General features: G+C 46.0%; 4 protein-coding genes across 5 annotated transcripts; 3 read left to right on the top strand and 1 right to left on the bottom strand.

Annotated features, from left to right (window-relative positions):
* The first annotated feature begins 309 nt into the window (after window positions 1–309).
* Window positions 310–3,756, top strand: LOC120683950 (cytochrome P450 87A3-like). The gene is made up of 8 exons (XM_039966036.1): window positions 310–945; window positions 1,033–1,182; window positions 1,510–1,761; window positions 1,863–1,952; window positions 2,403–2,481; window positions 2,608–2,714; window positions 3,383–3,513; window positions 3,615–3,756. The coding sequence occupies exons 1-8, from the start codon at window positions 310–312 to the stop codon at window positions 3,703–3,705; spliced, it is 1,536 nt and encodes a 511-aa protein (XP_039821970.1). The 3' UTR covers window positions 3,706–3,756.
* Window positions 3,757–14,753: 10,997 nt separating this feature from the next.
* LOC120682550 (protein IQ-DOMAIN 1-like) lies at window positions 14,754–17,361 on the top strand. Its single transcript, XM_039964509.1, has 4 exons — window positions 14,754–15,312; window positions 15,880–16,056; window positions 16,143–16,211; window positions 16,299–17,361. The coding sequence occupies exons 1-4, from the start codon at window positions 14,911–14,913 to the stop codon at window positions 17,037–17,039; spliced, it is 1,389 nt and encodes a 462-aa protein (XP_039820443.1). The 5' UTR covers window positions 14,754–14,910; the 3' UTR covers window positions 17,040–17,361.
* Window positions 17,362–31,320: 13,959 nt separating this feature from the next.
* Window positions 31,321–35,809, top strand: LOC120681836 (probable pectin methyltransferase QUA3). Of its 2 annotated transcripts, XM_039963476.1 has the most exons (8): window positions 31,390–31,773; window positions 32,519–32,722; window positions 32,806–33,016; window positions 33,138–33,399; window positions 33,500–33,871; window positions 34,385–34,480; window positions 35,310–35,548; window positions 35,600–35,809. In XM_039963476.1, exons 1-7 carry the CDS (start codon window positions 31,390–31,392, stop codon window positions 35,530–35,532), a joined length of 1,752 nt encoding a protein of 583 aa, XP_039819410.1. In that variant the 3' UTR covers window positions 35,533–35,548; window positions 35,600–35,809. The 2 variants fall into 2 exon arrangements, with proteins under 2 accessions (XP_039819409.1, XP_039819410.1); XM_039963475.1 differs by having other exon boundaries at window positions 31,321–31,773; window positions 35,310–35,805.
* Window positions 35,810–36,014: 205 nt separating this feature from the next.
* Window positions 36,015–38,008, bottom strand: LOC120681838 (RHOMBOID-like protein 2). Its single transcript, XM_039963477.1, has 5 exons — window positions 37,483–38,008; window positions 37,162–37,325; window positions 36,884–37,047; window positions 36,535–36,776; window positions 36,015–36,433 (listed from the first exon to the last, which is right to left on the bottom strand). Exons 1-5 carry the CDS (start codon window positions 37,827–37,829, stop codon window positions 36,322–36,324), a joined length of 1,029 nt encoding a protein of 342 aa, XP_039819411.1. The 5' UTR covers window positions 37,830–38,008; the 3' UTR covers window positions 36,015–36,321.
* Between the last annotated feature and the right edge of the window lie 21,370 nt (window positions 38,009–59,378).

The following is a 59,378-nucleotide window of genomic DNA, read 5'->3' as shown; positions in this document are numbered from 1 at the left end:
GATAATTTGTGAACTTTGATAAATTAAATGACCATAAAAATTACCAGTCCTTAGCCAGAGCAGTATTGTTAGAAAATCCAAGGTATTTTACTGCTACATGAGAAGGGCATATACGTAAATAATAAATGAAAAAGAGTTGTACGCTTATTCTTTTTCTTTCCCTCATTTTTTTAGGAGCAAGCCCTTGCCGGGTGGTGGTTTATAAAAGGCAGTCGCCTCAAGCCCATACTCCCACAAACCCACACATAACCCCTCTCCTCCCTGCCTCGCTATCTGTCAGTCTCCTCGTCCGATCCTCCCCCTTGGCACATGCAACCATATCTTCAGCTAGCTTCTCTCCGCCTCGCCACCACCATCCCTCTCTCGCGGAAATTATATACCGCGAAGCTTCTTGTCACCTCGGAGGCCATGGATTCCATGGCCTATATAGCGCTCTGCGCCGCGGCATTGGCGACCCTCGTCGCCCTCCTCCGCTGGGCGTACCGGTGGAGCCACCCCAAGTCCAAGGGCAGGCTCCCGCCGGGCTCCATGGGCATCCCTCTCCTCGGCGAGACGGTGCAGTTCTTCGCGCCCAACCCGACCTGCGACGTCTCCCCCTTCGTGAAGGAGAGGGTGAGGCGGTACGGGAGCATCTTCAAGACCAGCATCGTGGGGCGGCAGGTGGTGGTGTCGGCGGACCCGGACATGAACTACTTCGTGTTCCAGCAGGAGGGCAAGCTATTCGAGAGCTGGTACCCGGACACCTTCACCGAGATCTTCGGCCGCGACAACGTCGGCTCCCTGCACGGCTTCATGTACAAGTACCTCAAGACCCTCGTGCTCCGCCTCTACGGCCAGGAGAATCTCAAGGCGGTGCTCGTCGCCGAGACGGACGCCGCCTGCCGCGGCAGCCTCGCCGCGTGGGCGGCGCAGCCAAGCGTCGAGCTCAAAGAAGGCCTCTCCACGGTACACACCTGCTATCCTGCTCCTGATGCCGTTGTTGCCAGCATTGGCCGGTGCATGTATAACGCGGATTGCTACTTCCATTTTCAGATGATCTTTGATCTTACCGCCAAGAAGCTGATCGGCTACGACACGTCCAAGTCGTCGGAGAGCCTGAGGAAGAACTTCGTGGCGTTCATTCGCGGGCTGATTTCTTTCCCTGTGAACATCCCGGGCACGGCCTACCATGAATGCATGGAGGTAAAAGAATGCAGTGACTGCGAATTCATCTCACCAGCATGAACTGAAGAAGAACAGCCCTCAAATTGCACCATCTGCAAGCAGTAGTTTGCACATGCCAAGCCCATAAACTAGCGAGAACGAGCACGCGCACGCACACGCACACGCACGGCTGTACCAAGCCGTATAGCTGCGCACGTACATTATTCCTTTCACAAATTCTCAAGGGAATAATATTTATTTTCTACAAGTTGCTGAATTCTTGGTTGGACAGAACACAAAACAAAACAACACTTGCAACCGGATTTTGTAGCTAATCAGTTTGCGCCGGTGGATGCACACCAACAGGGGCGGAAGAACGCGATGAGGGTGCTGAAGAGCATGATGAAGGAGCGGATGGCGGATCCGGAGCGGCGGTGCGAGGACTTCTTCGACCACGTGATCCAGGAACTCCGGAGGGAGAAGCCGCTCCTGACGGAGGCCATCGCGCTGGACCTCATGTTCGTGCTCCTCTTCGCCAGCTTCGAGACCACGGCGCTGGCGCTCACCCTCGGCGTCAAGCTCCTCACCGAGAACCCCAAGGTCGTCGACGCGTTGAGGGTAAGCAACAAAAAAAAACGGCAGCCCGCAGCCGGGAGAAATAATTGAGCGCGCGGCACTTCTGACGGAGCAAGCTAACTTTGCCATGCGTGATCGAGCAGGAGGAGCACGACGCGATCGCCAGGAACAGGAAGGACCCGGATGCCCCGGTCACGTGGGCCGAGTACAGATCCATGACCTTCACGAACCAGGTGAGCCTAGCCCCGGACCGCTGCGCTCCTAGCTTGCTTACCCTAGTCCTTTCGTACCAAGCAACTGCGCAAGTTGCATAAACGAGTGGCCAATCGAGAGTTAGCAGCAGAACAAGTGTGCAAGAATCTTGGGAGCCCAACGCTGCAGCCTGCAACTGCAAGTCTGCAAGCCATAGTTTGTGTTCCCCAGACACTCAGACAGGGCCCGGCCCAAGCTTCGAGGTTGATAGATAATCTTACTTAATTAGTGTTCTAGAACTACAATGCTGATTGTTAATTCACAGCCGAATGAAGGTTAATAAAGAATACTAGAAGGGAATCAAAAACTTGAGGCCGTGATTTCGCCACAGTCCAGAGTTCTGAAGGAGTCTGAACTGAAGTGCAGCTCTCTGAATCCGGCAAGTGCTGAAAAACTGACCCCCACTGTTCTCTCTCTCTGTCTCTCTGAAGGTCATCATGGAGATGGTGAGGCTCGCAAACATCGTGCCGGGAATTTTCCGGAAGGCCCTGCAAGACGTTGAGATCAAAGGTACACATCAGGAATACCATCCTGCACATGCCGCGGGCATCTCTTGTTCTCGTATAAGAAAATGTTATCTCCAGCAAATTGCCCTAGAGCTCAGTATTGTGCTGTGTTTTTGCGGCATTGGCACAGGCTATACGATTCCGGCGGGATGGGGGATCATGGTGTGCCCACCGGCTGTGCACTTGAACCCTGACATATACGAAGACCCGTTGGCGTTCAACCCATGGAGGTGGCAGGTTGGTCTCCTTCGATATTCTCAGCAACCACTAGTGTGCTCTGCATCTTTCATGTCAGCTTTAGGGTTCTAGGTTACAGGTCGTTCAGCTTGTTTAGGTCGTCAGAGATTGTGTTGTTTAGTTCTATCGAGAGAGTAGGAAATGCCATGATCTGATCTGCTCACCGAACCTGCATATATTCTCCTCGCCATTAAAACGGAAATGGCAAAGCAGAATAATTTAACCAACTGCAAAAGTCTCCAATAATTGGCAGAGTGATTAATTAGTATGAGATCTCAAGGTTCTGATCCCAAGTACCAACTTGGCCACGGAGATCAACAAGGAATTCGGTTGGTGTCCATGGAGTTCCTGAACCATCGCCGAAGCTTCCTTCCCGAGTAGTTTAACAAAAGGGTCAAAATGGCAACAAGACACAACCGTGCAAACGTGCCAAGTATATAGGCACACAGATAATCTCTGATTGTCTCACTGTGTGACGATTGTTTATTTGAGTGATTGGGGTTTGCAGCTCCAATCAGACTGTTACTCTAATAGGTAGCTGAACCATGTGCTATTCACCAATTCCAATAAAAGATAAGAGTGAAAATAGGAGAAAACATTGCGTTTTCTGTATATAGAGAGGAATACTCGGACAAATTTAGGTCCTAAATTTCTCGTTCTCTGAACAGAACAAGCCTGAAATCACTGGCGGAACCAAGCATTTCATGGCATTCGGAGGTGGCCTTCGGTTCTGCGTTGGGACCGATTTCAGCAGGGTCCTGATGGCGACATTCATCCACAGTTTGGTTACAAAATACAGGTAACACTTCTCACATCTGCTATATCAATATGAGTTCGATCCGTATCTTGTGTCATTACATTATGATGAAATCTGAAAGAACTTTTTTTCTTTTATGCCAGTTGGAGAACGATAAAAGGCGGGAACATAGTCCGGACCCCTGGCCTCGGCTTCCCAGATGGATTTCACATCCAGATTGTCCCTAGGAATTGACCCTATTTTTTTTATCTCTGACATGTTTGGTTCATCGAACTGAACGCAAGATTGCCTGTGTAAAGTTATCGACTTTTAGGTCTCTTAGGGACAATAGCAAAAGATGGAGAATCGTATACATAGTGTAGTGTTAGGATACACAAACCTAGTTAGAAGTGCAGTCTTATTACCAAGCCCTGCCTCTGATCCTTGCAAAGGGGTTTTTGTACTTTGGTTGTCTGTTTTCCATGTGGTTAGTGATCTACCCATGTGTTGTATGTATATCTAATCATACACGTCTAATGAAACAAAAAGTACTGAAAGATGTTTATGGAGCCGAGCGAAGAAGCTCCATTTGTTCCCAGTTTTTTTTTTCCAGATATTGTAGAGGTTAATAACTGAAGACAGCCTAGTCTTCAAGACAGCAGCAGTAGTAACTATTGAAACGCTGTTACATCTGGGGGCAGGATATCAGCTTAATTTGGAATTAAAAAATAAGAAAATTAGGACTTAACCAAAGAGTCCATGTTGAATACAATTACTAAATAAGCAAATTCGGAATTATAAAATTAAAAAAATTAGCATTGGCACAAGACAAAAAAAATTATTATTAGCCAAATAGCTAAATTAAAAATTAAAAGTATAAAAAAATTGGCATCAAATATGATTAATAAATAGATAAATGCAAGAACTAGAATAAAAAAATTATTGTTGATATGTGATGACTGTCCAACTGTTGTCAGTTGACTAATTTTTTAGTATGTCATATTGTTAGTACCTGTTAAAAGTTTTGCAAACGGATTATGCGTTCTGGACGATTGAAGAAGAGGGGGGCATGGGTAATACGTGAGCTTGATGGAAAAACATATGTTTTAGAATTAATCTGGACTGTTAATACCTCTTTGCAAAGAGATAATGTTGACTTGAATTCCTAGCAACTACTGGTAGCTAGCAGCACGGTGGTCGCAGGCAACAGGCTGGCAGAGGGAGCCTCCGACACGATGTGCCCCCGGTGTCGTGGCACTGCCCCGACGTGAAGGGATGTCAAAGATGGATGGACGGACGATTTCGTGATGATGATGGAGTAAAGAAACGCGATGAGATGTCAAATACGATTAATAAATAGCTAATTTCGAATTTAATTTTTTTTAAAAAAAAAAGACATGACAAAGAGTCCATACCAAATACGATTAGTAAATATAGCTTAATTTGGAATTAAAAAAAATAAAGAAATTAGGACTTAACCAAAGAGTCCATGTTGAATACAATTACTAAATAGGCAAATTCGGAATTATAAAATTAAAAAAATTAGCATTGGCACACGACAAAAAAATATTGTTAGCCAAATAGCTAAATTAAAAATTAAAAGTATAAAAAAATTGGCATCAAATATGATTAATAAATAGATAAATGCAAGAACTAGAATAAAAAAATTATTGTTGATATGTGTAGTGATTATGAATCATATTAAGAAGAAAAATAGCTAAATAAATAGTATCAAATGCAATAATAAAAATCCAAGTTTGAGTTTCATGGCAAATAAAGTTAATAAATAGATGTATGGGAAAAATCAGGGAGTTAGTCATGTGAGGAATCAAATAGCATAGATAATTATTAACATTATTATCCCTATCTAATCTTCTATAAGTACACACTAGGCATGGAACACAAATGTGATCGATACCTCTAAAGAAGTATAGAGAAAGAGAAGATAAAAAGATAAAGAAGCACCAAGATTGAACGGGTAAGAAAAGTAGAAAAAGGAGAATAGAAAAAGAAGGCAGGAAAAATGAGAAAATGAGGGCAAAAGAAAAGGACAAAAGTGAATTTATTGGTTTAGTCTATAAATAATATCATTAGAATGAGAAAAATATTAAATTATAGCCATGTCCTGTTGGACATTTGACATCTTTCATATATTCATGAAAAATAGAAGAAGCGGTTCTACCGAACGGTTTTCAAAACAGCTCTATATCCATAAAAAAAGTTGCTCCATCAAAGAAGCCACAACTGAAATTATTTTAGCCACAGATACAGGCCTGAAGCCCTGATAATCTATCTCAAAGTCGATTGCCTACAGTACAAAATCAAATGATTCAAACAAATGTACGTTGTCGATGCTCCTCTTCGCTCAGAAAAAAAAACCTGAGGCACAATACTAAACAGGAAACTTCTCCATTAGATGCATCGGATGCGATACACACTAATCGATTTCAAATATACCGAGGAACAAAATAGAAGACAGAGAAATCAATAAAAATTGCTAGAGAAAATGAAAAATAAAGAAAAGAGTTAGAAACAACAACAAAGATATATATGGAACTATCTATCACCGAGATGACAAAACTCTAAAGTAGACCAATATATGCAGTCATATGGGCTAAAAACAAATAAATTGTGCAGTAACCAAAGTGGGGAAAATAATAATAGGTTCGGTTAAATAAAAAATTTAAAACATATATGCATTAAAATAGCACGCATATATATAAGTTTTGCATAATATTTATTTACCAAAGCCAGCAGGAGGCCTCAACTTATTTTTTAACATAACTTTTTTTTGTCTAATCCATGATCATTTTTATTTCGCTCCGATGATGAGTCAGGTCTAGATCTGCTAGATGCTACTTAAGTGCTCTAACAACTACACTAGATATATTTTCGCTAAATATTAATCAAAATATTGCAAGATACAAATCGAACTCCAACATCTAAGTTACAAATTGTTGGCAAACATAACTATCAAATACATATAAATATATTTCATAATTATAAAAAACTTTATATGAATACAATTATGTACAATTTGCTCCGTATTCAAGGTGATCCAAAATTGAATTCAATCCTCAAATTTAGATTTTGCAGGTTTAAGTACTAAAATATGCAACTATAATATAAAATAAAGCAACAAAAAAAGTGATGATTGATATGAACTCTTATGCATAGAAAGCTGCAAGTAGTATAATATTCAACAAGAGCAAATGAGAGGTAAATAAATTACAAAATACATCTCTTCTGTCAATGTAAATATTTTTAAAGAATTAAATAAAAAACTAGCTACCCGTGCTATTAGCGCGGGCCACCTTGCTAGTTATATTATTAAAGGAGTGTTAAAAGAAGCCACCACGTTCGCCGAGAGGATCTAGAAATTCCCACATTAATCTAAAAAAGAGAAAAATTTGCACCGTTGGATTTTATGAAGATCTAACGATTCAAACTAACTCAAGAATTCATATCAAATACGATTAATAAATAGCTAATTTCGGATTAAAAAAATTAAGGAAAATTAAGACATGGCAAAGAGTCCATGCTGAATACTATTAGTAAATAGTTTAATTCGGAATTAAAAAAAATAAAGAAATTAGGGCTTAATCAAAGAGTCCATGTTGAATACAATTACTAAATAGGAAAATTCTGAATTATCAAATTAAAAAAATAGCATTACCACTAGATAAAAATTAATATTAGCTGAATAGCTAAATTTAAAATTAAAAGTATAAATTCTATTATATTATTAAAGGAGTGTTAAAAGAAGCCACCACGTTCGCCGAGAGGATCTAGAAATTCCCACACTAATCTAAAAAAGAGAAGAATTTGCACCGTTGTATTTTATGAAGATCTAACGGTTCAAACTAACTCAAGAATTCATATCAAATACGGTTAATAAATAGCTAATTTCGGATTTAAAAAATTAAGGAAAATTAAGACATGGCAAAGAGTCCATGCTGAATACTATTAGTAAATAGTTTAATTCGGAATTAAAAAATAAGGAAATTAGGGCTTAATCAAAGAGTCCATGTTGAATACAATTACTAAATAGGAAAATTCTGAATTATCAAATTAAAAAAATAGCATTACCACTAGATAAAAATTAATATTAGCTGCATAGCTAAATTTAAAATTAAAAGTATAAATTTTATTATATTATTAAGGGAGTGTTAAAACAAACCACCACGTTTGACGAGAGGGTCTAAAAATTCCTACGTTATTCTATGACTGTCCAACTGTTGTCAGTTGACTAATTTTTTAGTATGTCATATTGTTAGTACCTGTTAAAAGTTTTGCAAACGGATTATGCGTTCTAGACGATTGAAGAAGAGGGGGGCATGGGTAATACGTGAGCTTGATGGAAAAACATATGTTTTAGAATTAATCTGGACTGTTAATACCTCTTTGCAAAGAGATAATGTTGACTTGAATTCCTAGCATCTACTGGTAGCTAGCAGCACGGTGGTCGCAGGCAACAGGCTGGCAGAGGGAGCCTCCGACACGATGTGCCCCCGGTGTCGTGGCACTGCCCCGACGTGAAGGGATGTCGAAGATGGATGGACAGACGATTTCGTGATGATGATGGAGTAAAGAAACGCGATGATATGTCAAATACGATTAATAAATAGCTAATTTCGAATTTAAAAAAAAATAAAAAAAACATGACAAAGAGTCCATACCAAATACGATTAGTAAATATAGCTTAATTTGGAATTAAAAAAATAAGGAAATTAGGACTTAACCAAAGAGTCCATGTTGAATACAATTACTAAATAAGCAAATTCGGAATTATAAAATTAAAAAAATAGCATTGGCACACAAAAAAAAATATTATTAGCCAAATAGCTAAATTAAAACTAAAAGTATAAAAAAATTGGCATCAAATATGATTAATGAATAGATAAATGCAAGAACTAGAATAAAAAATTATTGTAGATATGTGTAGTGATTATGAATCATATTAAGAAGAAAAATAGCTAAATAAATAGTATCAAATGCAATAATAAAAATCCAAGTTTGAGTTTCATGGCAAATAAAGTTAATAAATACTCCAAATTAACGAAGATCTAAATAGTATTTGTGTATAAGATTTACACCATTCGATTTAATGAAGATCTAACTATCTAAATTGGACAAAAGAGTCAATGTCCAATTTAATGAGATGCAATATTTTAAACTACCAAAAAGTGTATGTATCCAATTAAAGTTAAATACAGGGTCCGCATGACATAAAAACTCATGTTACCATCTATGTCTCGCATTAACCTTCCTTAAAGATGCAAAAAAAATGGCAGCAGCATAAGCGTGACAACACGACCATAGTTGTATTGTATTGGTACTATTGAAAGAGATAATTGCTTTGAAAAATCTTTGGAACGCACTGCACTACGACGCGACCATAGTCTTTGCCCGAGATTCCGAATCACAACTTTTTGAGTCTCAAGAACGTCATGCAATACATGCAGTTGCATGAAGCACACTGGATTCTACTCAAAATCATTGCCGAACTCAATCAATCCATTTCTTCTGGAGCAACCAAACGTCAAGATAGGGACAAAAAAATAATGATGATGCGCAGAGTTTCACATATTGCAATCTATTGCAAGACCATTGGCACCTTATGATTGTAAGTGTGGGCCAATGAATACGCAGACGAATTAATGTGAGAGAAATATCCGCTAAAGAACCAATGCTTTCTCCAAACAAGAATTATCATCATAAATATTGCATATTCTTGAACAACTTTAGTTATACAAACTAATCTGATGGTGGTCAACAAAGAATTATGATTCTATGGGCATATAATAGTTCCATACAAGTAATAATCACTGGGATAAAGGGTAAAGCACCGAAACCTACAAATAAATGTGACTATTATTAGCTCAATCTAAATAGATGCATGGGAAAAATCCGGGAGTTAGTCATGTGAGGAATCAAATAGTATAGATAATTATTAACATTATTATCCCCATCTAATTTTCTATAAGTACACACTAGGCATGGAACACAAATGTGATCGATACCTCTAAAGAAGTATAGAGAAAGAGAAGAGAAAAAGATAAAGAAGCATCAAGATTGAACGGGTAAGGAAAGTAGAAAAAGGAGAATAGAAAAAGAAGGCAGGAAAAATGAGAAAATGAGGGCAAAAGAAAAGTCAAAAGTGAATTTATTGGTTTAGTCTATAAATAATATCATTAGAATGAGAAAAATATTAAATTATAGCCATGTCCTGTTGGACATTTAACATCTTTCATATATTCATGAAAAAATAGAAGAAGCAGTTCTACCGAACGGTTTTCAAAACAGCTCTATATCCATAAAAAAAGCTGCTCCATCAAAGAAGCCACAACTAAAATTATTTTAGCCACAGATACAGGCCTGAAGCCCTGCTAATCTATCTCAAAGTCGATTGCCTACAATACAAAATCAAATGATTCAAACAAATGTACGTTGTCGATGCTCCTCTTCGCTCAGAAAAAAACCCTGAGGTACAATACTAAACAGGAAACTTCTCCATTAGATGCATCGGATGCGATACACACTAATCGATTTCAAATATACCGAGGAACAAAATAGAAGACAGAGAAATCAATAAAAATTGCTAGAGAAAATGAAAAATAAAGAAAAGAGTTAGAAACAACAACAAAGATATATATGGAACTATCTATCACCGAGATAACAAAACTCTAAAGTAGACTAATATATGCAGTCATATGGGCTAAAAAGAAATAAATTGTGCAATAACCAAAGTGGGAAAAATAATAATAGGTTCGGTTAAATAAAAAAATTTAAAATATATATGCATTAACATAGCACGCATATATATAAGTTTTGCATAACATTTATTTACCAAAGCCAGCAGGAGGCCTCAACTTATTTTTTAACAAAACTTTTTTTTGTCTAATCCATGATCATTTTTATTTCGCTCCGATGATGAGTCAAGTCTAGATCTGCTAGATGCTACTTAAGTGCTCTAACAACTACACTAGATATATTTTCGCTAAATATTAATCAAAATATTGCAAGATACAAATCGAACTCCAACATCTAAGTTACAGATTGTTGGCAAACATAACTATCAAATACATATAAATATATTTTATAATTATAAAAAACTTTATATGAATACAATTATGTATAATTTGCTCCGTATTCAAGGTGATCCAAAATTGAATTCAATCCTCAAATTTAGATTTTGCAGGTTTAAGTACTAAAATATGCAACTATAATATAGAATAAAGCAATATAAAAAGTGATGATTAATATGAACTCCTATGCATAGAAAGCTGCAAGTAGTATAATATTCAACAAGAGCAAATGAGAGGTAAATAAATTACAAAATACATCTCTTCTTTCAATGTAAATATTTTTAAAGAATTAAATAAAAAACTAGCTACTCGCGCTATTAGCGCGGGCCACCTTGCTAGTTATGTACTAATTAGGATTAAAAAATTTAGCTCGTACAAATCAGTTAGACTGTGTGCGTTTAATGTTTCATACATGTATTCGAAGATTCGATGTGACGGGTACTGCTCTTGCCTGTGCGTTTAATGTTTCATATATGTATTCGAAGATTCGATGTGACGGGTATTGCTCTTGCCGCCCTTGTCTCTTTCCATCCACGCCCAGGGCAGAAAGAGCATCAAAAATCAAAATACATACTCTTTGCAGACTCTCTGCAGCATCAGAGTAGTTCTGAAGATTAGGTTTAGCCATTTCTTCAACAAAAAAAATGATTACGCTTAGCCTGGCTTACTCGAAGTCAAAGACATGCATGATACTGTATATCCAAGTTGAATCGGATTGATAGACAAACTAGTTCATTACCACTGTACTTATGTTACTGTGGTTATGGTACCACCACCACTCGACAGTCTGCACTCTGCACGCATGGTTCAGGCAAAAGCCATGGACCAAACGAGCTGGCGGCGTAGCGCTTCGATTTGGCTGTCGCTTGCGCTGGGGGTAACAGCTTTTGGAAATACCGAGGCCGAAACGAGGATCGCTCAAACTGTCAAACAGGCCATCAGAAATGATGCCACCCCGTCGCCTTTCGTGAAGGAAGCTATCCAATCCTAGTAGTATTGCTTTTTTTCAGAATAAGAAGAAAATAACTATTGATCATAAGCAGCAAACCGATCATTGCGCCACGTACTGCTACAAGTTTGAGGGGGCCGCCGCACGGCCGCTATCGAAGTTAGGGCGCTGTTTAGTTGCGTCTGTAATTTTTTTGAAATAATATATTTTTTATATTTAAAATATTAAATATAGACTAATCATAAAACTAATTACAGAACTCGTCTGTAAACTACGAGATGAATTTATTAAGACTAATTAATATGTCATTAGTTCATGGATACTGTAGCAATTTGGTGTCTAATCATAATCTAATTAGGCTCATTAGATTCGTCTCGTAATTTACAAACAAACTATGCAATTAATTTTTTATTTCGTCTAGATTTAATACTCTATGCATACAAAATTCCTATTCGATATGATAGTTTTGAAATTTTGAATTTTGCAACTAAACAAGACCTAGATTGTGGTCAATTATGTTCCCTTTCGCCCTGTTATTACCGACTGACTTTATTTAAAAAATGCCTAAAGTGCACCCTCTTTCTTTTGGAAAAGCAACCGCATTTTGGGCCTTGAAGGCTGCAGCCCAGCTTGAGGGTGTACCGGGCTGCCGCTGGCAGAGCCCGACGTAAGGACGGCCCAGATAATAATAGGTGACGCCAACCCACACCATCTATCCCAAGCAAGCAACGGGAGAATCCGACCTGGCAAGCCCCGCCCGGCCCCACATGCCAGGTCACGTAACGCAACGCAAGCACGAATCCGGCAGTCCGTTCACGTGATCGTCCTCTCTCTCTCCTCGCCCCGGCTCTGCTCCTCGTCTAGCCTTTCGCTCGCTCCCGCCACCACCCTCGCCCCATGTCAGGAGGCTACGACAGTACGACGGATCGATAGATAGGCTCCCCGGCCTGCGCGGGTAGGCTCGTGCTGTTTCCGGGGCCAAAGGCTGGCTGCCTGGCACAGCCCCCGGACGTCCCGGCGCCCTAGCGGCAGCGGGTACGAGAGGCCGAGCCCCCCCCCCCCCCCCCCCACCCTCAACGTCGTCAGCTTCCCTTGCCAGCCGAGGACGAGAGCGAGAGCACGCACCAACGGGAGGCGGACGGGCCCGGCTCGGTGCCTAGGTGCGGTGCAGGGGGACGCGTGGCGCGCGGTGGCGGGACGGCCGGGGGGATCCGACGGGCGTGCCCCGTTCGCGCCACGGGAGGTGCGCCGTTCGCGCCCAGAGGCAAGAGGAGGGATAGACGACGCACCCAGAGCAGGGCTGCAGCCTGCAGGAGGACGACTGGAGGAGGGCGTCACGGAGACGGCGAATTTCACTGTTGATGTTGTGGTCTTTCCGCTGTCATCGCAGTGGGCCGTCGAGGAAATGTCTGACTCTGACCCCGGGGATCCGAGTCGTTCGAGGGGAGGAACAGTGGAGCAGGGACGGGGATCTTCTGAGGCACGGGACTCTCTCTGGAGCGTGTTCGGTGCTTGGATAAATATTGCCATGCCGATTGCCACGGTTTGGGTGATCTTGGCTGTGATGTGGTTCACCAGTAATCAATGTTTTAAATAGCGAGCTATAGCGGCAGGTTTTTTAAAATATTATTAACACCGTTGTAGCGTGTTTTTTTTGTACTGCAGTAATCGTAGCGGCATCTCTGCGAAAATCACTATAACACCGCTATAGCAACGATATAGCCCACTATTTAAAATAATACCAATAATAAACTTAATTCTTTGTTGAACCATGCGTGTGGTGTGAGCAACATGTTATTAGCCGCACCTTAAGCAATGTTAACAAAGAGGTGCATTGATTCTCATCATCATCCAAACATGCTCTTAGTTACACTAGTAGGAACAATACAATTGCTTAAGGAAAAAAATGTCCGTATAAAATATCGGGTTTCTCAAATTGCTGAAGTAAACTCTCTGTTGCCTCCCTGCATCATGGCTTCATGGGCTACAAAAATGCTCAATTATTTAGAGAAAAGATTAAGCAGGTAATTTTGCCAGCACGGTAGTTGCACCCCCACCCCTAGATACCCATTTCAACACGACCCTGATCCCGAAACACCAAATAGGATATACAACGGTGCCTTGCTGCCCAAACAAAGATGAAGGCAGTCGCATACAAGGTGAAAACACTTGCTCGTCTTAGGCCATTTTCCTCTATTACCCTTTGGAATACACCTCGTGAGTTAGTCAAGCGACGATCATTGTAGCCAATTATCCATTGGAGTTGTAGCTCAACAAAAGATGTAATGGTGGAGGTAGACGAGCATCCACTACATGTGATGTATGACTAAAACATTGAGAGGAAGTGTCGAGGATGTTAATTTATGGAGGAAGCAGGTGTGGTTGCATAGCCAGGAGGGAGAGGCAAAGTGTTAGGATTTTCAATAATAGCAGCAAAAACTGGATAGTTATGAAGAAGTGTGTGTGTGTGTGTGTTGGCTATCTTTTATTTATATTTTATTTGATGCACCCAATTTTATTTTCTATGTAGTTTAGTTATGGATTCGAAGAATTCGTTTATGTCCATATATCTTTTTTCTAATAAGATAGTAGTTGTAATGTTCGTGGCACTAGCATAAGGTAGAGCTCTCCAACCGTTGTTCTTTTTGTTAAACATAAGATTGTACAAAAAGATTAGTCCGTCGAGATGCTAAACATCTCCCACCGATGTTTAGCACTACCACCATAGTAGCATTAAACCTTAATATTATCATCACCACGAAGGAAGCGATCGCTAGTGAAAATAGCCTCAACTCTAATCAAATGTGGAAAGTCATTATATTTCTTCACATGTAGTATTACCAGATAACTAGATAAGTTCCTTAAAGATCAAGATTTCTTAGAAATGTGATCTAAACTTTCTCATGTGAAATTAGTCTGACTTTCATTTCCAGCCTTCTCTCAAACCCCCTAATTTGGCAGTTAATTATTTCACTTTGTACCGGAAAAACACAATTTCTAGCCGCGTTTGACCAACAGTCAGCCCGTCAAACACCGTGCTGGCCATGCAACCGGCGGTCGGCGGAGCAGAGGATCAACGCCCCTATCATTTTCCACATGCCCCCCTCCAAATAAGTCTAATTACACAGTTTTGCCGCCGCGCATTAAAAACGCTTCAACAGTTTAGCACTATCGTCCCCGAATAGGATAAACAATTTCGGCCAGAGGGCCCCCACCGTCTGTGCTTCCTCTATAAGACTAGCCCCTCTAAATCCTCCACTAGACCCTTCCTTTCTCTCCTGCTGCCCCTTTCTCAGCGTGTGCGCGTTTCACTGCTTTGGTTTCATCTCCCGCTCTTTCTTTCCCCCCACTGCTCCTCCGGCCAAGTGCTGGAACGAGAAAGCCTCATGCGGCCGCCGGCCGGGGAGCGGTAGAGCGTCGGAGATGGGCTGGGCGCCCAGGTGGCTGCGCGGGCTGCTCGGCGGCGGCAAGAAGGCCGCCGAGACGAAGCCCGCGAAGGAAAAGAGGCGCTGGGGGTTCGGGAAGTCCTTCAGGGAGAAGGCGCCGGCAGCGGCGGCGGCGCGGCCTCCGACGCCTCCGGTGCAGCCCACGGCGACGCCTCGCCGGGGTTACGCGCCGGCGCCGGATGAGGCGGACGACGAGCAGAGCAAGCGCGCCATCGCGGTGGCCGCGGCCACTGCGGCGGTTGCGGAGGCCGCCGTCGCCGCGGCGCAGGCGGCCGCCGCCGTGGTGCGGCTGACGAGCAGCGGGCGGTGCGCGCCGGCCGCCGCCAAGCGGGAGGAGTGGGCGGCTGTTCGGATCCAGGCCGCTTTCCGTGGCTACCTGGTTAGCTTTTCCCGGGCTCTTTTTCACTCTTCAGTTACTACATTTCCTGTGGAAATTCCAAAAAAACTCACCTCTTTTAGCTTCATACCTAGAATACAAACTGTGAAACGGAAGGAGGAACATTTTTTCTTCCAAAGATCACTTCTGTAGTTCTGTTGTTTGGTGGAGTAGAAATTCTTGTGTTCCTGTGGAACGTACTGTGGTAACCCCATCCTCTCCAGCTAGTAGAAGCCACGTGTCTCTGCTCCTGTGGCCTGCCATCGTCTTTACTGCCTCTAGTCTATAGGCTTCGTTTCTGGAAGCAAGCTTGGCATGGCCATGGCCGCTTTAAGCATCTAACTCCATTTCCTTCACAAGAAATTGGGAGGCCTTTTTTGCCGTTTCCACCCAGTTTACTGCGTTACTTTTCTTGGAAGGTGCTAGCGCCGTAGGCGTAGTAATGGCGGTGGTAGTTGGCATGCCAGCCAAGTTGCCCACCCCTGGTTTCCACTGCAGATGTGAGACGCCCATGGCCACGGGACCATTACTGATTAATCCCTCTGCTCCTGCTTGTCGTTCCGCGCGAAGGCGAGGCGGGCGCTGAAGGCGCTGCGGGGGCTGGTGAAGCTGCAGGCGCTGGTCCGGGGCAACATCGTGCGGCGGCAGGCGGCGGAGACGCTGCGGTGCATGCACGCGCTCGTCCGCGTCCAGGCGCGCGCCCGCGCCTGCCGCGCAATTCGCTCGCAGCAGGTCACGGCTCACCCGGTGAGTGAAGATTTTGCTTGCTGCCTCGCAGCACTTGCCTGGTGCGTTCCTGGCGCGTTCTGATTCTTCCTCGATGCACATTGCAGGATCCGCCGACGCCGGAGAAGTACGATCAGGCGGGTGGCCCCAGGCACGGCCGTTCCGGCTCTTTAAAGGTCAGCGTTTGAGTGTTTCCTTTGTTCTTCGGGTTCTTTGTGCGCTGTAATCGGGCCATGTGACGAATTGTGGGGTGATCTGTGCAGGGGAGCTCGTCGAAGACACCGGGCAGCGAGAGGCTGGGCAGGGAGAGGTCGGAATCTTGCGGGAGGAACTGGCTGGACCGATGGGTGGAGGAGAGGTACATAGACGACGAGAAGAACGCCAAGATTCTTGAGGTGGACAACGGCAAGCCAGGGCGGTATGCTTCCAAGAGGCGCGGCGGCGGCGGCGGCAACCAGCACCAGTCGCCGTGCTCGACGATGACGTCCGACCAGAACAGCCGGAGCTACGCGACCATGCCGGAGTCGCCGTCCAAGGACTCCACTACCGCGCAGCAGTCCATGCCGAGCCCGCCGTCGGTGGGCATGGGCGAGGCCCTCAGCCCGCTCCGCCTGCCCGTGGACATCGCCGAGCTCTGCGACAGCCCGCAGTTCTTCTCGGCGTCGTCGCGGCCGGGGAGCTCCCGGAGGGGGCCCTTCACCCCGAGCAAGAGCGAGTGCTCCCGCAGCCTATTCGGGGGCTACTCCGACTACCCCAACTACATGGCCAACACGGAGTCGTTCCGCGCCAAGGCGCGCTCCCAGAGCGCGCCCAAGCAGAGGCCGCAGTACGACAAGTCCAGCTCCCTCCGCAAGGCGTCGGCGGCGCAGGCCTACTTGACGGGGCCATGCGCGCCGACGGCGGCCGCGGCGCAGCAGAGGTCGGCGGCCTCGCTGCACGCCAAGTTCACCAACAAGGCGTACCCGGGATCTGGCAGACTGGATCGACTCGGCATGCCCGTCTAGTACTGATCCTATTATCCTACCAAAGTTGCTTTCAGGATCAAGTGGTGTTGCGTCGTGAGTCTTGAGCGATCAGTGTCAACTCTAAAGCAAGGTCGATGAAGTAAAATCTAGTAGTGGTCGTTAGGCTTTTGTGTGCCTTCCTGGTGCTGTTACCGTCGACAGTTTTTGGTTTCTTGCTTTTTAGTAGTGATGAATGAAGTGTAAGTTGGTAGTAGCTGCCCTGTAATACTATCTGTGCTTTAACAGTTTAACTGCTAAATGCTAACAACTCCCGTCTACATTTCCCTTCTGTATATACTAGTATGTGCTGTTAATCTGGTGATGGATCTGTATGTTTTGCTGCAGTGCTGTCTGTGCTGGCACAATGCTGATCACAAATGCTTTTCCTCATGAGATCTTTAGCTTCATCCTGTTCTACATATGTCCTATCCAGTCCCAATCTTTGCTTACAGCATCCCGTAGCTAACCCTAACCAGCATGAAAAGATTCTTTTGCCACTATCAGACAGTAGTACTGCATTTCACTAGAAAAAGAAGGCTTATTGAGCAAAAAAAGCGTCTCTAATTGCTTTGTCCATCGGTGGACCCGTTCGCTTGTTTGCCCCGGCCGGTCTGTCTCGGGCCTATCTGGTGAGCTGTGACTTGTTTTAATGGCACTAGCTGTATCGTCCGGTAGCCATTGGAGCCACTTGCCGAGCTCGCTCCCTCGCTCGGCAATCAGTTGGTCTCGTGCTAACCACCGTCGTGAAACGATGGCGGCAGGGCCCCGAGAAGAAGACACCTGCACGGGTTAAGCTCACGTTGGTGCATTTCTTTTTTTTTCCACCGCCATGAAAAGAGGAGCTTAACAGAGCTAAGCAAGCTTCCCCTCATCGTTAACCGCGACTCAGCGTGCGGATGACGCAACGCCACCGGCAGGCTCCGGAGAACGAACGGCGGCGCGGAAGTGGCACGAGCAGGGTTTTTTTATCCGACCGACCGGACCGAACCGCCGGCGTCCGGTTCCGGCTAACCGGTCCGGTTTGACCGGTTACCGGTAAAAACCGGTCAAACTCAAATTTGAATTCAAAACCCGCAGTTATACCGGTTTCGAACGGTTAACCGGCCGGTTAGACCGGTTTACCGGTCCGGTTTGACCGGTTACCGGTCGGTTTGACTGGTAACCGGTCGGTTTGACTGGTAACCCACTAAATTCAATTTTTTTTCTTTTTTTGTTTAAATTCAAATATCCGCAAAGTATACTAAATGAATGTTTGTATAACATGTTTTAGCCTAAATGAACCCTCCAACCCTTTTTTTACTACTTTTACATTGTATTTGTATACTTTTGTATGCACGTTTTTTTGTTTAACTTCAAATGCTCGCAAAGTATACTAAATGAACGAATATTTGAAAAAATTTGACATCATTAAATTCGTCACAACTTGAAATATTTTTAAGATTTTTTGGAGATTTTTCCATTTTTTAGAATTCAAATTTAAAATTTGAATTTGGGCCCGGTTTGAACCGGCCGGAACCGGAACCGGTCCGGGCCGGTTAGACCGGTAACCGCGGTAACCGGTCCGGTTCCCAGCGGTTTTTTTAACCCTGGGCACGAGGGCGTCGCTCCCCTCCTGCCGTCTCGACGCTCGAAACCTTTGCGCGTGTTTCGGGAGGCGAGCGGGGGGAGGGTTTTGTGCTTGGTGTGGGAGGAGAAGCCGGGGCCCGGGAGGTGTCGGTGTGCTGCGGCGAGGCTCCGAGTGCCGGTGAGGCGACGCCAACGCTGGCTGCAGCTGCACTGAGCTTTCCCAGGCCACCACCTTCACCATCGGCCTTTTTTTAGGACTGTTTATATTTTTACCCATGAATATTTTGACACATGCATAGAGTATTAAATGAATTTTATTTATAAATTTTTTTGCATGGATGGGTTGTAAATCGCGAGACAAATCTAATAAACCTACTATAATTTATGATTTGCAATAGTGATGCTACAGTAACTATCTGCTAATTATGGATTAATTATGTATTAATTAGTATCATTAAATTCGTCTCGCGATTTACAATCAATCTGTGCAAAAAGTTTTATAAATAAACTTCATTTAGTACTTCAAATTAATAAAATTCCTTTACAAAATTTTTACAGGTAAACAACTAAACACGCCCAACCGCCCGCCGTTCCACCGGGGAACAGCCGCCGCGGAATTTTTCCGTGTGTGCTTCCAGCTCCCACCCGCCTTCTTTCGCCCCTAAACTAGTCTTGTCCAGGGGCCCACGCGCTCCGGCTTTCGGCTCCTGTGATTATTGGTTGAATCATTTATTTTTTTAAAAAAATATTAGTTGGATCACAAATGGAGGCAGGAAAAGGAGGCCGGATACAGCCGGGTGCACTTCTATTCTGATCCCGTGTCTGAAGATTCGGCCATTTGATGGCAGTATCTGCTAGTATATTCTCTTGGCTGGCTGTTTTGTAACCGGCTACTACTTCTTTTCTTCCAATAAATAAATAAAGCTCTCCAAGTTATTAGATCGGTGGTGTGTTATTAGTAGCAACACTAATGTGAGCAGTACATGTCTTTATCAGCGCCATTGCCTAGCGGTAATGAGAGATTGGGATCGCAGGGAATTCAAAGCTGCCTCCGAATGTTGCCAGTGTGCACTCCGTACCGGCTTTGATGTTGATACAGGGAGCTAGCGATTAATGGTGACTTCACATGAAACCTCAAAGGAAGCTTGACCGGCAGAAGAATCATCCGAAGCATCGGGGGTGTGTTTAGATCCTTCGAAAAAGTGGAAGAAAAAGTCGCATCGGACACTGTAGCACACTGTAGCACTTTTCGTTTATTTTTTTAAATATTGTCATACCATGACCTAACTAGGCTCAAAAGATTCGTCTCGCAACGTACATCAAAATTATACAATTAATTTTTTATTTACCTACATTTAGTACTCCATGCATAGGTCATTTGCTATATTTAATATTTCGATTTGATTTTGATGTGACGGAAAGTTTGGATTTTGTGGGGTTTTGGGATCTAAACACACCGCAGGTAGATTTGTCGCTAGTTTTGTCGAATTTGCCTTTGCCTTCTCCGAAAAGTTAGCACACTAACATTTAAAGTTTGTTTGTGGAGGTATTAGTAGTGAGGGAATTCAGAGACCCGTACTGCGTCACCAAACAAAAAAGCAGAGCCTTGAAGAGGCTCGTGGCCATGGGTGCCCCCCTGCCTGTTCATCGCCAGGCATTCTCGTCCTGGATGGATGGGTTGGTGGGTGGTCAGTGGTCAGTGGTCACACGAGCTACATACAACATTTTCGTTGCCACCTTGCGCAGCCATCAAGCTACAGCATCCATTTCATTCCCTACACATCTACAGCGTGATAGTGCCACATGATGCCTTGCTGGAAGATGACACCGGCATTGCCGATCGCCATGCTCTGTGGATGTTAGTCCGGGGTTTTTTTTTTCTGGTGGCTTCGTGCAGGAGGAGCCCTGTGCCGGATTTAAGCTGGATTTGGTGCCTGTTTGGCTGTACCAATGATCAGCTCGAATCCAAAGCACCCGTGCACAGTCCCTCTGTGCCCACCGCCTTTGGTAGAGAATGGAAGAGCATGAGAGGGGTGGCCGTTAGCACCCGATGGATGGGGGCCGAGGAGGCGAGGACGGACGAAAGCCTGGCAACGCAGCATGGAGGTGCGAGTGCGCCATGCTCTGTTCTGATCGTCGCCTCGTCGTACTGCATGATGAAGCACTGGCGAAAGCGACGCGCCTCCAACCATCGCCCTCCATTGACGGTTTAGGCCCTGTGATGATGGCAAGGACTATATTTAGTAGTTGATGGATGACTCGTTCCCGGCCGGTCCAATTATTTTGTTTGTTTTTCCTTTCCGAAAGACAATTTTTTTGTGGTTCTGACCCCTCACAAGAATCTCGATACTCTGGGTGTGTTTAGATGCCCCAAAACTCCCCAAAAATCCAAACTTTCCATCATATTTCCATCGCATCGAAACATTAAATATAACAAATGATCTATGCATGGAGTACTAAATGTAGGTAAATAAAAAAACTAATTGTATAGTTTTGATGTACGTTGCGAGACGAATCTTTTGAGGCTAGTTAGATCATGTTAGGACAATATTTACCACAAACAAACGAAAAGTGCTACAGTGTACTACAACGTCGATGTGACTTTTCGCATCCTTTTCACTCCATCTAACACACAGCCTCTACCAACTCGCAATGATGCGTGATCCGTCGCCTCTGCTGGTCATGGCGTTGGTCTCATCCACTGATCTGTTGCTGAAGGGAATGTTCGATGATTTTCTTCCTCAGAAACGAATGGACTTCTTTTTTCCTGGTGAAGCTAGACCAGTTCACAACCCGTTGGTGTTGTGCTCACGGGAAGCATCGAAGGCACAAATGCAAACTGCATGCCCCGGATGCACCGTCAGAAACTCAGAACCCGATCGGCAGCAGGTGAACTGCTACCGTATCGCCTCACGTCACCCGCGCCCAGGGTTCACAATTTCGGCGGGATTTCACCGAATTTTAGTGAAATTTTTCGTTTTCGGACTACACCGGGAAGCGAATTTCGGTCTGGAAAGTGCGTGATTTCGGTTTTAAATTCAAAAATATGAAAGTCAAACTTTAGTCAAAAAACGAAATTCGGAACAATAAAAACGAAATTGTGAACCCTGCCCGCGCCCCATTGATGCAGCCACCGCCGGTGGGCGCGCCGTCGCGGCGGGCAGCACTGTGGAACACGTAGATCGGGGAACAGCGGCGCCGCGTCAGACACGAGCACGGGCGCGCAACGACGGAGCCGGCAAGCCGTTGCACCCGGGCATGCGACCAAGATCGCGGCCCCCGGCGAGCACATGGTCTGCGCCCCCGGCCTGGGACCTGCCGCCACGTGCTGAAACCGACCGGCGCAGACGGCAACTCGGACACTCGGTGTGGACGCGCCGCAGCGGCGGCGGAGGGCGCCGATCGCGACCTCATCCCGGCCGGCGAATCTTTAGCCCGACCGGCCGGACCAGCAGGCGAAGCGTCGCGCGGCGCGGCGCGGCGCTGGGACTGGGAAGGGATCACGGAAGCGTCCGGCGCCAGCCACGCGACGAGCCGGCCTGCGCGGCCACGCTGCCCCCGCCGCCGTCGTCTCCATGCCATGCGCACGCTGGCTGCAGGCAGCGCGACCAACCGGTTTGCTTGGACGCGCCTCGCGCCGTGGCATCGCGTGCAGGGCCGCCCCGCCAGACGGGCAGGGCAGCATGTGGTTGCAGAGGGGTGGGACGGGAGGCGTAGAAAAGGCCCCGAAATGCTCTGTTTGGCAAGCGGGGGCTGCTTGTTCGCAGGCCAGAGGCCAAGGGCGACCGGCTGCCGTCTCTGAGACACAGGCACCCGCTCTCTTTCCATCCCTGAGCTGCTGCGCTGAGCGCCATGCACCTCGTTGCATGTGTCTGTCAGCGTGCTCGTACGCGCATGGCAGGGTGGGGCGGGGCCGTGCCTTCTCTTTTTCGTTTTTTTTTTCTCCGGGTTTGTTCGGTTTTGAGTGCCGCCGGTCTTGAGAAGGGGCGGCGCTAAGAACGTTTGGACCGTGGCTGTGAGGTTGTCCGTGCTCTTAATTCCAGTTCGTTTTACTCATTAATTTGTTCATTTTTTATAGGGAAATAAGCTTTGTTTGTTTGGTTAGCGTCGGCACGGGTGGGTCATCCGCACGTGCTCTAGCACCTCGCCTTTGTCCGTTCTCTTTTGTCTCATTGCTGCGGCGGCCGCTGGTACTGTGCCACAGTGATATACTCGACGAGGCTACCTGGCGCCCCCCGTAAAAACAAGCCCCGCACGGCAGGGGGGGCCTGGGGCCCTGGGCCATCGACGAGGCTACCTCTACCTTTGATGCTTGCTGTACGAGCGGTTCACCTGGGTGCAGCACAGTCGGAGTCCGTGCCCGTGACGCCGCTGGCTCGCAGAGCCCCGTCCAGCCGTCCTGGATCGCAGGAGGGGGGAACGTGCGAACCCTTTGGCGGCCAGGGCCAGGCGTCCGCCCTGCCAACGGCCGTGCTGCGGGCACGCAGCTGTGCGCAAACGCGCCCGGCCGGCGGCCGCTTTCCTGCCCCGCGAGCTCGCGGCAGCAGTAGGCACCAGTAGTAGGATGAAAACGGTCGGGAAAACCCCTCAACCGTTCCCGCAACTGTATTTTTTGGTTGGGAACGGAAACGGGAACGGGAAAATCGGACGGGAAAACGAAATCGGTATTACGGGATATCGGGAACGGAATCAATCGGTCGGGAGCATGCCGATTACGATCGGGAATCGATAACTCAAAACGGGAAAATACATACAACCACTTCAAACATTTATCTCGATAAAATAATTACAACTATGCATAAATAACATGGAAATAAGACTCGTATAACTAAGAAACACAGGTAAAGTGAATCACGAATTCACAATTCACGTTGGAACACATGCAAACAACAATTCACGTTTCCAACACAGGTAACACAGCCGACTACGACAAATACGGGAATTCCCGCGGGAATTTTCCCGTCTGAAAACGGGAACCGTGAAAACGGTCGGGAAAACACCCCAACCGTTCCCGTTCCTGTTCCCGTTCCCGCCCGTTTTCCCGTTTTGTTTCCCTATTTTCTCATTTTTTTCGCAAAAACAGTTTACGATCGGTTTAAACGGTAAACGGAGCCAGTCGGGACGGGATTTTCCCGTCCCATTTTCAACCCTAGTAGGCAGGAAGCTGCGCCTGCGCGCCCGCGCCTATCCATCTACCTCCATCTCCATGGCTCCATGCCCCCAACCCCAAACCTTTCTTTAAGCACCGGCGCAGACACATGTTGCCATGTACGGCGTCGTGTGCAAATTACAGGTCCTGTGCGGGGAATCTTGATGGGACGGAACGACAGGTCTAGAGAGGACTCGATGGGACAATGGCCAGCCGCCCGCCCGGCATGGGTGGAATCAAACGATTCTGCACTACATAGCTGACTACTGTTTGCGATCTTCGAATACACAGTCATTGAGAGACAGGTCAAAAAGTAGTCAACGAGAGAGACAGATCTTCGAATACACAGTCATTCGGAAATAAAGTTTTCAAACGAAACTATAAGAGCTAAGTGTAAAAATTCAAAAAAAAAGTTTAGGCCAACATGTAAGTTTCACGTCAGCATTAGTACTCTAGATTTATAACATAAAAATGGTAATTTTGACTTCACATGACACAACTAGCAAGTTTGTGGATTTTAAATATGTGCATTTTAGAAATTTAGAAATCTAGATAGATAACAATAAAAGCATCGGTCGTGCATTTTACTCAGCGGAGTTTAGTTGGTGAAAAAGTTTGGTTTTGGGTACCGTAACACATTTCGTTATTATTTGGTAATTAATGTCTAATTATGTATTAATTAGGTTTAAAAGATTCATCTCGTTCTAATCAATTAAACTGTGTAATTAGTTATTTTTTCACGTGCATTTAATGCTTTGTGCATGTGTCCAAAGATTCGAAGTGATGGTTACTGTAAAAAAAAATTTGGGAACTAAACACCCCGTCAGGATGTGATGTGATCTGCCAACGGAGCGAGTGGATAATGGAGATAGGGCTAAACAGTGAAATCTCGTGCTCTAGTAGAAGAGTACTGGAGGAACGTTGCGTTGGTCCATGAGAGGGTTAACAATCCCGACCAGAATCGGTCTGGTTTTACCGGTAACCGGTCAAATCGGTCCGGATCGGTTTCGGTTCCGGCCGGTTTCAAACCGGTCCAAATTCAAAATTCAAATTTGAATTTTAAAAAAATTCTAAAAATACTTCAAGTTGCAACGAATGTAATTGTGTCAATTTTTTTCAAATATTCGTTCATTTAGTATACTTTGCGAGCATTTGAAGTTAAACAAAAAACGTGCATATAAAAGTATACAAATACAATGTAAAAATAGTATAAAAGAGGGTTGAAGGTTTCATTTAGGCTAAAACATATTATACAAATATTCATTTAGTATACTTTGCGGACATTTGAATTTAAATCAAAAAAGAAATTTTTTTGAATTTGGGCGGTTACCACTCAAACCGATCGGTAACCGATCAAACCGGACCGGTAAACCGGTCCAACCGGTCGGCTAGCCGATAGGAACCGGTTGAACATGAGTTTTTGGTTTGGATTTTGAATATGCCCGGTTTTTTCTGATAACTGATTAAACCGGTCCGGTTTACCGCTACGGGTGGGCGGCAATTTTGTCGCACCGGTGGCTAAAAGAAACCCAGTCTATAAGTCGAGAGACATCGATGATTCGTCGCAGTAGGTGTAGGTCCGGCCGGTTCGGAGTCAACAGCGCTGTCGCAACCCCAGTCAAATGTCAATGCGATTGGTCTCCGGTCGCGTTGAGGGGGGGCGGCTGTGCGTCCGCCGCGTTAACAGTGAACCTTGATGATCCCGTAGACTTTTGCGACACCGTGCACACCGTAGGAGCGTTGTAGAGTACTCGTATCGTATCACTGCCTCAGGGTGCCTTTAGCACACTTATAAATGTCTAAACGTGCAGCCCAACCCGACACTGCACTAACATTATTTCACACTGATACTATTCGACACTAATCTTTAGTCGTGCCGTACCGTGCGGCACTGCGTGCTGGCCACTCGTCCCCAGCACTACACTATAGTCACTTAACCGTGCCGTGTCGTGCCGGCAGCACGATTAGCACGCCGTGCTAGTGCCACCACAAAAAGGCTCAAAATACTCAAAATTCGGGTTTTGGGATGAATCCGAGGAGACTGGAGATGGGAGAGAAGGATGGGACTAGAAGGGGAAAAAGTCCTGTGGTAGTGCCGTGCCGGACCGACGATGGAGGCGCAATGCAGCTTTACCGGCCGGACTGCGGCTCCGATCTAAATCTGACAGCCGAGTACGAAAAGAGAAGGGGAGTCGAGCAGGAGGACGACGGTGTAGCACAAGAGCAAGACTAAATGGCTCAGGACAACGACCATCGGCGGCCGGAGCGGGAGAGGCGAGAGGTGAGCGTGAGAGGCGTCGTTCGTGGCATATATACGCCGGTCAATGTTACGGGTCTTAAGTGGCCTCCCGGTCCTGTAAACCTGTAAGGCTAACAACTAGTAGATCAGATCTAACGGCTAATATCAAATAGGTACCGTGCCAGGTCCGTGCCGACCTATTATCCGTGTCATGTCCGTGCCGGCACTGTGTGCTGGGGGTTCAGCCCACACATTACACTATGTCATATTCGTGCTGGCACTGACACTAAATCTATCGTGCCGTACCGGGTTCATGTCGTGTTTTTTAATGTCGTGTCCGGCGCCGCAGCATCGGCCGGCCCTTTTGGACATCTGTAAGCACACCCGAGCTTTTATCCTGGCCTAAGAACAGTAGAGATTTCGCAACGTGCATGCGCGTGACGCACGCTCGAACGCCATAACTTTTTTTTTTCTTCAAGGCGACACTAGTGCTGCGACTGCGAGGCTGCAACTGGGCACAGCGGGGTAGGTGATCCTTGCTCCTTGTTAACAAAGGACACGCCAGGCCGGCCGCGGCTTCAACGATTTCACAGCACTTCACGTGGCGCTCGTAACCGAACTGGAGTGCAGAGGACTAGTGGATCAACGATCAAGGTCCACGGATTCACACCTTGCTCCTGGACCTTGCGGCCCGCCGGGAGCCGGCCATGGCGGGGGGCCGGCAATGGCGCGGGCGGGGGGGGGGGGGGGGGGGGCGCAGGCTGCAGGGCCTTTCCTGCTTTTTATTTACGACACCCATGCGGGAGCGGGACCTCGCGTACTCTGTGAACATGCGTGCGGCGTTATCCAGCGAGTTAATTCTTTGAATGTCATTAAAATTTATATTAATTCCTTCAATGCCACTAAAAAATAAGTCATTCCTTCGTTGCAATCAGAATTTAATGTTTCATTTCTTCGATGCCATTCCGTTAAATTCTGTTGTTACGGCGACAGAAGCTGCCACGGACCCCACATGTAAGTGAAAGTAAGCACTAGAGCCTTCCTTTTTGCCTCTTCTTCTTGCTGCCAAGCCAGAGCGAGAGCACGCCATGCTGCGCTGCGTCCTGGCCGCGAACCCAAACAGACTGGCGTCGGGCACAGCGGCGCCGGCGGCCGTGGAGGACGTGTGCGTGCCGTGGCCGTCGTCGTCGCGCGGGGAGCACGACACCCGGTCCGTGTCCATGGGCCCCATGGCGGCCTCGTACCCTGTTGAAGAAGCGCGCGCCGACAAGCTTCCGGTTGCAGGCGGAGGGGTTGAACCCGGCGCCTGCCGCGCACTGGCCCTTCCAGAACGTGGGCACCTCCCTGAGGCCCCGTGTGGGAGTAGGCCGCCGCCGCCGCCTCGCCCTCCTCTCTCTCGCACGCTCGGTATTTCTTCTTCCTCCGGCCACCATTAACGGAGCTCGAGCAACTCGCCTTCGCCGGCGAAATCCACGCAGTTCTCTCCATCGATTTCAAATCCATCGCACTCGAAGCTCCTTTACCTCCCTAGCTCCCTCCACGACCCCTCAGACCCGAGCACCGACCCCCATCTCGCCGGGAATAGAGGATTTTCCAGCTGTCGGCCTCCATTACCGTTCAAGATCCGCCCACAGTGGAACTCTATCGTCCGGCCACCGTTTCCTTTGCCCAATGGCTCAAATCGACCCTAGGTGATGCAGTGAAGCTCATGCTCTCCTCGTTCTGGCACGTTCCCGCAGTTTCCACGCTCGTTTTTGGGTGCCGCCGCTACCGCCAAGCCGTCGCCCACTGCTGGCCGCCCCTGTGCCGCTCTAGGCCGCGCCGCAGCGCGCCGCCGCCTCCCCTGAGTGCGTTTTTGGAAGGAAATTTTTAATATTTGAAGTATTAAATGTAGACTAATCATAAAACTAATTATAGATCTACGAGACGAATCTAATGAGCCTAACTAGAAGATCATGAAAGCATGTTTACTGTAGCATTACTGTATCAATTTAGTGTCTAATCAAGCCCTAATTAGGCTCATTAGATTCATCTCGCGATTTATAGTCCATTTGAGTAATGTGATTTACTTTTTGACTACATTTAGTACATCATGCAAGTAATTTATAAATTTTTTTGCATTTTGTGTTTTTGGATTTAAACACGACATGTTTTTCTCCGTGGGAAAATCGCAAGGTGACTTTATGTACGTCAGACAACGTGGCTCGTGCAGTCAGCGAACTGACACACAGGTGTTGATGAAGTGCTACTGGTAGTTGCAGTAGTTTGTCAGAGGTCGAGTGCACGGCATGTCCGGCCGTTCTTGACCTACTGGTCAACACGGTGTGATTTCGCTGCAAGTACTAGTAAGGGGAAATTCAGTAAACAACGTATAGGACGGTGTTCACGAAACAGCACTGGTTTTCGTGAAACAGCATCGCAGGCATGGTATAGGTTTAGAAAACAGCACTGGTGACGAAGGGATCGACGGCGATGGGTTGGCCGTCAACAGGGGACTGGATGGTGGAAGTCACGGCACTTCTGTAGGATGAGTTCACACCTTAATCCTAATTCCAATCCCAATCCCAATCCCAATCTGATTTGTACATCACGGTCCCCTTCTAATCCGAGAGAAATATTGACTTGGACTCATTTGTTCATGATTATTACTCCGTTGAGAGGTTCAAGATTGCATACAGTGGTACCATTCCAACAATGACTGACAAGTCTCAGTGGCCTAAGGTAAGCTTGGGTTTTAAGTTGCGTCCACCCAAGTTGAAGATAGGACAGGAAGAAAACTAAAGAACAGATTCAAGGCAAGCCATGAACCAGGTGCAAGGAAATTGGAAAATTGTGAAATATGTGGAGAAGTTGGACAGCATGATCCTAGCTGTAGTGTTCCAAAGAAAAGGTAAGTTAGGAAATCATATCTACTCAGTTTACTAATGTACTGTAAGTGACTTTTTTGTGAATGCAGGAAGGCACCTTCCAAACCAAAGAACAGGGCAGTCAAGCCAAAGATAGTGCCTGCTGTTAATATTTCTCCGGGCAGTATTACTCGAAGAAGGATATCTTTGTTACAGGGAGGCCAAGAGTATGCTCAAGGGTCATCTACTATCACTAACTCAGTCAAGCGCCTTCTTGTGCTGTCCCAGGATGGAGGAGCTGCATCGCCAAGTGGAATAAAATGATGGTCTAGTACTAATGCATGGAATTTGTGTGATATTTTGTGATCCATGCATCTTAGTAGCTCATTTGAGATGTCTGAATATCAAACTTAGTTCTATTGGTGCATGAGAATTGTGTGATATTTTGTGATCCATGCAATTTACAGTAGTTATTTTGATGTGAATACAAAACTAGATTATTAATATGTAAGGTGATGCCTCTATGTAAGATAAAGTTGACCTATTATATGTAAATATGCAATATGCTATGTGGAGATATTTGCAATTTATTTATCCAAACCACTGTAAAAGGGATAGATAGGGATGCCAACACAATGGGATGAAGTAGGCGCAAATTGGTCTATTTGTAAGTATAGAAAATGGCCAGAATTAAAGAAAAGGAGTTAGCAAATAGATGGAGTGTGGTTTTGAGAGTTGTTTGATGAAACCGGTGCTATTCTATAGATTCACAAATTTCTAGTGCTATTTGCTGAACACCCGAACAGACTAGTGCTATATGCTATTCCCCCCTACTAGTAAACTTGTGTATTTATTTATCAACTTCATTTTTTTCTCTGCAAGTACTAGTAAAATTGTGTATTTATTTATCTCAACTCGATACTGTACAGATTAACAATGTGGACGCACGATGTTCGCTCTACGGAAATACCATCACCATCACCTACAGGGCGCTGCAGCGACAGCGGAGCCAGCGATGTGAACGACCAGATGGGCTAAAGGCCCATAGTGGGTCGGGGATGCGAGCCCACAACTCCTGGATATATGCCGGTAGTGCTGTCCTCCTCTGTCCGTAGACGTTATGCTGGTGGGCCGGATCGAAATGGCAGCACGTATGGGCCCAAAATGGAAGCGTGTTTACTTTTAATACAGTACGAGTAGATGTTAAGATCTTTTTCTATAATTTAGTAAAATTAGATGAGTTCGAATTAGAACAAAATTAAGACAACCTACGTTTTCAAATGAAGGGAATTCAAGTCTGGCAGCATAGGAAATGGCAGAGACATGATCCTGCAACTCTTTGCAAGGGCAGCAGTGCGAAATGAATTTGTTGAGGGAGACGACAGATGAAGAAAGAAAGTGCCAATGCCTTATTAAAGCACGGGGAGCGGGAGGAAGTAACTAGTGTGCAACAAAATTATTTGCTCCTAGTATTGGCTATACGACCTGCAGTACACCTTCTTGTTCTTTTATACAATGCACGGTAACAAATTGCTGCCTGTTTTAAGACAAATCAAACTCTGCTGTTCTTATGTCGTCAGATCTCGTTTTTATGCCGAGCTACGTCGTGTCATGACCGGCATTGGAAATTAGCTGGTTGTTTAATTTGTTAGTGGAGATGGCTGTTTAAATTAGATGTTAATCATGCGGATTAAACATAACAAAAAAAGACGATCCCATTCCTAGTTCCTAGTCACCTGACAGACATTTCCGATCCCCGCGATGTTCATCCCGCGAAAGCACCGAAATCCAACACTAGGATGGCAACGGGTAAAATCCGCGCGGGTACTAATTTTAAAAACCCGCACCCGCAATCCTAAATCTGTGCCCGCACCCGCGCCCACAACCCGTGACGGGTAAAAACCCAAACCCGTACCCGCTGTCCGCGGATACCCGTGTACCCGCGAGGGACGAGGGAGGGCGCTCGCCTGGGGTCGGAGGTTGCGCTCGCATGGGTCGTGGCCTCGGGGCGCGGAGGGACGAGGGAGGGCGTCGGGGGCCGCTGTCCGCCGGGGCCTGGGCGCACCGCGCGCGCGGAGGGGCGAGGGCGCCGGCAGGCGGCGCTGAGGCCTGGAGCCCTGGAGGCGCCACCGGACGGCCGGGTGCTTGCGCCAGGGAGTGGGGAGAAAATGAGAGAAACCCTAGAGATGGTATATATATATATATATATATATATATATATATATATATATATATATATATATATATATATATATATATATGGTATTAGGGTCCACATGTCAGCGGGTTTGCGGGTTTTCGGATTCGGATATTAAATTTTCAAACCCGTTATAGAATACCCGTTGGGTTTACAATCATACCCGCTCCCGCGGGTACAAATCCAAACCCAAATCCGCACCCAGCGGGTCGGGTATCTGCGGATTCGCGGGTTTTTCGTACCCGTTGCCATCTTTGTCCAACACACCCAGACCAAAGAAAAACACGCGAAATCAAAACCCTGATGGCCTGATCCGATCGAGCTCGGACACTCGCCGCCGACTCCGCCCCCCAATGGGGCTCCTCAGCTCCCTGCCGCCGCACCGCCGGGGCGGCGCCCTCTCCGGCGGCTGGCAGTGGTCGTTCCTCGATGTCGTCTGGGCGGTCTTCCTCCTCGCAGTGGTCGTCTTCCTCGCGCTCGTCTTCACGCCCCGCCGCGGGGCCGGGGACCCGCTCTCCGTTGCCCGCTCCGGTGGCGCCGCGCCGGTGCCGCCGTGCGCTGCCTCGGAGGTTGACTTCCTCCCCTGCGAGGATCCACGCCGAAGCTCCCGCCTCAGCCGCGAGATGAACTACTACCGCGAGCGCCACTGCCCCGCGCGTGGCGAGGCGCCCGCCTGCCTCGTCCCGCCGCCGAGCGGCTACCGCATCCCCGTGCCCTGGCCCGAGAGCCTCCACAAGGTGCCTGCCGTCGGCAGTGGCCTTTCGATTCTCAGAAGTCATAACTTATTGCTTGTTAATTACAGCACTTTTTGAGCATCGGTCGGTGTGTGCGAGTTCTAGTGCTGGTGGAAACTTGGTTTCATCTGATATTTTTTTGCGTACATTGTAGCGCCTGATTCGATTTGTGAAGCTTAGATTGGCTTAGTTTCGTACTTGTAGCTTTGTGCTATTGTATGACTTGCTTCTGCATCTAGGTGTAGTGACTAAATCCTCATGGTCTACTCTACTGATTCAAATCATGTGTCAAATGGGTTTACTAGTATGCACTTATAAAACTGTGAGTTCTATATAATGTCAAGAGTGATAGATTGGCTAAGGATTCGCTTACTGGTAGTTGTGCCTGTCTACTTGTCTAGAGATTATTTTTGGGATTAGGGCTTGGGAGATGATAGATGTGCGCTCAGTTGTTTACAGTTTCTGTAGGAGGCAGTATAAGCTTAAGCAAGTGATCAGACATTCTGTGCTAGTGTAGTGTGCATGATAGCCTTAAATTAGCAAAACAGAAGAGTTCAAAACTTAGACGTGTTGCATTGGTAATTTGGTATATGACCTTAAACAATGCCCATCAAATTAATTTGGAATTTTAAGTTTCAATTATAGTTGACTTTTTTATAATGTTTTATCATTGGAATATAGGAATGCAGATTAGTTTTCCATTTATTTTATTGATATTTATTGCTCATAGTCATTTTTCTCTTTTCAGATCTGGCATGACAACATGCCTTACGGTAAGATTGCTGAAAGGAAAGGTCATCAAGGGTGGATGAAGCATGAAGGTTCATACTTTATTTTTCCTGGTGGTGGGACTATGTTCCCTGATGGAGCTGAACAATACATTGAAAAGCTTAGCCAGTATGTTCCGCTGAAAACTGGTGTCCTCAGGACAGGTCTTGATATGGGATGCGGGGTAATATTTTAGACCAAACTTCGAAGGTTCTAAGTTTTATTTTTAAGAAAAAAAGGGATACGATGATCTTTTCCTCTCTGAAGGTTGCCAGCTTTGGAGGGTTTTTGCTTAAGGAGAATATCATGACACTTTCATTTGCACCAAGAGATTCTCATAAATCTCAAATACAATTTGCTTTGGAGAGAGGAATTCCAGCATTTCTTTTGATGTTGGGCACGCGTCGTCTTCCATTTCCAGCACAGTCCTTTGATTTTGTCCATTGCTCCCGGTGTTTGATACCCTTTACTGCCTATAGTAAGTATTTTTCTTCTTCTGCATCCCATATATTTTTCTTCTTCTGCATCCCATAAGGTGCATGTATATGTCATATGTGCACACACTTTTGGACCAGCCTCTGACTTGTACACTCTGGCAGATGGATCTTATTTGATTGAAGTTGACCGTTTACTTAGACCAGGGGGGTATCTAATCATATCGGGTCCCCCTGTGAGATGGAAGAAGCAGGAGAAGGAATGGGATGAACTTCAAGTAATGGCAGGAGCTTTGTGCTACAAATTGATGACTGTTGATGGTAATACTGCCATTTGGAAGAAACCTGCTGAGGCTTCATGTCTTCCTAACCAAAATGAATTTGGCCTTGATCTGTGTAGCACCGATGATGATCCAGATGAAGCATGGTACTTCTTTTTCCTGTACCTACAAACTATATTTAGAGCTTGAAACTGAGGTTGCTAGAAAGCCTGTTGTATTTTTTCATATATACGAGTTCTGATGCAGGTACTTCAAGTTGAAGAAATGTGTTGGTAAAGTTTCTATGGTTGAAGAAATAGCTATTGGTTCCATTCAAAGGTGGCCAGATAGGCTATCTAAACCTTCTGCTAGGGTATCACTTATCAACAATGGAGCAAACTTGTTTGAAATAGATAGTCAGAAGTGGGTGAGGAGAGTATCATATTATAAGAAATCACTTGGTGTCAAGCTTGGGACCACACACATACGCAATGTCATGGATATGAATGCGTTCCTTGGAGGTTTCGCAGCCGCTATAGTATCTGATCCTGTATGGGTGATGAATGTTGTTCCTGCTCGCAAACCATTGACACTTGGAGTTATCTATGATAGGGGCCTTATTGGGGTTTATCACGACTGGTATGAATGTTAATTACTACTAATGCCAATGCCTCATTTAACTATAAGTTCTCACTTTTCTGCATTTTGTTGAACATCATTTTATTGATAATTTAACATACAAAGTTGTTACGCCACAACTCTTTGCTAGCACTTCAGCAAACTTTAGCTTGAATTTTCTGGTGTATCTGACATAGCATTTATCAACTAATCAAGTTAACATTATAATCCTTGGGAACTCTCAGCTTTGCAGAACTAAACAGAAACTGTATTTTACTATTTTTAGTACTATGGATATTTGCTTCTTTCAATAGATCTGAGAGACACCATATAGCTTTTAGAAGTATACTTTCTACAAGGTCTGGTCACTCCACAATTAGTTAGACATATAGTTGACTTATTTTGTCAACTATCAAATGCTCCTGCTTATATGTTGCACTTGTTATTTTAAGTTTATTTGTTGATGAAATATTCATCTAATAAACAGATCGTCATGGTCCTGAATTTTTGCTGATTATATGTTTTTGGTCTCAGGTGTGAACCATTCTCAACATATCCTCGAACTTATGATCTCATTCATGCGGATGCAATCGACTCCTTGATAAACGATCCAATTTCAGGCACTAGCAGGTACACCAGCCATATACCTGGAGTTATGGTGCCAATTTTCTATGATCCTTATTTTGTGCTTGTTTCCTTTTTGTCCCATTTACTACAGTAGTCTATTCTCCAAATACTTCGGCATGATTTTCTGTATTAATGTGGTATACTTTTTCTTTATCTCATAGTCCATCTCTTGTACTGCTAAACATGTTAAGAAAAAGTGCTGCTTGCATGTGAATCTCACAAATGTAAATTAGTAACAATCTGTATTTCTTTACAAACTTCTTAAGACTTGTTTTCTATTTAGTTTTTTATGTCATAATCCTTATCTTTTATTTGTTTGCAATGGCTTATGCAGCATGTGCTCCAACTGCTAAATTTTAGGTCCAGTCAAGTCAGTTCACTCATTTATTTGTTCGATGGCTAGTAGTGTAATGTGTGTTCCATCTTCAGAATATACAGAAACCATTGGCTTGAGCAGCATGTGCTCCAGCTACTGAATTTTAGGTCCAGTCAGTCCACTCATTTATTTGTTTCAACAGTCAGTAGTGCAATGTGCTATCCATCTTCAGAACCTATAGAAGCTTGAGTTTGAGTAGGCATCCTAAATCGTGATGGAACTTGAATGATTTTTTTAAGAAAAATCTAGCTATGGTTGACTTGAGTGAACAATTAAAGCACAGGAGAACTGAAGTACTTTGGGAGTTGTTCCTGTACTATTGTATTGGCCTTTAGCAGCTCATAGTACAATTAACCTCAATCTTGCTAGATTCAAGCAAATATATTATGCACGAATGTTACCGTAGTCGTACCTTTATGTGATTAACCTTACAAATGTGACTCTTTCTTTTTTCAGATGTGATCTATTTGATGTCATGCTGGAGATGGACCGCATACTGCGGCCAGAAGGAACTGCTGTTATACGGGGCTCCCCAGATGTGATAAACAAGGCAGCACAGGTTGCTCAGTCAGTTCGGTGGAATGCCCAGGTGCATGACAGTGAACCAGAATCAGGCAGTACCGAGAAAATACTTGTGGCTACGAAAACATTTTGGAAGCTACCGCTAACATCACAATAGTGTAACTGTATGCTATGCGTGTGTGAACCCTTTGCACTTACACTCAGCTCTGTTTTTTGGGGGGTGGGCTAGAGGGAGATATGAGGCTAATGGGATTGATGAAATAGTTTAATCGAGGTGGTTATTCTTTTCTTCATTCTTTTGTTTGTTCCATAGTGAAAGGTTAGGTGTGGTGTAATACTCTGTGGCTCCATCCCCTTTCCCATTTGACAGTAAATACTGATTGATGTTGTTATAGCATATTGACATTTTCTTAAGTGATTTGGTTTATTCCATCGGTGGTTATGGCACTCAATGATCAGAAGACCAACCAATCTAGTTATCTAATTGTACAAGAGATTGCTTCAATCCCGACACGATCTGCGCCAACTGTATCTGTTTCATGCTCATAGAAAAAAGCTGACCCATTCAGCAAACGTGAAAGAAGTGGTTCAGCTATCAAATCAAATGTGATTTATTATTAGTCTCGACATTGCAAAACGGGAGAGAACACATGATGAACCAATGAATAAACGCATCAATCAGAACACAGGCAGAGTGATTTACAGAGTTCTTAAGATATACAAGAAATATTACTGATGATCTCATGTGCAAAGAATGGGAAAGGGACAAGCTTGAAATTCTACACAAGGCAGCATTTAAAAACCAAACTTGAAAGCAATATATTGACAATGTCATGCAAGGTGAGGAGCATGTCTATCTTGACATTGTCTCCAATGGTGGGGACGCATGTTCTCACTTCATCTGTAAGACGCGAGAGTGCTAACGCGTCACTAATCTCTGTTCAGGTCAATTGTCACACTTCCAGCTTGACGTCGGCACGCAGGTGAGGTAGTGGCACCAGCTGCAGTGATCGTTGCCGTTCTCTCCCCTGAACACCATGACCAATCCAACAGCAAACCTGAGGCAACGCATAACCAAATGTTAGAACTGAAACGTTCTGATCGCATTAGAGCTTTTCTATGGGAGCTTTCAGACCGCAGGACAACGAATTATGCTTACCCTGCAGCCAGCAAGACAAGTGCAAGAAGCAGGAGGATGATCTGATACGCCTTGTACTTGGACTTGGACTTGGCACCGAAGGGCTGCTCCAGCCACCCGAACTGCGGCTGGATCAGCAGCACTAACCCGAGGAGGAAGCCGGTGGCGAAGCCGCCGATGTGGGCGAAGTTGTCGACGTGGGGGAGCATGCCCACCGCCAGGTTGATGGCGGCGATGATGATCAGGTTCACCAACGCTGCAAACTGATGCGAATTCAGCAGATTCAAGGTCAGATGTCAGCACGACGGAGAGATGGTGATCAATTGCTCAGAGCTCAATCAAATGGCCCAAATGGGGGGGAGACGCCTACTCTGTTGGTGTAAATGGTCCAGTTGGTGATGAGCTCCGACAGCATCGCTCCGAGGAGGCCGAAGAGCGCGCCGGAGGCACCGACGGAGACGCCCTTCCTGATGAAGAGCACCGAGAGCACGCTCCCGCCGAAGCCCGAGACGAGGTACACCAGCCCGACCTTCCCTGCGGGAGGACGACGGCGACAAATGCCGGTCAGGTCAGAAACCGCGTTCATCCACGTCGCAGAGGAGGAAGGAACCTGACAAACAGAGCCGTCAGGTGTTTGGGGGGACTTACAGAATCCGAACTGCTGCTCGAGGCGGACGCCGATGAAGATGAGGCTGATCATGTTGGCGAGCAGGTGGATGAGGCCGGCGTGCAGCCAGGTGCACGACTCCAGCCGCCACGCCTGGTTCCCGTGCACGACCTTGTACCAGTCGAGGGCGCCGTACTTCTGCAGCCTGCGGCGAGAGCGAGACGAGTTCCGCGATCAGAAAACCGGATGGGGAGGGAGGTTCGTCTTCCTTCCTCTGCAGCAAAGAGATTGATGATCTCGCGGGGGAGATTGCTCTGCAGCAAAGAGATTGATGATCTCGCGGGGGAGATTGCGCTGCTTACGTGGCGGCGGAAGGGCCGAGGAGGGGGTTCTCCTTGAGCGGCTGGAAGGAGAAGCGGCGGAGGAAGCCCCGGCCGACGCAGTCCCCGCCGCCGCGCGGGCAGTTGTTGGCGAACATGACCACGACGAACATGGCCACGTTGGCGATCACCACCAGCGGCACCAGCCACGACCAGTGGTGCCGCTCGTGCGCCGCCGCGTTGTCGTAGTAGAACGGCGACGGCGCCACGTACGGCGCGCTGCCGTTGCCGTTGCCGGCCATGCTGTACCGCCCCGGCGGCGGCTTGATCCCCGTCGTCGCCGGCGCCGCCCGCGCCGGGCCGCCCGCCTCCACGTCGGGGTTCGACATCTCCGGACCACTAGACCAACGGACGCCCTTCTGGCTTTGGGCCTCTGGGCTGGTCTCCCCTCTCGGCGTCAGCTGAATGGCTTGTTCGGCTCTCCGGGTGGAGAAGAAGAACGCAGGGGTGGACGCGGAGATGACGACCGGAGACTCGGCGTTGGAGGAGGTTTTAACCGGTGGCCTTTTGCGTGTTTCTTGTTTGGTCTTTTCTCTTGAAAAAAAAACACAATCTCCTGTTGTTCAAATTAAGGGGGCAACCAACCAATCAACGACCGAGGTGATTTTTTAGGCACCTAATAAAGATTTTGCAGCCACTGAATTTCCAACCAACGTACAGGATTTAGTTCAATGCAACTGAGAAAGTGTCTCAACGATTTACTTTTAATATTTAATATTTCCTTCAATATTGTTGGGAGGTTTAATTTTGTGAGATTGCTTATATTAGTTGCTTGTAACCGATCATGGTTGTTGGAAGGACTAGGAGTTGGGGCGACATTTTCGGGGGAGCTTGTGGGTTCGAGGAGTTGAGTTGATAACGCAATTAGAAGTTTTTTTGAACTTACAATAACGCAATTAGAAGTTGACCCGTCGGTTCAGTCTGATGTTACAGTAGAGCTGTACTTTTTTTAACCTGACAAATAAACTGTAGCTTAAACAAAGGGTAAAGTACTGTTAAGATACAGGTCAGCTCTAACCTGAAGCTTGCCACTTGCCAGCTGCAGTTCCTTTCTAGTATTATCCCATGCCTGTACCTTGATCTTTTCCGTAGCGTCGATAAGCTAGGCTAGGGTTGGTTAACCTCGACAGTTTAGCTGGTTCTGTGGAGCGAACGGTAGTTTTCCGTAGCTGATTCCCTGGCACATCGTTACTGCTGAAAGCTCTTGCTGATGACACGAGGAGCGCGTCGGCTGAGCATTGTCATTTCAACGAACCGCCCCCACGCGTTCCTGCAAAAGCACTCCATTTTCTTGGCTTCTGAAGCATATTTCGCGCTCTTTCCCCTTAGTTTTGGTTGCGGCCAAGCTTTCGGAAGCACAGCTACCCGATGTTGCTGCCTAATGCACGCCCCCTCCTCAGTTCAATGTGGCCCATCACCTGCATTCTTTTTTCTTCCTTCCTTAACATGTTTCGAGAAAGAAACATCCTGGTGCCTCATCCTTTTCCCAGAGGCAGCAGCGACCATCTTCATCCTAAAGGCTCCCCCCTGTTTATCCTCTTTTGCTTGTGCCGTGGTGGAGTTTCTTTTGCCGTTTCTGCCAGATGTTCTCTGGCTGCAGTATTGCATCATGCTATTGCTGTAGCTGGACAGTCCATTGTTTTTCTTTTTTGAAAGACCTGGACAGTGTATGGTGCTCCCACAGTTGGCGGCATAGGGAGGATCCCTGCTTTGCTCGATGGCTAGTGGGATCCCACTCATCGTTTCATCTTAAGATAAACGAAGGCAAATGCCACGCCATCTGCGCTTGGGCTGTAAACTGATAATTCGTCAAGCCCTGAACGGAGGCATTTCGTTCGGTTCCTCTCGATTTCCATGGACTTGGCCACGAATATCCCTCGTGGTCGTGGACCCAGCAATTCCTCTACGCTCGTGTCGCCAAATGGGTACCGCGACTACGCTCGCCCGCCTTGGGCAGCGTCGGAACACGCCGCCGGTGGTTCGCGGCGACGCTGACGGTTTCTTCCTTGCTTGCTCCCTCCCTCAGGCCGGCTCGACAGCCGACACGCACGGCGAAGGTGCCGATGCCGTGGTGACATGGTCACACACAACACAGCATTTCCAGGCCGCGCCGGTTTAGCACGGCTGATTAGCGGTTACGGGACGGGCTGGTACCCGTGCCCGTGCCGTTCCGTCGCTTCGCTGCTACGCCTGGTAGCGAATCGGCCGTCGCGGTCAGATCAGCCCCCCTTCTCCGTGCACGCACAGCTGACCTGACCCGGCTCGTCTCTCCGCTGTGCTTTCTTACAATCTGTACTACTAGTAGTATCCTCCAACCGCTAATAAGGTTGTTGGCGATGCCGGTAACCGATTAGATCAGGGCCGGCGTCACGCACGCAAGAGTCGTCCAAGCTCAGGCGCTTAACATCTGATGGGGTTCTGATACGGCCGATACATGATCACCAGGTCGAACCGACCAATCATGCTAACTGACGAGAGAATAATGGATGTGCAGGTACACTTGCAGAGCCGTCAGTCAGCTCTGCAGCCGTGTCAAGTACATGCGGCACCAGTAGTTCCCAAGCTGATCATTCCTGGCAAGTGGCAACGACTGCTGCTAGCGAGGTGGATTGTCGCCGTCGGCCAACGGACCTGCAGCTAGAATGTGCCCTGCTTCATCTGATCTGAAGTTCTGAACCCCCGGTCCCTCGAAAAGACAAGCATTCGATTCAGGTTGGGCGCAGCAGCTGCTTGTGCACCTTGAACCGGTGGCGGTGGCCGCCGGGAGGAATGCGCGGGCGGGGGGCGTGCTCGGCCCTGCCGCGCGTGCGCCGAGAGGACCCGAGCACGAGGGGTGGAGACCGCTCGATCTGTTCCTATTGGTGGAAAGACACGGCCAGGATCAGCGGCTGTTCCTCGCCGAGCGTGCCGCGGCGGCCGGAAGACACGCAAGTGGTTGCCACGACACGGGGTCGTGTCCGGGACGAACGACGACCTGCTCGCACGTCGGGGCCACGAGCACTTGTGGGGCTTGCCTGGGGACGCGTCTGCAAGTCTGCACGCGTTTCGACTTGCTGCCAGCCTTTGAAAGGGAGATCGTTCGTAGTCCGTCTAAATGGAATCTTCCTGGAACGACCGGAACTCGTATGCATAGCAGGCACACTCTTTCATATGTACAAGCAAAGGCATCAACCGGAAACAAAAATCACAACCAACCATTTCAGACCTAGAGATGAAAACAGTCGGAAATGAGCGGTAAAAGATTCCATCACTTTTACTTTTATATTTTTTCATCAAAAACAAAAATGATACGATATCGATGAAAACTGCAGCAGCGTCACAGTAATTTTGAAAATGAAAATATAGAATCGAGACCACGTCGATAACGATCGAAACCTATCAAAACGATATTTTGAAAAGATAAATGTGTCAAACCATAGAACACAACTCTAACCATATGACTTTGACACATTTTGTGCACAAATACCAATAGTTAAGATGTTAATCCAAATATCCATCCATCCATGACATTTATCTCATTTCGTAGTACTAAATTAGACAATAATCCTACCATTCAAAAAAACTATTCAGAGCATCTCCAACAGATTACTCATCCCTCTTCCCAATACTAAAAAAATTAATGCATTGGTGATGAAGGTGCTCCAGCAAATTACCAATCCAATCCCCATTACCTATAAGTTTTTGTTAATCACCAAAACACACCTCCCTCTCCTCTAAATAAATGTAGGGGGTTTTTCCTCCACCCTATTCTTGGTGATTGCATTTTGGTAGTCTTATTGCAACAACTATTACCTAAAACACAAAAATAGTTATTGGTAATGGAGAGAGAATATATTTTGGATATGAGATATAAGTAATTTATTGGAGATGCTCTCATAGTCCTATAAATTAAGGTTGCTAGGTTGTGATTTAAGAGTTAGGATAAATGAGTAGCTCTGTAAAAATGAAGACATGACATTCTAAAAATATAGATAGCAAGGATGATAGTATTGTACGTGCATACTGTATTTCTATTGGTAATTACGGTAGAATGCTTGAAAATACGATAGTTCTCGAAAACAATCGGAGGGTGCTCAAATCATTTTCGTTTTCACTTTCATATTATTTTATCATTTTTTTATTTTTTTCAATAACTATTTTTATTTTCATGTAGCCTTAAAATTTGATAAAATCTTAAAATAATTCTCAAAAATTGATTGTTTTTTTAAAAAATTCATCCAATTCAGACCGAACTACTGTACTAGAATCTGCTTGGAGGCCACCGGACCACGATCACTCCCGACTGATAGATCCGGCCTGCCAATGAATTTCTGGTAGCCTCCAGCCCGTTCCGAGCACGTTGGGCTCATTCAAGCCTAGCAGCTTGGTGGCCCAGCACATTGCTTTTCCTTCTCTATTTTTCCTCTCTCTGATTATCCATCGAACAGGAGAGTCTCCGATCCGCCGCCGCCGCCTCCGATTATCCCTCGTTGCCATCGCAACCCTAAACCTCCCAAGCCAGCGCCGCAAGAAGCAATCGATCGCGGAGCGGATCGGAGAGATCCAGGCCGGCATGAGCCATGAGGTATCGTCCCCACACCCCACCCTTTGTCCGCCTCGGCACGGCCACCCACCCGACGACGGCGGCACTCCCCCGCCGAGCTGGGTCCTCCTCGACCTGCATGCCTACGTCGCCGACCGCGAGAACGCCACCACCGCCTACTGCTTGATGAGCAACGGCGAGGCCGTCCGGGTCACCTTCTGCACCGCGCCGCCGCCGCTCGTCTCCTACATTTGCGTCTGGTGCCCTAACCTGCCGCCAAGTGAGCTGGTCATGCAGCCCTCCATCCAGGCTGCGGAGGAGGACCTCGTCCACTTCTGTGTATCTACCAGAGCTCAGGGTTTACATTTTCATTGATAAGCACTTTATCAGTCACCACCGGTAACGATAATCGATTGATAATCATTGATAAATCGCCAATATCACCTGATAAGGACGTCCGAATTCAAAAAACGATTATTGATTATTTATCAGTGATTATCGACAAAAACCGACGATAAATCAGTGATGTGTGCTGATAAACATGTTTTTCGGAGGAAAATAAGAAAAGTAGACATAATTTCATTTGCTGCAGGGCGCATATATTAATATTTTGCACTTGGTGGTCCATACAAATATGAGTACATTAATTAAGCGGATACATGATACTCCATGCAAAGTTTCCTACATATCCATACAAATTAATAAAATGAAAGTCCATACAAATATGAGTACATTAATTAAGTGGATACATGATACTCCATGCAAAGTTTCCTACATATCCATACAAATTCATGAAGTCTGAACACATTGCAATTTTCATTTTTCATCCTCTGCCTCACGGTGTTCATAATATTGTTCCTACATTTATTAGATGGAGTGAATATGAGAGGTGAACAAAAGATTGAATAAACACACTTAAACAAATACACACCTGCAATCCATACGCACTTGGTAACCAAAAGGTAAGATGAATAGGTTGTTGCGGTAGCGGTGGCGGTGGCAACCTTCCCCTATATGGTGGGGGGAGTTGCAGATGAGGTGCGTACTGAGGTGGATAGCTGAAAACTGAACTAGCATTGCTCGAGCTATCATATTCGTGTGGCCCTAGATATGGATATGGGTAGGTGGGTTCCGGTGGATAGGTGAAGGCTGAACTATAAGAGTTGCTATCATCATCATCCTTTGGAGTAGATCTAGCTCGTCTACCGCTTCTCATTTGTCGTTGTGAGGTGGGTGCACCATGATCTTGATCATGTGTGGCATGGGTGAAATTTATCTCCCCGGTAAACCGAAGGGGTGACACCTGACCACTACTCCCTCCAGCACCACCACTCCCTCTAACCCAACCACTCCCTCCAGCATCACCATCATCACTCCCTCCAGTGTCGTCCTCATCATCATCGTCGCCGTTGAAGCCGCGGCCTCCATCATCACCGCTAGGCTCAGGTGTTGTGTCATCGCTCCTAAATTCTTCCTTTTCACGATCATTGTTCCTTTTGAACTTCTTTTTTTTCTGTTGAGATGGGGCAACTCTAGTCTTTCTCTTACCAACATGTGTGTCACCAATATTCTTATCTGCCCATTGGTCCCAATTTTCATTCTCATCAGCCATAGAGGTGAACAAAGCGCTAGGGATGGGAGTGTCATTGTAGTCGGAATCCTCATCCAATGTAGGTGTTGCATTGGACCTCCCATATTCCATCCAATCTCGAATCGCATTCCTTTGCCGATAAAATGATAGATCCATCATTCTGCCAACAGGATCGAATTCACTAGGATCTGGTATGCTTCCTGCACGCTAGATACGAAGTCGGAGGTTGTAGTTAACGAACACCAGCTGATGCAACTTTTTGTGGCCCAATCTGCTGCGCAACTTTGTGTGAATGAATGCAAATGTACTCCAGTTTCTCTCACATCAACTAGAAGATGCACACTGGGAGAGAAGCTTCATTGCCAGTTCCTGAAGCGTAGGTGTGTCCGCCCCAAACATAGACCACCAGCTAGCCGGTGATGTACTACGATCAACTGCCAATCTCCTAGCTAGCTCCCCAGAGAAATCTCCTCGCTTTTGCTTGAAAAATCCAGCTTCTTGGAGTGCAAGTGCGGCTTTGTTGGTATCAACCATCCTTTCCAAACCTCTACGAAGATCTACCATTGGGGACTCACTTGTCCCCATGGTATAATTCACCAATGGGTTCAATGCAGAAGCATCCTGCACATAAGTCCCTAACATGACATTGCACATCCTCGAGTCGATTATGTCAACAATTTGTTCTAAGCGGACTAGATTTGTTTGACTGAGGTTGGCTGTATATGTTAGCTTTGTATTTTGGTACAGAACATCTGAACATGCACTTCACCCAGAGTTGGAACCTTGTCTTGATCAGCAAACCGTAAGAAAGAATACAAAGGCTCCACATCATCCAACACATACTTCATGTTGTTCCACCAGTCAAGACTAGTGAGGGTTTGAAATGCGTACTGGCCCATTTCTGATTTGAAATGCCGAGATTCACGAAATTTGGAGGTCACCATCTATTGCATAAATTGATCTTTTTTCCTCATGATGCTTTCTAGGAACATGTAATTTGTACCAAACCTTGTTGCATTCCACTTCACCAGTTAACCCCAATAGCTTTTTTCATCATATGGTGCAAAGAGTTGGAGATGTATAACCAACTGCAGATTTTCTTTGCACTCTCAATACATGCTTTGTGGTCTGGCCACTCTCCAATATCCTTGAGCATAAGATTAATAGTGTGGGCCAGACATGGCTGCCACACTATGTGTCTGTACTGAGCATTGAGCAACTGACATGCCTTCTTGTAGTTAGATCCATTATCTGTCACTATTTGGACAACATTCTCGGCGCTGACATCTTTGATGATTTTTTCGATGAGCTGCATTTATGTAAAAATCCATTAGCATGCTCCAAGTAATGGAATACAAAAATTGACCTTGCACAACTTTGACATACCTTGACAATAAAATTAGCATCCTGTGAGTCACCAGTTGCATCAAATGACTTCCAAAAGTACATTGTACCATTGCAGTATAACAAGAAATTTACCACACTCATGCGCATAGGTCCAGTCCATGAGTCACACATGATTGTGACACCATAAATAGGCCATTGCTCCTTCCACTTGTTAATCTCTTTCATGATTTCTTTCTCATTATGCTCTAAGTACACACCATCTATCTCCCTCCCAATAGGTGGCTTCACCCCAGTTCCTGCAATGTCACACCAACATGTTAATACCGAATAAACACAACTCTTATAGTATGCAACGAGATATATGCATAAAAACTCACCATGTTTCTGCGTCTCTATGATTGCTGCCTTGAAGTATGGGTCATCTACTTTTCTTCCAGGTATGCCAGCTGCATGACAAAACTTTGACCAAGCTCTCCCAATCTTGCTCTTAGCATTTCTTCCCTTATCTGTCCATGGGCCCGTATCTATCCGTGGCTGCCTTGGACCTGAGCTAGAACCAAGATTGTAGTCCCTTACCCGCTCTGGCACTTGTGTGCGACTCCTAGCTAGCATCCTTGGCAACGAATCTTGCTCTTGGCTTGATCCAGAACCACCACCTCTCTCATACCGTGTACCAGCCCTCTCTCTAAACTCAGCCTCTTCCCTCGACTGCTGGAGAGCAGCCTGTAAAGCAGGGTCTTCCTCCTCCCCTTCCAAATCCACATATTCACTTCTAGCTGCCCCCACTTCCCTCAACCTTTGACGCTCTCGTGCTTTCCTTTTTTGCTTGTTCCTATCGAGCTCAAGCCCAAAGAACTCCTTCACCTCTTTAGGAACATTAGGACAATACCTCACATTTTTTCCATGATGTGCCAAATGCTCCTTCAGTCGTGTTGCTCCTCCTCCACCCTTTTCGATACAACAATACTTGCACTTGAAGCCAATGCCAACCTTGTCTCCATGTTCCCAGACTAGATCATGATTCTCCGCCATTCGCCTGCAAGACAGCTAAACAAATACGCTACTGATCGTGTTGAATAAGTGACCATGATTCATGACAAAGTAATACATCTGAATTATACTCTAGTTTAATTTTAACCATTTCACACAAATTTGACATACCATTCTACTATAAAATACACATTGTGGCTCTCTTTTTTTTGAACCATTTACCGTAACACGGTAACATGTAACATATTTATCATACACATCTAAGCATGTAGTACCAAATCGGCAAGAAAAAAAATGAAAATCGCTGAAATCCCTATGAGAATCGACGATTTACCTTGATTCCCGTCGGTTTCGTCACTGATTTCACATGGAGACGATGCGTAACGCTCAACCCTCGACGATTTTCACCCCAGACTGCTGATTACCAGCTCAAATGAGCGGTAATCGCCTCAGCTCAGTGAAATCGCCGCTGCCGCCGTCGCTCCCTTTAGCCAGCAGTATAGTATGGTGTGGTGGGGAAAGTGAAATGGGTATTGCCTAGTCTGATCTGGATGGACATGCAAGTCATCGACTACGTACAGCGGGCCCCGTGCATGCAGTGCGATCTGAGTGGCATGTGACCGACCAACTGATGAAGAATCTACCTATCTGTATCGCTTCCTTTCACACGCATGCATGCATGTCTAGCCGCACCAACACGTTAGCATGCCACTGGTAGCATGCTTGCCATCTCGTGACTTCTATGGAATCTTGTATAGACCATGGGAGCGTCGGCAGGAATAAAAAAATAAAGAATAGGGGCTGATAGTTTGGACCGTTTGGTTGCCTAATGAGTTTAGATAAAAACATTTTTTGACTAATTAAATGGAGGCTATTTTTATGGAGTGATACCATTCTAGGCCATGGAGAAGCTCTAGTTTTGTATAGAAATTTTTCCTTTACTTTTATAATTTTTTTAATTTTTTTGAATTTTGGACTGATTTTTTTTAAAACTCAACTGAAAACCGATTTCAGTCTGTGTCGGTAATAATAAAAATCACTGATAATTGTGAATATCGACCGATTTTTAAAACCATGCCAGAGCTTACAGCTTTCGCTGTGACCACTTCGTCTACAAGGCCCCAAGCGGCGGCAAGGGGCCCTCTTTGTCGCGGCTCGAGAGGACAGCTACCTGCATTATCGCCACGGCGTAGCCCCCTCCTCGCCCACCGCGAGGTCGGCGCCATTCGCCCACATGTGGAGGACGACGACCACTACTACTTGGCTACACTCAATCACGGTAGCAGCCGGCCTGGGAATTTCAAGCTGTTGCTGTACAATTCCATTGACAAGAAATGGTCCAGCAGCAGGGTTTCTATAGATAGGCCGCACATCCATGTGCCAGCCAAGACGATCGCACTTGGCGAAGGTGGATTGCTGGGCTTTGTTGACCTCTGGAGGGGCATCCTCGTCTGTGACATATTTGGCCGCAAACCAGAGCACTACCTGCCTCTTCCCGAACATCTCATCAGACTCAACACGCTCCATGATGAGCCTTTCCTTTTAAGGGACATTGCTTTTGTCAACGGTCGCCTCACCCTGGTTGAAATGCACCGCAACGCCTCTGACCGGAGCCTCAATCGCCTGAGCTGGGAGGTTTGCAGCTGGAGCATCTCCAGTCCTTGTGAGGGACAGGATGGTTGGCGAATGGACTACATGATCAGTACCCGCAACATCACAGTTGATGAAAACACTGCCAATGTCGACCTGCTGCCGAAGTTGCAGGACAATGGAGCCACGCCTGAGCCAGCCTTGGATAGGCTTCAGTTTGCTCATCCCACGCTGAGCTTGAGCGAAAGTCACATTGTTTACCTCATGGGCAAGCTTGGCATGTGGGACAAGAAGACATTGGTGCTATCTATTGACATGAGAAACGCAAGGCTGCAAGGAGCTGCCACGTTTGATGCAGAAAGAATGATGGGTTATACGCATACACAGTCCAGGATCTCCAAATTTTTCGACATGGTTCCAGGTGATTTCCTATCTTTTGCCAGCAAATGGCAAGCCCCTAGATAAATGTGATTGATGGTAAACTGATATATGTTAACATTTTTTGCAACCCCTTGTATATATCTAGATTTGATGCTGCTTAGTAATGATTTTACAAGGAAGGGTTTAATCCAAATATATGTGCTCATTCAGTTGTTCCTGCACCAGCTCTTTTGAATAACATAAGACTGTTTTGTTGGAACGAACACAATCTTTTTAAACAGCTATTTTGTTCCTTGTTTTGTATATAGTTTAGTCGTCCTGCAATACCATCAATTTTAAATCTGAATGAGCAGGAAAGAGATGTGGATTTCTAGTTCACTTTCTAGTCGATTTAGGTTAGGTGCAGGTGCCCCAGCAAGCAGCTGCTGCGCACCTCGAACCGGTGGCACCGGCCGGGAGAGATGCACGGGCGGGCGCGTGGAGGGCGAGTCGCCGAGTCGGCGGCGAGGATCAACCACACCCGATCAACGGCTTTTTCTTTACCAGAGCGCCGTGTGTCGCTTGGAAGACGCGCAAGTGGTTGGCACGACACTGGGGTCGGCTTGCGCGAGCTCGAGTGTGGGACGACGTTGGGCACGGCACGAACACGAGCACTTGTGGGGCAGGCCTGGGGACGCGTCTGCAAGACTGCAAGTCTGCACGCGTGTCGACTTGCTGCCTGCCTTTGAAAGACTCGTACACAGTAAACACACTCTGTTTCTTTTAAGAGCCCGTTTAGTTACCGGAATGAAATTTTTTAGGTGTCACATCGACCATTTGATTTGATGTCGGGAGATATTTTCAAATACTAATTAAAAATTTAATTTCAGAACTTATCTGGAAATCACAAGACGATTCTTTTTGAGGCCTTTGACCGCATCATTAATATATTTGAGTTACTTTAGCTATGGCTAATCATGCACTAATTAAGCTCAAAAAATTCGTCGTATCGTGTACATCCAAACTGTGTAATTAATTTTATTTTTTAACTACATTTAGTACTCCATGCATGTGTTCAAAAGAGAGTCAAAAATTTTGGTAACTAACGGGCTCTAAGGAAAAAACACACTCGCCTCTTTCTCATGTGCATGTACTGTAGCTTGGAGGCCACCGGCCCACGATCTCTCGCGACTGATTGGATCCGGCCTGCCAATGATAAAAAGAAGAAAAAAGTCCTTTTGACCCCTTGAACTATTGGCCGAGTCCGAGTTTCCTCTCTGAACTTCAAAACCGTCCGAATTGGCTCCTCGAATTTCCGAAACTGTGCAAACAACCTCCTTGAGCGGGTTTGAGGGCGGTTTTTCTATTTTTCTTTTATGTTTATTTTAACTGAATCTTTGAAAAATTATAGTAAATCACAAAAAAATTATAAAATAAAAAATCCAATTTTGTTGAACTCCACATGAGTAGATATACGCAGTGAATATATTATATAGTATAATTTAGTATATTTTTTACTGTAGCTTTAGATATATGCTTTTCTGTAATTAATTTATAGCTACAGTTTTCGTCGTCCAATTATGGTGAAATTTTTATGGTGGCCTAATCATTATATGATTAAGCAGTAGTAAAAATTTTATGATTATTAGATATGTATGACTGAGTTATAGATTTATCTAGGTTTATCTATAGATTCGTCTAGATTTTTCTATAGATTTATCTAGTTTATATAGATAAATCTATAGATCAGTCAAACATGATCTAATAATCATAAAATTTTTACTACAACTCAATCATATAATGATTAACCTATTATAAAAATTTTACCATAATTGTACAACGAAAACTGTAGCTATAAATTAATTACAGAAAAATATATATCTAAAGCTATAGTAAAAAAATTATACTAAAGTATACTATATAATATATTCACTGCATATATCTACTCATGTGGAGTCCAACAAAATTGGATTTTTTATTTTATGATTTTTGTGATTTATTATGATTTTTCAAAAATTCAGTTAAAATAAATATAAAAGAAAAATAGAAAAACCGCCCTCAAACCCGCTCAAGGAGGTTGTTTGCACGGTTTCGGGAATTCGAGGAGCCAGTTAGGACGGTTTTGAAATTTAGAGAGGAAACTCGGACTCGGCCAATAGTTCAGGGGTCAAAAGGATTTTTTCCTAAAAAGAAATTGTAGGTAGCTTCTCCGGCCCGTTTTGTACACAGGAGCACGTTGGGCTCATTCGAGCCTTGCTGGTCCAGTACATTGCTTTTCTTTTCTTTTCTTTTTTGCGCCAGGACGTTTCTCTCTACGATTTTCCCTCGCCGCCATCGACCAGTCTCCGATCCGCCGCCGCCTCCGATCCACCGCAACCATACAATCCGTTCCGAGTCCGTCTTCGTGCAGTAGCAGCAGGTTCCAGTTCCGATTCTAGTTCGAGCTACGCTCCCTAACCCTAATATAAGCCAGCGCCGCAAGCAGCAATCGATCGCGGAGCGGATCGGAGAGATCCAGGCCGGCATGAGCCATGAGGTATCATCCGCACACCCCTCCCTCCCTCTGCCCGCCTCGGCACGGCCACCCACCCGACGGCGACGGCACTCCCCCGCCGAGCTGGGTCCTCCTCGACCTACACGCCTACGTCGCCGACGCCGCGAGAACGCCACCTCGGCCTATGGCGAGATGAGTAACGGCGAGGTGATTCGGGTCACCTTCTGCACCGCGCCGCCGCCGCTCGTCTCCTACATCTGCGTCTGGTGCCCTAACCTGCCGCCGACCAAGCTAGGCATGGAGCCCACCGTCGAGGCCGCGGAGGCGGACCTCGTCCTCTTGCGCGTCCCGCTCAGCGGCTTCTGTGAGCGCGACCTCTTCGTCTACAAGGCCCCCAGCGGCGGCAAGGGGCCCTCGCTGTGGCGGGTCGAGGACCCGGACGGGCTTCAACCTGTGCCTCTACAATTCCATGGACAAGAAATGGGCCAGCAGCCCCGTGTCTCTGGGGCTCTGGGCACGCTGGTTGCCCATGGCATTTTGTTTGGTTCACGCTGCGCTATTCCATTCTATAAGAGAATCTTTTATGCATAAAGTAGTAAATGAAGTCAATTTGCAAAAAAAAATTAGGGACAGGTGTAACTTTTCGCGACAAATCTAATGACAGCAATTAATTGATGATTTACTACAGTAATGCTACAGTAACCATTCTCTAATCGCGCGGTCAAATGTCTCATTAGATTCTTTAGGGTCACTAGCGCAGGGTTTCTGAAGTTGTTTTTGTAAACTGGCTTTGTTTGACACCGTAATTAGCGGTCAAAATGTCACTATTCACTAGCACGCTGTAAACTAAATGGGACCCATATGACGGCCAAGGTGATTGCGCTTGAAGGTGGTGTGCTGGGCTTTGTTGACCCCTGGAGGGGTGTTGCGCTCGTCTTTGACATTGTTGGCCGCAAAAAGGAGCACGAACTGCCTCTGCCCCAGCATCTCATCAGACTCGACAAGCTCAAGGGTGAGCCATTGCTTCATCGGGATATTGCTGTAGTCAAGGGTCGCCTCACCTTTGCTGAACTGCACCGCAGCATCTCTGGTCCGGATAGCAGCTTCAGTTGCCCGAGCTGGGATGTTTCCACATGGAGCATCTCTAGTCCTTGGGAGCGACAGGATGGTTGGCGAATGGACTACATGATCAGTACCCGCAATGTCATACTCTCTCCGTTCCAAATTATAAGTCATTCCAAAAATCTTGGAGAGTCAAACCATTTCGAAGTTTGACCAAAATTATAGAGAGAAATATAAAGATTTATGACATTAAATAGGTGCACTATGAAAATATAGCTAACAAAGAATCTAATGATACTTAATTAGTATCATAAATATTATTATCTTGTCATATAAATTTGGTCAAACTTGAAAAATTTTGACTCTCCAAAATTCTTGAAATGATTTATAATTTAGAACGGAGGGAGGAGTTGATGAAAACACTGCCTATGTTGACCTGCTGCCGAAGGTGCAGGGCAATGGAGGCACGCTGAAGCCATCATTGGATAGGCTCAAAATTGTTCATCCCACGCTGAGCTTGAGCGAAAGTCACGTTGTTTACCTCATGGGCATGGTCGGCAGCTGGGACAAGAAGACACTGATGCTGTCTGTCGACATGAGGAACGCAAGGCTGCAGGGAGTTGCCGTGTTTGACGCAGAACGAATGATGGGTGTTACGTATACGCAGTCCAGGGTCTCCAGATCGTTCAACATGGTTCCAGGTGATTCCCTCTCGTTTACCAGATAAATATGATAGCTAGCTGATATATATTTACATTTTCTGAAACCCTGATATATATTATCTAGGCATCGGTGCTGCTTAATTAGTACATTCCGTTGTTTCTGCAATAGCTCTTTTGCATAACATAGGGTCTGTTTTGCTGAAACGACTTCCACGATCCTCAGCTGTTTCTGTACGAACTGGTTTGCACTTTGCACTGACACATGCACTGTTCTGCTGGGCACAGGTGTCAAGCCAAACCTGAAACGGCCAGGGAAGTTCCAGATGCTGTACCCCCGCAAACTGCAGACTGGGGTCAGTGGGATGGACAATATGGTGTATGAGCCAGTGCAACACTTTGCTCAAGGGCTACATGACGCTGGACCAGAAGATGGGGACAATGATATGGCTTTGGATTAGTTTTTTATTGAGGAGGGCCTGAATGTTATGCAGTCCAGGGTCTCCAATTCGTTCAGCATGGTTACAGGTGTTTTGGCTTCTGGATCACTCTATATGGCCTTTTTGTCTTTGGTTCTTCAGATGGGAGATGGGAGATGGGAGATAGGTACTTGCAGACCTGTCAAAACATTTTACCACTTGAAAGCTATATGCTTATGTCAAAGTATATAGTTCTCCTAAAAATTGTATTTTCATTAAAAGGAAAATGGTTCGAATAGATGCTTTGCTCTAATACACATTGTTAATTTAAGTGCCTCTAACATTTTAATTCCCATTATTGATAATTTTACTAGTCAATATGTATTTGGTATAAAATTATTAATTATTCTTGGCCCATGATTAGTTGCTATTTTCATATCTGTGCTCTTTCACTCAGTACCCAAACTATTTTGGCAATTGACTGAACCTAGAAACAGTGTTACCATTATATTTGCATATTTGTCATTTGCATCTTGTGGCTTTTGAACTTTCAATCAAGCTAAACTATGTATACTTTGACTGGCCATAGAAAATTAGAAATAATCTTAACTTTTATCATCTATACATTCAGGATTCAGTTAGGACCCAAGTTATGTTTATGATGATGAATATGTATATTTGTCATTTGCATATGTAGGGTTTCACTCATTACATAAACTATTTTTTATTTGACTAACCCTAGAAATATTTTGAGTATTTGAGTTTTTTTCATTTGATATTTGCATTTTTCGGGCTTCAATAACTCAATCTAATGTTTCATCCTTTGAAACCCAATGATCTTCGTTGGGGTTCTGACGAAGCTATGATTAGCATTTGCTCTTCTTTTGCACCTCAAACTAGTTCCATTATTACTTTCAATGAAATGCTACAATTTTTTGCACCTATGTATATCATCTTTTCTCTCATGTATTCTATTGTATCTACAGTTAGCACTTACTATAATTAATTGCCAAACACACTGTCATTTCAAAGTAACTGAGGTGTAACTGTGTAAGTTATTACTCCCTTGTATGTATTTTCTTTTAAAATGGGTTATGTCCTTATATTTTAGATCTGACTCCTTTTTAAATTTAAATTTTAAAATTTGACAGTACTGTTTTACATCATCAACTACTTTGTCATTTTAACATAACAGAGGTGTCAATCTTTGCCCATTTGTAATGGATTTGAATGTCAAAATAGTTCTGCAATTATAGGTTGGTAAAACCTAAAGCACATCTAGGTGTTTCTTTTGTCCTCACCAAGCAATTTTGTACCTGTGTGATCGGCTGCTATTATAGGTTCAGCTACAGTTAGCTTGGTCTAATTTTACAGTGAAATGGTAACCGTCAATTTTCTATTCCTAAACTGTAATTAGAGAGCGATATAAATGTATGTGCAGATATGTGTGTGATTTATTTGCATGGGTGATGATTATCTATATTTATGTTCCATTTATCAATTTTTTGGCAGATTCATTTCCTTTAATTAATCTTTTCTCTTATCTTTATGCTGCTATTCATTTCTATATTTCCATATACTCAATCATTTTAGGGAAATATAATTTGTAGAAGGTTTAGAGCTTTAGCTAGCCCTGTTTGCAGCAAACTTAACTTTATTTGGCTTCCATCTAATATGTTCTTTTATTCAGTTCTTATCTTAGATTGCGACCACTTCACTGGTTCCTTATACTTACATGTTTTTTCATCCTCCTATGCAAGCTAAGTACATAAAACATGGATATTATGATAAATATCGTTCCTGTTTTATGTTTGCTTTTTAGTATCCATATACCTCCCATATACAGGGTTATCTGCAAGTTTGTGTAGAGCTTTTTGATGTTGTTGCTTTTACAAAATCAGCTTTGTCGTGTGCTACTCTTTCCCCAAAATACAACCTGTCCATAAAGGCACTGCCTGTGAATCTATTTGAGGCTAACGTCAATCATTTTTTCTACACTAACAACATACTCAAATTACATGACATTACCCACTGTCACTTATGAATGTAGAAGCCGTCATTTTATTGTAGGTACATTGTCATTTTTTAACCTTGCCTTGCGTTGACATTTTTGTTTCCAGTGTATCCTCTCTAACAATGTATACCTGGGTTAGGGTAGACATCGCTTTTTGCAGGCTTGATTGGTTCTCTTTACATTTGCAGATAGTAGTTTACAGTGTTTATACGTGCATATTAGGCTCGACTCTGAAGGTAATACATTTGTTTCTTATCACATTCTTTTTGTTCCAAATATGTGTTTTACATGGTTTTCACATACTTCACTTGTTTTTATACTTGAACTAATCAGATGGAATCAGATGGAGTGTGCTTCGCCACTGTCATGAATGCCAACCTTTTTGCTGCAAGCTCTGATGATCCTGCTCATATGTTGTAAGGAAGATTGATGTCTAAAAGATCTGCCTCCAGTCGATTGTCACTTTTTCCGCAATGTTAATGGTTCCATTTCTTGAAACATTGTCGAGTATGTAATGTATGTTATTACATATATTTGAAGTCATTCTCTTTTGCCTGTTATGAGCCTATGATGTTTTAGGCTTCATGGAATTAAGTTATTGTGCCATTTATCTATCTGTTCTGTGTGAACTGATATTATGTATGCAGCCAGGCCTGTTATAAGTGCGTAGTTCTACAAATGTACCTGCTGAGATTTTTTTTTCCACGAAAGGCCTAGCCCGAATTTCATTACTTTTTGGGTAACGAAATTACACAGTCTGCAGGTTTACCAGCAAAAGTGCAGTCATCAAAGGTTTTACCGAACTACGACCTGAAGGTAAAGGCCTACGGGCCAAAGTTTGAAAACGGGTAGCAGAAACTGAAACGCAACCAGGTAACAAGCTAGAGTTACAGCAAAACAGGCACACAACCACATCAGCCCTCCAAACAAGACTACTAACGCAAGGTGTCTCGCCACCGTTACTGAAGAAGAAGTATCCTCGTGTCGTTGCCAGTAGCTTGAGAGTGGAAGTGCAGCGCCATCTTCAATAGGGCCGCTGCACCAGCTTTTAAGGTTGTCCGCACTCGTTATCCTCTAAATTTATTTTTTATAAAAAATATTCTTATCTAGTCATCAAAATTCTATTCTCTATATCAACTTCTCTCGTACCCATACATCCTCTATATTCATCATCTATCCCAACTACCCATGATGCTCAAAGCCTATCCCCACCTCCCTCCCCGCCGCCCTCCCTCCCATTCTCTTCCCTGCTCTGCTCCTCGCCGCCGCCCCGGCTCCCCGACCGCGGCCAGAGCTACCTCCCCTCGACGGCGCCGCCTCCTCCCTCCCCTCTCCCTCCCTCCTCCTCGCGCCGAGCTGCAGCGGCGAGGCCAGACAGCGGCCCCGCGCGGGTGAAGCGCCGGCGGCACAGCTCGGTCGGCTCCAGCGGGGCGCGCGCGGGCGTCCTCCTCTTGCGAAGTGCACGCCCACGGCGGCGCTCGCGCGGCCGTCCTCCTCTCCCTTCCGGCCACGGCGGCGCGCGGCCGGAGGAGCTCCCCTCCCCGACACGAGCTCGGCTGCCGGCGGTGCGAGGCTCGGCGCCGGAGGAGGCGGAGCAAGGGCTCGGGAGGCGTCGGAGCGGAGCCGCCGGCCGCTGCATCCCCCCGGCCGGCGAGCCGCGGGCAGCGCCGCCCCCTCCCCTGCATCCCCCGCCGGCGGCGGCGGGCGCGCGACCCTCCTCCCTCCCCTGCATCGAACCCCAAGATCCCGCCGCCCTGGCTCCTTCCCGACGGCGGCCGGGGCCGGGAGCGTCGGTGGCGGAGGCGCGCGGCGTGCGGGGCTCCTTTGCGCCTACGGGCCGGCGCGGCGTCGGCGGCGAGCTGCGCCCTGCTCGCTCCGCCGCGCCTCTCGCGGGCTCCGGGGGCGGAGGTCCCTTCCCCTCCTTCCCTCCCTCCCCCTTCCCCGGCTCCCCTCCACGATGTGGATCTGCGGCGGCGGCGTGCGGCAGCGGGAGCTTCGGCGGTGCGGTGGGTCCATGGCGGCGTGCATGCTGCGCGCGGCGAGCGGCCGCGCGGCGGTGTGCGGGCGGCGAGCGGCGCGCGCGGGCGAACGGGCGTGCCGACGGCGGGCACGAGCGCGGGCGTCGCTGCGACGGCACGACGGCAGCGGGCGGGCGGGGGCGGACCTGGGCGACAAAGACAGCGTCGTGGCTCTGCAGCGGCCAGCTCTCTCTCTGTGTTCACCGCCTGCTCCCACGGCGCGCGGGTTCGGCCTCGAGCTTCCTCGTCCCTCCACGGCGACCAGATCCGGCGTCGAGCTCCCTCCTCCTCCCAGCGAGCAGATCCGGCCTCGAGCTCCGCCGGCGTCGAGCTCGGCGGCCTCGAGCTCCGCCGGTGTCGAGCTCGGCGGCCTCGAGCTCCGCTGCGTCGAGCTTGGGCGGATCTGCTCTCTCTCTTCCCGCCTGGGTGCTCGTCGTTCTTCTTCCTCTCTGGTGGTGCACAGTGCTCGCCGGCCACCCCTGTCCGCCGCTCCGCGCCGCCGTCCGGGCGGTTGGAATGGTGCGCGGGCCCCACGCCACATCTGCGCGTTGCGGACATTCGCTACCTGCGCCAGATTTGGCGGGTGCGAGCGTTTCCGCAAAGGTTGAGGGAGCGATTCAGTAGACCGCTACAGCTCCTTTCCCTGTATCCGCGTACTGGAGGAACCTTTAACGTTCCCCAGTGCGGGCAGTCTAACTCCTCTTTGTTTTGTCCCGTCTGTAGACCTGCCCAATATTTTAGAAAAGAACTAGCCGATTTGTTTTGATTTGGTCCATCCGATTTTAATTTAGTGGAGTGGTGACAAATTCGAGTGCCAGGTTTGGGTAAAACACCCGGGCTGTGTTTAGTTCCAAAATTTCTCTCTCCAAACTTCACTATTCACATATCACATTAAATCTTTTGCCTCATGTATGGAGTATTAAATGTAAGTAAATAAAAAAACTAATTGCATAATTTTGATGTACACGACGAGACGAATCTTTTAAGCCTAGTTAGGTCATAATAGGATAACAATTATCATAAACAAACAAAAAGTGCTACAGTGTGCTACAATGTCCGATGTGACTTTTTTTACCACTATTTTACAGATCTAAACACAGCCCCAATTCCTTCTGCTGTACAATTTTAGGTGTCAGCTGTCAAATAAACACTCGGGTGTCAGATGAGTCAAAAACACCCGGGTGTCAGATAGACAGTTCCAAAAGCATTTCTTGAAGCTTCTGAAAAACGTCTCTGTTTTGTGGATTATAAGTAACCAGGTTCTTTTTGGTGCTGTCGCCTGCGTTACAAAGCGTACGATCTGTCTGAGCATGGCTGCTTACGATGGCTGCGATTAGCACAGGATCAGCTATCTCCTTGTCTGGCAAGTCTGGGACGGTGTGAGACGGGACTACGATGAGCAAGTTGTTGCCACGAACAGGTCACGGGGTTCGCTTGGAAATTGGCTAGCCGGACTGCCCAGCAGGATCTGGACCTGGGGCGAGAAGCGATCATGAGTCATCTGAAACTCTGAATCAGTTCTGCAACCGGAAGCTGCAGAATAGAACCCTGAAATGGACAATCTTAATCAGCCCTAAAAGGCACCATGAATTCTTAGCCATTTGACATTGTGGACTGTTATAGACAGTTTCTGTGAGACTGTGACATCCAAAATCTCTCTCTCTCTCTCTGAAGTGAAGGACAATCATTCTCTCTGTGATGCAGCAGGTTAAGGAATTTGGGCCCGTTTTGCTCTGAGGAGGAAGTTGGGCTTTCCCTCGGCAACAGCATCCGCGAGCGCCCACCGCGGCCTACCGACCGGCGCGCTCTGTCTGCAGGCTCCAGTTCGCCGCCGCGATTCGTCCGCGTCGGGTTTCACCGCATGCCACGCGCTCTTGGGCTCTTTGGCATCCCCGGGCGAACGGCCTCCAGCCGGGCTCTTTTTCTTTTTTATATTTAAAAAAATTCAAAAATATATGTTCATTTTGAAAAATTTCGAAAATGCCACCGGTCGCCCGGCCCAGGGGCGACAGGGTCCTGTCGCCCAAGCAACGGGCGACAGGACCTTAATGTAATTTTTTTTTGAATTTGCAAAGAGGTCCTTAGCCTGGGGTGGGGGCCTGTTGCCCTCCCCCGAGCGACAGGGGGTCTCCCACCCTATATAAGTCCTGGCCTCCATTTCCTTCTCATTTGAGCCCAAAAATTACACAAAAAATTCAGAAAAAAAGATAGGGGTGAGGAGAGAAAAGTGGCGAAGCTCTGTCGAATTCCGCACTTGTGATCTACCGGTAACTTCCGTATGAATCCGTTGATATTGGATAACAATTTAATTTAATTAGCGGATTAGCTGAATTAGATTTGGTGCTTTAGAACGCTCGTTTAATATTACAATTTCAGTACTATTACAGACGTGTTTTTAAATTAATTATGAGTTAGAATAGAATTATGACAGTACCTTATTGATATTACAGCATAAGGCAATGGCTGCCTCCAATTGTGGAGGATTTTCATGGACCAAAGAAAAATCTAGTATAATACTTGATATCATGATCCATCTTGTTATCAGTAAAAAGTTGGATCCGTTAGCGGATGGTAACATAGAGATGGTGTTGTTCAAAGTAGTAGAGTTTAAAATTTCAGATTATTTCGAGGTATTACATGTAGAAACCGAAATACGAAACATAAACTAACCTGTGTAGACCGGTATTTGTGGCCCCGGTACCATCCCTGGATACGGTCCTCTAACTGGTGGTGCCCCTCTAAACATTCCAATATGGCCGAACGCAGTAGCTGGATCATATCCTGTTTGTGATATTAGTAAATATGTAGGAAC

This window comes from Panicum virgatum, chromosome 7N (assembly GCF_016808335.1).
Source record: "Panicum virgatum strain AP13 chromosome 7N, P.virgatum_v5, whole genome shotgun sequence".
Lineage (NCBI taxonomy): Eukaryota > Viridiplantae > Streptophyta > Magnoliopsida > Poales > Poaceae > Panicum > Panicum virgatum.
The sequence above is the reverse complement of the archived record's forward strand: the minus strand, read 5'-3'. Positions and strand labels throughout refer to the sequence as shown.

Bases quoted from the DNA above. Each gene is read 5' to 3' on its own strand.
- LOC120683950 (XM_039966036.1), top strand. From the start codon at position 310: ATGCAACCATATCTTCAGCTAGCTTCTCTCCGCCTCGCCACCACCATC. The intron at 946-1,032 runs GTACACACCTGC...TTCCATTTTCAG, and splicing joins TCAAAGAAGGCCTCTCCACG to ATGATCTTTGATCTTACCGC. The intron at 1,762-1,862 runs GTAAGCAACAAA...GTGATCGAGCAG, and splicing joins AGGTCGTCGACGCGTTGAGG to GAGGAGCACGACGCGATCGC.
- LOC120682550 (XM_039964509.1), top strand. From the start codon at position 14,911: ATGGGCTGGGCGCCCAGGTGGCTGCGCGGGCTGCTCGGCGGCGGCAAG. The intron at 15,313-15,879 runs GTTAGCTTTTCC...TTCCGCGCGAAG, and splicing joins CCGCTTTCCGTGGCTACCTG to GCGAGGCGGGCGCTGAAGGC. The intron at 16,212-16,298 runs GTCAGCGTTTGA...TGATCTGTGCAG, and splicing joins GCCGTTCCGGCTCTTTAAAG to GGGAGCTCGTCGAAGACACC.
- LOC120681836 (XM_039963476.1), top strand. From the start codon at position 31,390: ATGGGGCTCCTCAGCTCCCTGCCGCCGCACCGCCGGGGCGGCGCCCTC. The intron at 32,723-32,805 runs GTAATATTTTAG...TCCTCTCTGAAG, and splicing joins GTCTTGATATGGGATGCGGG to GTTGCCAGCTTTGGAGGGTT. The intron at 34,481-35,309 runs GTACACCAGCCA...TTCTTTTTTCAG, and splicing joins CCAATTTCAGGCACTAGCAG to ATGTGATCTATTTGATGTCA.
- LOC120681838 (XM_039963477.1), bottom strand. From the start codon at position 37,829: ATGTCGAACCCCGACGTGGAGGCGGGCGGCCCGGCGCGGGCGGCGCCG. The intron at 37,048-37,161 runs GTAAGTCCCCCC...GTCCTCCCGCAG, and splicing joins CGAGCAGCAGTTCGGATTCT to GGAAGGTCGGGCTGGTGTAC. The intron at 36,777-36,883 runs GTAGGCGTCTCC...AATTCGCATCAG, and splicing joins GGACCATTTACACCAACAGA to TTTGCAGCGTTGGTGAACCT.